This window comes from Carica papaya, chromosome 8, assembly GCF_054855325.1.
Source record: "Carica papaya isolate Zhongbai chromosome 8, ASM5485532v1, whole genome shotgun sequence".
NCBI classification, from domain to species: domain Eukaryota; kingdom Viridiplantae; phylum Streptophyta; class Magnoliopsida; order Brassicales; family Caricaceae; genus Carica; species Carica papaya.
This window is the reverse complement of record NC_142316.1, coordinates 8,317,630-8,389,718: the sequence shown is the minus strand read 5'-3', so window position 1 is coordinate 8,389,718 and position 72,089 is coordinate 8,317,630. Positions and strand designations below refer to the sequence as shown.

The window sequence follows — 72,089 nt, the reverse complement described above, 5'->3', positions numbered from 1 at the left end:
TACATTCATATTGACTTGTAGATATTAAAAATTAGGCAAAGCTTAAAGAAAGATAACATGTAAAATTATTGAGCAATATTTCAATTTTAATTTAGGATCCATAGATTTCAAGTTACCTTACGGCAAATCTTTAACATTGTAATAGTATAATTTATTTATATTTCCGTATAAGGAACTTGGTTTTTGTTTCAACAAAAGATACGAAACATTATTGATTTTTTTTAGTAACGGTTGTAGTATTTATTATGTAGCTAGTCTTGTTATGAATGCTTTTTGTACTTTGACTCTAAAGTCACCAATTTTATCATTAAGCATAAAAAAGAAAAAACATAGTGCAAACTAAAGCTACTTATGTGATATCAGAAAGGCTCAAAATGCTTTCAGAAGGTGACACTTGCGAAGAACAAGGCACCCGTAAGATTGACACCAAGCCGCAAAATGGTGCTCATGTTACGCACGCGGATCAACCCAGCATACCATGTGCAACCCTTCGTGGTAGCCCGCGCAACGTGTACGTGTGGCCCAAAACCTAAAAAATGCAGCAGCATAAGAAGAACATCTATCACCGAGAGGCAAGTCCAAGCCCACATAGGGGAGAAGACCCGATCCGAAGAAGTTTGGATCCAGTGAAGTGGTTTCTTACTTCAATCCAACAAGGTCGATCTAATAGGCCTCCAATAAGGCCAGTCCAATTGGGCATTAAGGGGAGTTGGTCATGGGAGCTAAAGAAGGCCTAAGAAAAAGAAGAAGGTATCAAGCCTTTTGGCCAAGAAGGCCTTAGGCTCGAAGGATATGCGTAGACAGCAAGCCTTGCGTGCATGTATAAGCCTGCACATGCATGGGTGGGCCACCAACCCATGCATAGGACATGCCCGCCAACTTGTGCAAAAATCCCAACTTGTATATGTAGGACAATGCGTAAGAGATCTGTATGCAGGAAGTGTGTGCAAAAGCCACGTTGCTCATAAGACCAGACACACCCACGAGATTTCTCTCCCACACAGAGAGGTGTGCGAGAATTCCCTCCATGCGAGCAGGAAGAGTTGGCAACTTGCAAGGAGTCTTTTCCCTTGGGTTTTTGCATATGATTTTGATGTTGATTTATTCAAGACTCTTGCAGCAAATAGACATCAACTTGATAAAATACAACACATGGAAAATTAAGGAAATTTCTATAGAATTATTTTATTACTATTTAGTAAATAATTTAATGTTAGATTTTATCCGTATGACTAATTACCTATTATTTTAATCTTAGAATTAAAATATGCTGTTATTCTAATAATTATTTTTAATGTATTTTAATCTTATGATTAGGATAAATTATTATCTAGCTAGAAGTTGATCAAATATTAGTATTTGTATTCAATTAGAATTATGTAAGTGAAAGCTTTGATTTGCTTTTTTTGAAATTAGCTCTACTAATTTTTAAGTATTTTTTAGGTGTTTTCAAGTTGGAAAACCTCATACTGCTTTGTTGAGTTAGGCAATCGGGATCAACTAATCGGGTAAGTTGTTGTGTCTTTCCTTATTCTTTTTATTTTCCAGTTACTAGGATAAACCTTCAATACATTAATTGTGATTCCAATAAGAATAGTGGAATTTAGGTAATTAAGTTCTTGAATTGCTTAATATAGTGAGTTCATGATCAAGGTGTTTTCAATTCATGGAGTCATCCATCTCCACCCAACCTCAGCTACCTTTAACACTGTATACTAGGTTATATAAATAAGATAATAATGAAAAGTGACTAAAAACTAAATTGATGCAATCTCATGACTTGAATTCATGTGAAAGTTGTAAATCGTTGCTTGTTGAAAAAAAAAATGACTAGGACTTCTTTCACCTGTAAATGTAAAAGGGCAATTAAAGTATTAGATTTTGTCCATATAGATTTTAAGGACTAAGTTCTATAAAAGATAAAGATGAATACTCTTATTACATAACATTTATATACGCATTCTCTTTGTTTTGATATATATATTTATACTTATCAAGTATAAATCTGAAGCATTTAAGAAATCCAATCACTTTTTAATATAAGTAAAGAAAAAAACAATGAAATAAAAGTGTTAAGATATTTCATTTAGATTATAATGTAGAATATTTAAGAAATGAGTTTTTAGATGTTATAAAAAAAAAAGAGGTTATATTTTAATAAAATTCTCCATGTATATGTCAATTGATTATTATAACTGAGAGAAGGAATCGAACTTTTTGGACATGTTATGATCCATGATTCCCTTAACACTACCATGTATTTATTTCAAAATCTGAAATTAGATTACTCATGAGATGTGGATGGGTAGCCCCATGTTCTATTGCACTTGAAAGATTTATATAATGCATTTATATCCTAAAAGATTAGGAATTGAGTCTAACAAATTTGCATTTAAAGAGTGATTCAAAGAAATAAGAGGGTATGACTTATTTTATAACCAAAAGATATATGTATGTAAAAAATGTCCATCTTTCAGAAGACAAATTCATTCATTACAGAAGGATTAAATAATAATCCTCCCATAGTGTATGAGAAATTTTTGCAAAAATTGTACCAACTTATTAGGGATGTAGGAATAATATTGGAATTACAATATCGACTCTAAAACAAACTAAAATAAAATTTATAAATTTTTTTTTTTTAATAAAGAGTTGCCCTTGAAGATGATGAGAAGACATTTTTCTACTCCATTTGTACATATTCAATATGAAATAATTTATACGATGAATGAGACTTATTTAAAATATTTCAATTATTTCTTTAATTCAAATTTCAAATACCTAGATTGATATGTGATCTAAATTAAGACAAAATAAAGAATCTAAAAATAAAATCAATCGATGATCTAATATATTCAAAAGTAGAAATTATTCCATTGGAATATATAATATCGTATGATAATGACTTGTACAGTTTAAAACACTATAATTTATTTTTTTTAGCAATAAATTTCATTATTGAATAAATAAAAATAAACAATATCACAATAAATACATTGCTCATCGATATAATATATAAATACATAATCAGTTTTTTGATAATTAATTATTGTATATCCACATACGAATAAAAAAATTAATTGAATGCTACGATAATCATTGTTATCTCTAATCGATTTAACTTAAAATGTAATATTATTTGATCATTCAAATAACAAGTGAGACATAACGTAATTTAAATTAAAAATTTCGTGCTCAGAAAATCTTCAATCTAAATTTTTTTTTTTTTCTTATTACAACCATATTTTAAATATTAAAAGAAAAAGTAGTAATAACACGTCTGTAGTAGGGGTCCGGGATCCGAATAGATCTTACGATTAAGACAAAAACTTTTGTGAATAAGAAAACAAACAAGAAGAAAAATAGACTACTCAAAAAAAAAGAGTCGAGTTTGCATGTCCCATTCTCCCTGTTCTTTTTTTTTTTTTTTTTTTTTTTTTGTAGTTTATTTTTACAAGAAAATCTTTACTTAAAAAAGCTAGATAAGGTATGCCTCCTTTTGTGTGTTTCTTTCCAAGTTTCAGATTTTCTCTTATCCTAATTATTCAAACATTTAATCATCATCCCATCAACTCCTAATTTCTCTTCATGTTCAGTGCTGGAATTTGAATATATCCAATAATACAATCTTATTCAATGCTTTTAATTTTATTAAATTCATTATACTAACACAATTTTTATTTAGTTAATTCATTGTCGTATATTTTCTCCATTTAAGATTTTTTTTTTTTTTAAAAAAAAAAAATTTATAATAATCAAATTTCAATAGAAAAATATAAAGACATGATTTTAAGATAATTATGTTTATATTCGTTATTTATTTTCATCATTTATGGGGCTCACATCTTGCTTACAAGATCTTGTGGTTGGTATTTTAGGGTGACAGATGGGTTATTTTGGTAGGGGCCTGGGCCAATTATGATGAGATAAGGGGTTAGGGAAATTTTGAAGGACAGATAGAGGAGGGGGGTCATTGTATTGTATAATTTTGAAAGGAGGAGACTAAAAGGAAGGACCCCTCTTCCTTACACCTTTATTTTGGTACATATACGTATCCATTAATTATTACTTCCCCCCCCCCACCCTCGTACTGTCTATTCTTTAACTATATACTATGACCAGGGGGGGGGGCATTTGGAGGTTCTAGAGCTGTGTTTTTTTATAAAAAAATAAATTCTAAAATATAATATTTATTCTAATTTCATTACAATAATCCCGGATGAATTTTATGGTTAAAATATTAACTTTGTACCAGGTGAATTATATTAGTTTTTATTTTATTATTATTATTTGATAATGTTGTGTTATGCATACTTACACAATAAATGCTTTTATCTATATCATCAGAAATGGCAGTAACTCAATGTAAAGGGAACAGGGTATACATACCATCCCCCAACACTCCTACAAGTTTAAGAAAGGATCAAATTGTAATGTAAGGTATAATTGAGTGACCAAAATCATAATTTATCATTTTACTAATCTTTCATTTTCCCAAAATAAAAAAAGAAGGAAACTTTTTGAAACCAAAAAAATGCTTATACTTTCGGTGATTAGTAGTGCCACTTTAGGATTTGTACAGCCAAAATTCAGTTGAAGCAAAAAGTAAATGGTTAGTTAATGGGAATTAAAAGAACATATAAGTGATACCCAAAATCTGTATTCTCTAAACTTTTATTAGTTTTTTGAACATAATAATAATAATAAATCTAACATCCCAAGGGAATCATCAGCAGTAGGTTTCAAAAATGCATATCAATATTCTTCTTCCTTAATATACTCATTACTCCTGATTGATTCCCCATATCTTGTTTGAGATTTCATTTCAGAGTCTTATCTTCAACATAATACAAAATTAAATATGAAGCAAGTGGGATTGAGCAAAATTAAAAATGCATATAATTGGAGAATAGAGATACCTGCAGAAAGCAAAATACAGAATGTTGTCTTCCTTTATGAAATATGCTTTCTTTTTCTTTGCTTTGAGATTGAAGTCAAACTTCCAACTCTAAAAATGGTTGATTTAATTAATTAATTAATATACAAAAACAGATCACAAATCCTAAAAAGCCTATTGTCAAGCACACTAAATTCTATACACCCACTTCTCCAAAATTCCACTCTATTCTATTCCATTATCTTTTCTTCCATTTTTAACCTCCACTTCACCAATACCCATCGACCAAAAAACAAAGAAAAGACAAAAGTGAGAAGTCATTACAAAACAAGTTGAAGAAAAAGGAAAAGTGTAATTTTCCTCTTCTTTTTTTCTTACACTTTGATGGTTGGGTCTTCACTTTCTGCTGATTCCTTGAGAATTTCTCCATTCTTTTGACCCTCTTCTTGAGCATCAAAGCTAGCATGAACACTGTACAAAACGTAAACAAGAACAGCCAAAGCAGAAAAGAAGCCAAACCTCACGTAAGATGGTCCATCAAGGGAACCCAAAAGAAATATGTTCAAGAAGATGGAAATGCAAGGCACCCAAGGCATCATCGGCACACCCCAAAACTCGGGTTTTCGGGCTTGAGGAACCACGCAATGGAAAATCTGCAGATTTGCGATGGCCACAAGAGCACAGGCACCCAGCATCCAGCCTTTCGGCTCTGTGGGCGGCACAAATTGCCATATGAGGGTGAATATTATGGAAGTGATGGTGAATAAGCAAAGGAAGGATAAGGTAGGCCATGGCTTTGATGTCCCCACCACCACATACCGCCTATAGATTACAGCATTTGCCACCATGTAAAAGACAAATAATGTGCCAATAGATACCAGGTTGATGAGGACTTTTAGATCAGTGAAGAGGGCAATTGCGGCTGTGAAGATTCCTGGAAAAGGATAGGACATATATATGAGAAAATCTCATCCTATAACACATCCAAATGTCTATATGCTGTAATGAGTATGAGTGGATCTCACTTTTGCAACCTTTTCTTTTCTTTTTTTTTTTGTTGTTTTTTTTTTTTTTCTTTTCTTTTTTCCCATCTTCTAAAGCATAAATAGATCACGAAAAGATTAAGACGATGAGATGTCAAAGCAATTGCATAGGTGTCCTTACAATATGCACACATATGAGATTGAAGAAATATCTAAGAAGATTTTGATTGATCCAGAGATTCCAATAACTTGTACAGGTTGAGAATAACACTACAGAGAGTTGGATCGATGAGATTCCTCACCCGAACCGTCCATCAACCCAAAGATTCATCCAATTCAAAGGCTGACTTCATGGTCAGATGATATTTTCAATGAATGGTTTCTAGTCAAGGCAGTTACCTTTGCATAAGTAAAGGCTGGGTTGGACAAATATACACCACCCAAAACCAGAAATATATATTCTAACCATATTTCAACATAAGCATTAATGAAGGAGAAGAAAAAACACCAAGATGCTGAAATTAGCAATCCATATTGATAGTCAGTTTTGCCTTATTCTACTTCCTTCATGGACACCCCATGATGCTTCTTTTTTACTCACATGCCTTACTTATTTGCTAAAAGCCAAACTCAAGTTTCTTAAAAAAATTCAAATACTCCATCTTTAATAATTCTCAAAACTCAATCTTTGAACTTCAAATTAAAGTAATAATTTTTTAAATTGGGAATTGCAAATAGAATCAAGAAGTGAGATTAGATTTTACAACCATGTATATAATATAAACTGGTGGGATATATTCAAAATCCAAAATACTACTATCCTAACAAAATATTCTCAAGCCCTCTTTAAAAATTCTCACTTTTTTAAATCTCTGGCATTCATTGCACGCCAATTGCGTAATCTAAACATGAGAAATTATTTTTAATTTATAAACTACAAAAAAAAAAAACATGAACAATTAAAAAATAATAATAAAAGAAAAAGAAAGGACCGAAACCTAAAAAGGCAAAAACCGAAACGGTTCAAGTGGGTCCATCCGAAACGTCCCAAGTAGAAAGAACAGACACGAAATCAAAAGACCCACAGAGACAGACACAATTAAATTAATTAATTAATTAATACCTCATCGATATCAGTTAAAAATAAATTTAAATTAACACAAAATAAATACGAGTAAATTATAAGTTATTTATTAAATGACAAACAACATAAAAACAAATGAGTGTGCAAAAACCGTACCAAGAAAAGCGGAGGCGTTGACGGGCGTAGATGTGGTCGGGTGGACCCTAGCGAACCATGCGGGGACCATTTTCGACCGTCCGATCACGCACATGTAACGAGCCTGCCCCAGCATCGACACTAACAGCGACGTCAGGATTCCGAAACTTGCCCCCACTCCTATCACGTTCGATACCCACTTCCACCCGTCTGATTCTCCCCTGAACGCCGCCGAGAACGGCGCCTCCGCATCGATCTGCGTGCACCTCACCAACACCACATCAGTCCACCACCCAAACCCTCTCCAATTCTTATCGCAACCCAAAATTTTATTTATTTATTTTTTATAAACAACAAATAATAAATGGGGGAGGAAAGGGTATTTTGGTCTTTTCAACGCCGCGTTACATTAAAGAAAGCGATCGCACGTGAAAACGAAACGAAACAAAAAGAGACGGCTCGAAGAAAATCCCAGAAATTAACAATTTAAAGCAATAAATTAAAAATTAAAATAATTAATTAATAATAATAATAATAATAATAATTTACCATATCATATGGAAGGAGCTTTGACATGGAAGCGGCCATGAGGGAGTAGAGGATGGTGACGACGATAACGGAGCCCGAGACTCCGATAGGGATGTCCTTAACCGGGTTACGAACTTCTTCAGCCATGGTGGAAACGGCGTCGTATCCGATGTAGCTCAAGTACACCATGGCTGCTCCATTAAAAACACCTGAAGCTCCGTAGGGGAAAAAACCAGAAGGGTGTTGTGGGTTTGAAGGCCGCGTGAAATTTCTCCAATCACCCCTCCAAAAACCCACCACTATCACAAAAACTATGAACAGAATGTGCAATGCCGTCAGTATCATGTTCACCACCGAGCTCTCTCTCGTACTGCAAAAATAGCGAAACCCATTAAAATTAGAACCAGAAAAAGTAAATTTCAGAAGGCGAAAATAAAAATGCAGCCACGATTACAAGATTAAAATCACCTGTAACAGATTACGAGAGTGACAACCAAAACGACGAGCAAGGCGATAACATCAATTTCGTTGAACCCATTGGGTAGACCAGAGACGGTGATCCTCCATTTAGCAGTTGAAACGCCTATAGCGGTACCTAAGTAAGCGGTGAAGCCTCTAGCCACCGCTGCGTTCGACATGACATAATCCATTATCAGATTAGCTCCCGTCAGAAACGCCGCGAACTCGCCTAAAACGATAAACCCAGAAAGTCAGCACAAAAAAACAAGTCAGAAGAAACAATGAAATTACGGGGATGGGACGAACCGAAGGTGACGCGTAGATAACTAAAGGCGCCGCCAGCGACGGGCATGTGAACGGCGAACTCAGTGTAGCAGAAGGCAGAGAGAAGGGCGCAGAGACCGGCAATGGCGTATGAAACGACGACGGATGGACCAGCGTATAACCGAGCGGCTTGACCAGTAGTGACGAAAACACCGGCGCCGACCATACCGCCGATGCCGAGTCCGACCAAGTCGAACCAGCGAAGAGTGCGTTGCATGTCGGAGCCGGAGCGGGCACGGACCCGGCTCATTTCTTCGTAAGAGGTTGAAACAGAGGCAGCACGGCGAGCAAAACGGGAAGGTGTATGTGAGAGAGCTCGTAAGTAAGAAGGGAGATTGGAGAAAGAGGAAGCATGGGTGTCCATTATTTCTTCCTCTCTCTCTCGCAAAGTGTATACGTACAGAGAGAAGGATAGATATGTAGAGATGGGTTGGATTTTGTGTTTATATAGAGTTACAGAAAAGGTGAATAAAGAGGAAGAAGGAGAAATAGGGGAAGAAGTGGAAATGGATAAAAGAGGTGTGGGCTGTAAAATCAGTACCCACTGACTTACCATGCTACTGGTAGTACTCTATTTGTTCCTTTATTATATATATGTATATATATGTATATCAGAGCTTCTGTTCCGTCTCTCACGTAATCCACTTCATCAGTTCATCTCCATATCCGCCTCAACTTTAATATTATTTTATTTTATTGAAAATAACATAAATCTAAAATGACAGATAAATTTACAGACAATGATTAGATTGGATGATCAATTTTTGTGATTTGACTTCAGTATCTTAACTACTGGATTATTTTTCTTAACTTTTAAGTTCTAATTGATGGTCAAAACTTTAACTTGTTTTTCAAAAAATTCTCTGATTTTAATGAAAACTTTACACATATTTTTTCAAAATTATTGTTACAAAAATTTATTAGCTAAAATTGTGTTCTTATTTAAATATTAAAATATAATTTCTTTATCTTTATGAAACTTCAAAAATAATGCGTTTAAATCGTCAAATAGCACATAGAATATTGACACGAAAAATTCATCTTCTTAGCTTGACGCTCCTAACCCATTCAATCATGCAAGTCCTTGTTCGGCAATGCAAATTCTCTTTTGACCACTTGCCTCTGTGACACTTTAAATGCCTTCAATCTGATCAATTACGTTAAACATTCAAGTTATTTTTCTCACTTACTAGCTAAGAAAGAATTGTAGTCAATCTTCTGATAACAATAATTCATAATTTTCAATGATTCCATGAAAACTTCTTTTAATAGATTGGTTAAATTGAGTCATTTCTTAATAATACTAGTTAAGGATAATGCAGGCCTCTTGTTGGTGGCCCGTTATGCCAATGGCAAGAACTCCTGTCTGTAAGAATTTGAGGAATCTCTATTGGATGATACAAAAGTACTAATTTAAATATAACATACAAATATCCTTATTGCAAAAAACAATATGAATAAACATCATTCTGTCCTAACTGATTAATATACATTATCTCATTCAACTATATTTTTTATCTTTATAAATATTAATGTAGTGAAACAAATGAAAATTAGACTAATTTCTCATTATAAAAATAAGTCCATAATATTATCTCAATCTTATATTCTTGCAAGGTATTTTTACTACATGTTTAGAAAAAATCTCTGTCATAATAGTATAAATTTATATATTAGAGTTTGTTCCACCATTATTAGTTTATGCACGATATAAGATTTATTTATGCTAAGAGGTTATAGTTTTTATGTACCTTAACCGAAGTAGTTGTTAAATGTAACCTATATTTTATAGAGCGTGCAAGTGATAGTTAAAGATTTATTAATCTTAGTATAAATGAAATGGTATCATATGAATAAGAAAATAATCTGAATGTATATAATCAACGTGTCATGTGATTTGTAGGAGTTCTTCCCAATCACTTAGGATTTATCTATAAATGATAGTGATTGACCAAAAAGATTTGATATATTTTAAATCATAGATTTCAGGATATATCATAAAAAAATATATATTTGTATAGAAATTATGTAACGGCCCCGGAAATATTAAAATGAAATGAGTATTTAAATATATCAAATGCGGAAGCGAGATCAAAATTTCAGTTAACATCCCTTACACGAAAAACCAAAAACGTACTTAAAATATAAAAGATTAAACTAACTAAGAGAGAAACTCGAAAATAAAACTATGAGTATGACTACAGAGTCTCTAGGCATCCCCTTCGTCGTCCTCCTGCGGAACGGGCTCGGGAACCATGTCTTCCTGATCTGAAATGGTTAAATAAGGAGTGAGCTACACTAGCCCAGTAAGAACATCACGATATCTCACCGTCACGGAGGTAAAGGTGGGTAGAAAAACACAAAAAGACCAATGGAGCATAATTTACAATAAACTCGTTTATTAACATGAAAACCTTTACCATCCACTTACTTCGGTGGAATTTATGAAAACAATATAAGAAAAATAATAACATTATCATAATCATGGAATAATATAAGCTGTAAAACATAACACTTATCACGCCTCTTGTAATTCAATCATTGTACAACATATCTTTTTCTCATTTACCAGCCTACTAGTATCCGTGGGGGTCCATAGGGGTTCCGCTACCCGTTAACCTTTAACATTCATAATCAGTTTCCAGGGCCGTCCCCATACCCCGTCCAGTATGGGCGCCAAAACCATGAACCTCAATACCCCGTCCGGTATGAGGGTGAAACGGGCCGTCCCCATACCCCGTCCGGTATGGGCGCCAAAACCATAAACCTCAATACCCCGTCCGGTATGAGGGTGAAACGGGCCGTCCCCATACCCCGTCCGATATGGGTGCCAAAACCATAAGATCTCCATACCCCGTCCGGCATGTGAGACCACAATCCCGGTAGGGTTCCCTACGGACCCGGTCCGTCCACCATCTCCCAGGATATCTAGTCAGGCTGACCCCATCATACAATTATCAGTCTACAAAATGTTTCATTTCCCTTTTCCTCAATAAGCATCATCAATTCACATTTAAACAAGCAAATCGTAATTCATGCCGAACAGACAACATACATTATCAGTTCTTCAGTCATTCAACCCATAATTAATAAAACAGTAATATATGCACTCGAAACTATAAAATGAACACATCAAACCCCATAATGCATTCAAAGCTGTAAAACAGGCCAAATAACAGTAAATCATCAATCACACTAGACTCGGGCTCCATTAGCAACCTTAAGCAATTTCACACATGCGTTAATTCAAGAAATACCGTTTTATCATTTTGAACTTTAATACCGTGATAGGAAATAGGGTGAGGGGTCCTTACTTGTTTTCGGGATCCGAATACGATTCACAGTGCGCCTGCAGGCCGTCCCTAATTTTTCCTGAATTTTTCCCGGGGAACTGAAACACACTAACAGTACCTGCACGTGTTCCAAAAAAAATCCAAATTAGGCCCAGGGCCCCTTTCGGACCAAATCGCAACTCCGGCACGGCGGCTCCGCCGTGCTCCGGCGACGGCGCCGCCGCTGGCGGCGGCGAGTCGCCTCGGGTTGGCTGTTTTCGGTCGAATTCGGCCACACTCGCATTGGTCCTTGTCAGAAAACAACCCTAGGGCCCTCGGGGGGCCAAAAATCACGGAAAAGCGGAGCTTACCGGCGGCGGCGCTCTCGGGTACGGCGGCTCTCCGGCGAGGTTCGTGTTTTGGTGATTCGGCTTCGGTCAACCTGTAGAGAAAAGAATGGTGATCACGGTGATATAAAAATTGCATCGAACGGAGGCCGGGAAGGACCTCGTCGGAGGCAAAAACCGAGAGGGGCGCGGCGGCGTCGCTGGGTTTCGGCCGCGTATTCCGGCCGTTTGGCCGGTATTTCGGCCTCAATTTGGCCATAGGAGGAATCAGCGGAGAAAAACGAGTCGGGGGTATAAAATTTACCTCGATCGGCGGTCGGAAATTTCCCCGGTGCGGCGGCGGGTGGCGGCGGTCGGCCTCTGGTTCGTCTTCTCCGGCGAGCGGCGGGCGGCTAGGGTTTGTGGTCTGGTGTGGGGGTTCTATTTATAACCCCTTGCCTTTTGATCACAGCCGTTCATTTCGTTTTAATCTGGGCCGTTCATTTTTGATTGAATCTGGGCCGTCCGTGCGATTGAATCTGGGCCGTCCGATCGCGCGATTGATCTGGACCGTCGGATCGCACCCACGCGGATCGCCAACGTGGCTGCTGACGTGGCCCCCCCTTTTTTTTTTTTTTTTTTTTTTTTTTCCTCCTTTCCGGGTGCTACAAATTATTAATAGATAAGTTCTCTTTTTGAGAAACAAATTTATCATTTTCTAGGAGTCAAGATCTGTTTCTAGATGTCACTCAATTAATATATTCAACGTAAGTATTAAATAAACTATATTTAATTATTCTATAAATCAATAAGATTGGCAAACTTACTAAATTAAACCTAATGTATTGGATACTAACCAAATTAAATTTCCTCTATACCTTGAGATATTAAAAAAAAAAGTTAGAAATAAATTTGAGATGAATTTTAGATATTAACTAATAAGACGGTTAATGTGAATAAAGATTTTAATCAAGTGTACACCATGTAAAAATCTAAATTAATTAATCAAAGAGTAGTTAAATAAGTTAAAGTCATGATAAACTAATTAAGAAATTAATTTTATCATAGGAATATTAGTTATCAAGTAATTCAATCAAAAACATCTATTAAAAAATGTTTTAATAAAGTATCAAAATAGTTTAGGTTAAACTTCATCATAGGGTATGATGTAGGGTTTTGGTATTAAAAGGCATAATCAACCATCCTAGAGGGAGGTTTCCTCCTTTTATCTGTGAATAATAGGAATAAACATTTAGAAAAAGATTAGATTCTAATGCCTTAACTTATCCTCAATGCAAGATGTTACATAATTAATTAAATTACTCGCTTTGATTAGATTGACTTCAATAATATAATTTTGTCTCGATTCTAGTGCTTATAAAATGTTAAATAATGAACATAAACATAATTATAAATATATTAAAGTTTGATAACAAGTTAGGAAAAGAGAAACAAGGGAAAAGAAACAGAATAACTAAAAAAAAAAAAGACCTTAAGGTGAGATATGAAAAAAATTATCTCTATGTATGACATCCCAAAACACCTTGCATCTAATTTTTTTTACTATGGGTGAAACAAATTATAGTATGGCAAAGAGCTAAAGAGATGTAGAAAAAAGTTTTTTAAATGGATAAAAAATACCCCATGGAATCTATTTAGTTTAAGAATTTTGAGGTGTCAAAACCTATTTTACCTTAAAGATTTTCTTTAATCAAGGATGTGAGAAGAAAAATGTAAAAAGAAAAAACTTTTGCATTATTGAGAGATTTTTCAAAAGGCAAGTACTTTTTTTTATAAGAAATTGTTTTAAGTTTGGGTGTTTTAATGTTAAAAATTACCTTTTTGCTTCAATTTTTCTTCACGAAAAGGGATTTTCCATTGGCATTTTCTTCTCCATAAACAAAGCTTTACAATTAGGTTTTCTCGAAATAGATTTTCTCTCATTTTTCTAAAATTTTTCTCCATGTCATATAGAGCTTCAAGCTCTTATTGTTGAGTGCATAGCTTCAAGCTTTCATTAGTTAGCATTTTTTAGTTATAGAAATGAATTTCTCCTTTTAGTTTTTCTCTATGTCATATAAAGCTTCAAGCTCTTATTGTTGAGTGCACAGCTTCAAGCTTTCATTAGTTAGCATTTTTTAGTTATAGAAATGAATTTCTCCTTTTAGTTTTTCTCTATGAAAAAGGGTGTTTCATTGTGGTTTTCTTCCTTCATAAAAAGAGTTTTGCTGTTAATTTTTTTTTTCTAAAGTCTTTTTCTCATTGTTGAATGCGGAGCTTCAATCTTTCATTAGCTAGTATTTTTAGTTTTAAGTTTCATTTACTTACAATTTAAGAACGATTCATGAAATTATGGAAGATAATTAGCTTGAATACATTAGAAAGATTCTTAGTTTAAGTCATCTTTCTTAAAAGAATAAACAAAATTTAAGTTATATAAATGAGATTGAGCTCACCCATAAGAAATGGAAATTTAGGAAAAATATGCTATTAAGTTTTCTGATACTTGATTGAACACATACATAAAAACATAGTTTAGAGAAGACAAATAATACTTCTCTTCTTGTATGCTTCCACATAAAGTTTAAGTCAAGATATGATTTATCTTTCAAATTTTTTATTTAGGAAAATTAGTAGCTTACCTATTATATTTGGAATTTAAAGAACCTGAAAGAGTGTATTAAGGCATATAACTTAATGGTGTGTGCAAATGGGGGATAAGACATACTAAGTTACTTGAGATCCCATGATGGACAGATAACTCAAAATCACATGAAAGGCCACATGGGAGATTATTTAGTTTGAAGAGCCCACGATCACAAATGAGACCATGACTACATAAGCTTAAAGGGTTATGACCACATTAAAAGAAAGTAAGGCATAACTCAAGATAGTTCACGACCACATGAGAGCTTACAAGGAAGTTCATGGCTTCATAGGGGAATACAAAGAAGTTCACAACTTCATTAGAGGAAACAATGAAGCTCACAGGTTAATGGGAAGATCAAAGAAAGCTCATGGCATTATGAGCTTAAAAGGCCATCGATTAAGCCTCATGATTAAAGAAAGCCACGACAATATTAGTTTAATAAAGATCCTCCCAGTTTGATCCATAAGGGATAAAGAAAATATCCAATCCAAAAAAAGAAAAGTCTATATGGAGAAAGGCTTATAATGAATCTAATTTAAGATGCATTTAGACTCTTTCTATGGAGTATCACACGAACATAAGCTACTAAATTTAATGAAGATTTTTAATTTTATGTTAGAGGATAGATCCATGAAGAATAGAGACTAGGGCTAAAGGGGAAGCCTATAAAAGAGGAGAACCAAGACCGTTTGGCTAAAGAGAAGAAAATTCATTTCCCACTTGTGAGGGATTCTTTCCCCCCACAAGAGAGATTTTTATCCTTCTTATATCCTTCTCAAACATAAACAAATATGAAAACAAATCAAGGAATTAATCCAAATGAATATGATTATATCTTTCCAAAAGAAATATATTAAATATATGAAGAGATTATGGATATATTCACAAAATCATAGAAGGATCCACAAGATCATGGACGAATTCACTTTTTAAAAAAATTAAGATATTTTATTTAAGTTAAGATATCCTCAGAAGATCTTCTTAAATTAATAGATTTTTAATTGATCTTCTTCAATTTAAGGATCTCCATATGGTCACATCTCAATAAAATTAGTAAGAAATCTTCTTTAATTTAGATAGACAACTATATCTCTATTAATTAGTTCTTGTTTTGTTTATATATAATTTATTATTTTTCATTTACTTTCCTACACAAGCACTTGTAATTATTAGGAAATTTAGTCTCCATTATATTTCTCTTGGCCTACAACTATAGATTACCCTCAAGAATTAATTGTAAATCATTCAAGTTTGAAGTCAATAAAAATATAAAACTTTTTATCTTGTTAACTTGTGAGGTGCCTTCAACCTTTTGTTGATAAGAAATTGTTAACTACTTATTAAGGTAACTTATAACGTTTTTATCAATCTCTTTTTTTGAACTGATTTTAACTTATCAAAATTTTACTTATGTCATTCTAATCAATTTATTTATTCTTATTACTTTAGTTCCAATCCTAGGTCTATTGTGGGTTAAGTAGAGAGAGTATATCTAGGAAAATTTGATACTAATTTTATATATATGGATTCAGATTACATTGTTGATCTTCAATTCTGCGTCACTTAAACTATAGAATAATTAGATTTTATGTATTACATAATTGTTGGATTTCTAGATTTGTATTTTTACATTCATATATGCATGTATAATTTTTAATGAGATTAGTATATAAAATTCAAACGCATAATATACTTAATTATTAATTGAGAAAAATTGTATTTCATTATGTCTACCTTATGCACGGACATAGTTATGCAGTAACTTTAGAATCATAAAAGAGATTCTTTTTGCTATTTTTGTTTTCAAATCACTTTTCTTCACTCTTTACTCTGCCCTTCCTTTCGATTTTCCTTTTCATGACTTGATTATTGAAGATTTTTACATAAAAGAAAATGTTAGACATTTTCAGTTGTAAAAAATTATGTTAAGTTTTTACCATCTATGTTCATATATATATATTTGTATATAAAAGGCACGTATAGTTGTTGAAGATGAGATTTGAAAAAATAGTGAAAATATGACATGAGTTTGAAATAAGAAACATTACTTTATTATCTTCCAAATCTTATTTTTATTTTCAACAACAACAAAAATAAATGCTACAATTTAGAAAATATATATGAATTTAGAATGTTAAAACTAAAAATAATCTTCAATAATTAGATAGGCCCTAACTACTTTTATTACAAAATAAAAATTTCATCAAATACAAAACCATTGAAGTATTCATACAATATATATTATGAGTTATATAATCCTCATTTGTTAGACACATTTTTTACCCATTTTTTCAAAATGCATAATAGTTTATAATTTTTAATGAATTTTAAAATATGTATATAATTTATGTAAAATATAGAAACTTTTAAAAAAATATGTGATTAGGTAGCACAGAAAATAAAATGATATTGTATATATACTTTATCAAGGTAGTGCATATTAAATGCAACTATTGGAAAAATATAATATAGCATTTATGATACATAAAATTATATGATTAGACATGACAAAATAGTCTAGTCTTTATCTTTGTGGTAGAAAAAGTTTAGAATAAAAGAAAAATTAATTATTTAAGGAACAAAATTGATTCATTCATTATTTTTTTTGTTGGAACAACATTGTTCTGTAATTTCAGATTTTTATTTTTTAAATAATAATAAATTAAAGAATTAAAAAATTTCGAATCTTTTATTATATATCTGTTTCAACTAATATTAGAATGTTTTTATTTAAGCTGTACAAGATAAAATTCTCGTATTCGGGAGCGATTCATCCTTTCCAAATGCAACACATAATTTTTTTTATTTCAATCTCAACCTAAAAAAAAATTAAAATTTTCAAATTTACATATCCATATATTTACCTTAGTATCTTCATAAAAACTATTACTATATATAGTATAATCTCTCAACTCATTTTATTTTTGCCCTCACCTATTTTCTTCCAACTCTTTGTATACATAATAATTAACTATACTATTATTTTATATATTAAATAGTTCATTATTTTATCAAACATTTAATTAAAAATAAAACTTATTTTGAAATATTGCTATTTTTATTATAAAAAATACAATTATAGTTTAAAATGTCATTATATATAATATTTTCAACAAAGAATACTCTATTATTATGTTATTAAGAGCAAAGTATTCCATATATAATATGAATGCTATTCTAATAAGAAAAAAAATGTAGCGCCCGGGGAAATTGAAGAAGGAAAAAAAAAAAAAAAACGCTCGTACCACGTCAGCAGACCCAGTCAGCAGGCCTGGCCAACCAGGACCTGCCACGTGGCAAAACCACGTCGACCGGGGACGGGCCACGTTGGCGATCCGCGTGCGCGCGATCGGACGGTCCAGATCAATCGCGCGCACGGACGGCCCAGATTAAATCAAAAACGGACGGCCCAGATTAAATCAAAATGGATGGCTGAGATCAAAAGACAAAAGGGTATAAATAAGACCCCCACACCAGACCCCAAACCCTAGCCGCCTGCCCTCGCCGGAGAAGACGAACCAGAAGCCGACCGCCGGCACCCGCCGCCGCACCGGAGGAATTTCCGACCGCCGATCGAGGTAAATTTCATACCCCCGACTCGTTTTTCCACGCTGATTTCCCCAGTGGCCAAATCGGAGCCAAAATCCCGGTCAAACGGCCGAAAAACACGGCCGAAAGCCAGCGGCGCCGCCGCACCCCTTCTCGGTTTTTGCCTCCGATGAGGCCCTTCCCGGTCTCCGTTTAATGCATTTTTTATATCACCGTGATCACCATTCTTTTCTCTACAGGTTGATCGGAGCTGAATCACCAAAACACGAACTTCACTGGAGAGCCGCTGCACCCGAGAGCACCGCCGCCGGTAAGCTTCGGTTTTCCGTAAATTTTCGGCCCCCCGAGGGCCGTAGGGTTGTTTTATCGCAGGAACCAATGCGAGTGTGGCCGAAAACGGCCAACCCAAGGCAAACCGCCGCCGCAAGCGGCGGCGCCGTCGCCGGAGTTGCGATATTGGCCGAAAGGGGCCCTGGGCCTAATTTGGGATTTTTTGGAACACGTCCAGGTACCAGTAGTGCGTTTCAGTTCCCCGAGAAAAATTTAGGAAAAATTAGGGACAGCCTGTAGGCGCACTATGAAGCCGTGTTCGGACCCCGAAACGTGTAAGGACACCTCACCCTATTTTCTATCACGGTTTTAAAGTTCAATAAATGATAAAACGGTATTTCATGAATCAACGAATGTGTGAAATTGCTTAAGGTCGCTAATGGAGCCCGAGTCTAGTGTGTTTGTCGGTTAACTATTATTTGGCCTGTTTTACAGTTTTAAATGCAGCATGAGGTTCGATGTTTTTATTTCATAGTTTCGTGTGCATATTTTACTGTTTTATTGATTATGGATTGAATGACCGGGATATTGATGTTGTATGTTGTCTGTTTGGCATAAATTATCGTTTTGCTTGTTTGTATGTGATTGATAATGCTAACTGAGGGAAAAGGAGAATGAAAGATTATGTAAATGGAAATTGTATACTGTGGTCAGCCTGACTAGATATCCTGGGAGATGGTGGACGGACCGGGTCCGTAGGGAACCCTACCGGGATTGTGGTCTCCCATACCGGACGGGGTATGGAGATCTTATGTGTTTTGGCGCCCATACCGGACGGGGTATGGGGACGGCCCTAGAATGGATTTCAAGTGTTAAGGGTTAACGGGTAGCGGGACCCCTATGGATCCCCATGGATACTAGTGGGCTGGTAAATGAGAAAAATATGTTGTGTAACGATTGAATTACGAAAAGCTTGATAGGTATTATGTTATACAGTTTATATATATGGTTTCATGATGATGATGATGTTATTGCTTTCGTATATTATTTTATGAATTTCACCGAGGTAAGTGAATGGTAAAGGTTTTATTATTAATAAAAGGATTTGTTGTAAATTATGCTCCATTGGTCTTTTTGTGTTTGCTACCCACCTTTACCTCCGTGACGGTGAGATATCGTGATGTCTTTACTGGGCTAGTGTAGCTCATTCCTTATTTAATCATTTCAGATCAAGAGGACATCGTTCCCGAGCCGGTTCCGCAGGAGGACGACGAAGGGGACGCCTAAAGACTCCATAGTCATATTCGTAGCTTTTACTTTCAAGTTTCTCCTTTAGGTAGTTTGATCTTTTATATTTTGTGAGCACGTTTTTGGTTTTAATGTAAGGGATGTTAATCAAATTTTGATTTCGCTTCCGCATTTGATATTTTTAATATAAATTCCATTTTAAATTACCTGGGCTGCTACAAAAAATGAAAATATTACTAATATTACTAAATTGAAGTATAAGACAGCATGTACGTCGAACTAAATTATGCTGCAAAATTTGATTTTCTACAAGTGAAATTAAAAAAAAACGAAGAGTTTATTGGTAATTACTCTAATATCTTTCGCAAAATATTTAAACTCTAAAAGGTGGTCATTTTCTTTTATAAAGGTTGTAAATAGAGAAAATATTTTATACTCGATTTCACTCAATTCGACTAATCCGAATTAAATCCAATACAATTTATTTCGTTAAATGTAAATTTTGATTTGCGAAAAAAGAGAAAAGAATCGAAATAAATTCGGGTTTAATATTTCAAAATTTGTTTGAACTTGACTCATTATATATATATATATTTAATTTTATATTATTATAAATATATTTTTATGTATATTAATAAATATTATATATTATTAAATGTAATTAACTATACATTTATAAATATATTTTAACCTTTTAAATACAAATACAATTATATTCATTTAATACAATAAAGTGATCGGGCTGGATGGACTCTTGTCAGATTACAATTCTTAATTGTAAATCAATAATTAAATGTATGTTCTTTTTTATTTTTCTTAAACTTTTAGGCAAATCAATTGTAATTTAGTTCCTTCAAATACAAGGTTTCTAAAATAAAATAATGTAAGCTCTAAAAAGTTACCTTCTATAGTAAAAGGAGGTGCTGTTACAATTTATTAAATCCACAATTTATTTTTGCCTATTCAATTATTATATTTTAATTATTTAATATCTAAAATTTGTTTGTAATTTTTATATTTGAATATATAATACATGATTAAACTCTCTTTTTTTTTTTTTAAATTTTTAATCACATGATTGATCGTACTCTTGCTTGTTAAAAGAATAATTTGATAAAATATTTAACTTGAATTGAAAAAGAAATTAATTAAAATTAAATATTATTATTGATATTTTATTGTTATTGTACTTTGATTTACATTTCGTAAAATTAAAATCTAAATTAATTCAACATGTTTCATAATAACTTTTACATAAATCAAAATTACAACATACTTTTTTTAATAAAATTGCTTAAACCAATATACCATCCTTGTCAACTTGCATGCATATAGCAAATTCTATCTACCATTATCTTCCTTTAAGTGTTAATAAAGTAGGTTTCATGTGTACTCCAATTCACTCTCCTTGTCATGCTGAGAATTGGGTAATGGGATGATGGATGTAAGGCTTTCTTTTTATAGTTACACACCATTTCTTCCCCAAAACACCATTTCCATTCTCTCTCTCTCTCTCTCTCTCTCTCTCTCTCTCTCTCTCTCTTCGATAACTTTCATAAGAAAGCAAAAAGGATAAGGATATATACATATATATAAACACATATATAACCCAATCTTAAAGTACCCAAGTAGAGCCTAACAACATAAACATTGCCAATTTTGGATGAGCTACTTGTTCATGTATCCTTAATTTATATATAAATTCATCAAGTTCAACTCTCCACATCATACTATTTTATTAGATGGGAAAGAAAAACATCCTAGGATCATTTTAAAGAGGGAGATGATGGGCATCTAATTGTGCATTTAGTGATTCAATAAAGTTTTATAGAAATTTTTAAGAAAGTCTAAGAAAATAAAATAAATAAATAAATAAATAAAAGATAATGACTTACACCGTCGAAGATTAACATATCCTATAGATAACATACAATCAATGCACAATATTATTTTTATAATGCATGTTTATTGTTCACAATAATTTTCGCCTCACGATTTGTATATTCAAAATTCAAGAAGGAAAAATTATAAATTTTAAAAAATAATAATGAAAATTTTCTCAATTTTATCTTACAACTATATATTAAGAAAAAGGGATTTTGATGCAGCCTCACAAATTATCATATTGCCTATTTACTAAGTATGTTTTAGTTTTTTTTACTAATATACATGTACAAAATTAAATTTTTAATAAAGTTATATTATAAATTATAGTTTATAATTAGATCTTGTTTAAGGTTACTCAAGTCGACTAATTAAAATATATTTTAATTAGTATTTGAGTTTAAATTAGGATCTATTTTTATATATTTGTAATCATCCAACTCAAAGATAAATAATTAACTCTTTATTTAACTTAATTAACTCTTTATTTAACTCCTTAATTAAATTAGTCATGTTAAAATTAACACATCAGATTAATTAAACTTTTAAAATTTCCATATATGCATTATGTGTAACATTCATTCATTTACCAAACTCTATGAAAAAATTCTATTAGATAAATATGTGTAATCTATTAAATTCAATTATCTAAATACTAATAGATTTACTAAATAATAACCCTAAATAGATAGTGAGATTGCTCATTGAATGAGAGAAGAAATAAATCATCATCTTGGATAAGGATATCCTTTTAGAAGGATATGATTACAATAATGTTATTTGTTAAACGACCTATGTACTCTAATAAGGAGGTTACAAGTTGATGCACAACCCAAAATCAACATACAATTCGAACCCACACATATACAATTAGTATTAAAACTTAATCCCTAAATAAATTCTTCATACTTAGCTCACAATTAACTTATAATTAGAACTAAGATAGTTGGGATGAAATAAAATGAGTTGGTTAAAATGCCATAAAATACTTTGATAAGTTGAAATCAATTTTTGATATAACAAGAAGGATGAAAAACCTTATAAGTAGCAAACTAGCAATTGGCTACATTTAAAATAACTTTATTGATTTTATTGAATGATTAAACAATTACAAGAGAGATAATAACAATGCTTATCCTTACATAGTATAAGGACTCTTAATCATAATTTTCACGTTACATATAATACATGATAGAACTCTTTATTCTTCATGATATTAAGGTGAAAAGTCGGCCATGACTTTTTAGATGAGTTATTCGAGAGCTGCTAGATTTGGAGGAAAGTGATTAATTGCCTATTCAAGTGGGTTAATGCATTCGACCCCCATCTTTTAAGGCTCTCCAAATTTGGCCAAGCCTTCCTTTTTTATTGATCCATTCTTGAACATAATCTTAAAAGACTTACTTGAGTTTCTTGCCCCGTGATTTTGTGATTGATCCGCTTGACATAATGATACCCCTCCCATGTGGCCCATATGTATATTAAGTTGTATCCATCTTATTCTCATCTTCATGTGGACTATGTGCTCTATTAGGATGTATGCCTTGATCTCCATTATTTCCCCCTTCCTCAAAAAGATTCATCAGCGAATAAATTTAAATATACTGAATTAAAAAAAAGAGTAAACTAATTAAACAAAAACTATTATATACTGAATTTATAATCAATTTGGATAATACAATCTGGTGGCTAATGTCGTGGACATCAAAAAAGTGATAAAAGTAACAGCCACCATAATTCTTATGAAAGCAGACTTGCTAGATAAGGTGAGGAAAACTCTCTAACATGACAAAGCTTACTGTGAATTGGCACAATAAATAAAAATGACGTAGTGAATTAGTTAGAGGATGGCTTGCTCTATGCCATGAGACAATGGCTGTTGAAGGAGACATATGATTTGTAATGGCCAAGACATCCAACTAAATAAAATGATAGCTCTATTGTGCATGAACTATTACCGGCCACAGATGGATAATGATATAGAACTATTTATCAAGACTTACTTCATATACCAGTAAGACAAAGTGAAAAGGAAAAAAAAAAGAAGTTGAAGTGCTTCAGTCTCTACCTATATCGAAAAGCCATAGGTGTTATTCTCCACAAATTTCATCAACTAATTGCCAAAAATTGAGGGCTTAAGATTGATCATAGTGGTGGTAGATTGATTTTTTAAATGTATTATCTTCATTCCAACCACTCATGCTTGTGCAGTAAAGGTTATTACTTGCGCAGTAAAGGTTATTGGTGGCATGTCATCAAGCACTTTGGCATGCGGGTGAATCTCATTAGCAATAAGAATGTATGATTCACAAGTACAATCAGCACCTCTACTTAACATGTTTGGTTTAAAACTAGAATTATTCCTAACAAATCATCTCCAAACTGATGGCCAAATGGACAAAGTAAATGCACTATTAGAAGAGTTTTTGAGACGCTATGTTACAACAAGGTAGGGAGTTATTCTTTGCAGTTTAGTTTTGTTATACCATATATAAATCTTCTTTAAATTGGATGAGTCCTTCTGAAGCCTACATAAGGGTATAACCATTGACTAGTCCATCATGAGGTAGCAAAATAGAGTAATAGATATAGGTAGCCTACAACTTACAAGTTTACTAGAGACGATCAAGAAATGCTTGATGATGCCAAGGACAATCTTACGGAAGCTTGCTGAAGGATGAAGAAGTATGCAAATAGAGGGAAAAAGCTCTAAAAGTAAATATGGGTGACCACACTATATTAAAACTCACATTAAAAATGTGGAAGAATGTTATAATAGTGTGAGACACCATAGATTGATATAATGGTGTAGCGATCCCTTTAAAATGCTCAAAAGGGTGGTAATAATTATTGAGTTAAGCTTCCTAACAAGCTAAAGATACGTCTAACTTTTCATGTAAGTTTCTTTGAAATCTTACTATAAAGATACTAATGGTTTTGATAAGGTCAAAGTCAAGAGATTCTCACTCTTTGTCCATTATAAATATAGACATAAAGTTTAAACAGTCTTATACCACAAGATAAAATATAAAAATAAGAAGGTTGGTATAACTTAACATCTGGTCAAGTTGAGAGGCTATTTGCAGCCAACAATAATTAAGGGTTGAAACTTGTAGAAATTTGAAATCATGGAAATCCTAGGACTAGGATTTGATATTTGTAAGGTCAGACCTGTGATAGCCTATATGGTCTAAAGGATAATATTAGTGAATTTCGATTATTGAAAAATATTATGTTATCAAGCATTCAACAATATAATACAACAAAACAAAGTTAAATTATGCGGGCAACCTAACCTTTATTATGATAAATAAATGATTACAATGCCTCAAGTTTTGGAGGCAGCTCTCAAAAATTACATATAAAAGGTTCTCATTCTTTTTACACAAAGCAAATATAAGAAAACGTACATACAAAATTCATGCCCTTGTCATAAGATGACACAGATGCCCAAAATTCTTCAAATTTGTGATGTGGTGCCAGATAGCACGCTAGTATGGGTGTGTTGGCAGGATGACATAGTTATGACTTGAATTGGATTAGATCAAGTAGTTTTTGGCAATTATCGGTCGATGTAAACTTATGGTGGTGGTAGGTCAATGTTGGTCAACTTCCTTCTTCAAAGGTGGATCAAAAGTCAAAGTGAGTATGAAAAATTAGGAGTTAGAGTTTGTTTTTTAATTTTTTATTTTCAAATTAAATATATAATTATATTATATATAAATATAATGTTATAATTTATTTTAAAACAAAAAAAAAAAAGAGAACCAATTAATTATTCAATGGGTTCTGATTCTTAGATTTGGAAACTAGAACCAAGCTGGTGAAGAAAAATTAGTTATTGAGTTTCCTAACCGGTTAGACCAAAAAAATCTGACTCAACTAAACCAATCTCTCTAATTAATTCGTTTAACCCATTCTTTTGGCTACTATTGGTTTTGCAAACCCCTATACAGGTATATAATTTCATTATTTATTAAACTAAACTTTTATTCTAAAATATATATATATATATATATATATATATACATACACATACATTTACACATTAAAATGGAGTGTTGAATGAGAAATAAAATTATATATTGGCAAAATAATTTTGGGCTAAATTCACATACTTTTTGGACCATTTAGCAATTTATACAAAATTCATAATTTTTTTATCAGTTGTCCCACAAGATTTGAACCTACACTATTGGAGAAAGGGAAAGAATTAATAACAAATAAAAAAAAAATGTAGATGGATATTTCTGTGTAATGGGAGATATATAGGTATATATAGGAGGGTGTGTAAGTTGGAAGAGCAATAAGAAGTAGGGAAAGGGAATGGGCACAAACAACCTTATCAAATCCAATATGGCTTCTGCTGTAAGATTTGGGATCCAAAAAATCATAAATACTGAACTACTCCCTTCTTTTAGGCCCCCAATGCAATTCCGTCCTTCATAAATTCTTCTTCTTCCTTATTCAATTCACTCTCCAATACTTCCAAATTTGTATAGAAATTATATTTTATTTCATATATTAATTAGTAGTATATATTACCAAGTGATTAAAAAATTAATAAAAGAATTTTGCAAAATGGGTGATGAGACAGAAAATATCTAACGATTTTTTGAAATTTATACTATTTTAAAAAAAAAAGATTAAAAGAATTGTATAATACAAAATTTTATAGAAGAAAATGTAATTTAATATGATAATATTATTAATTACCAATCCAAAAGTAATAATTAACATTATATGATATAATTAATTAAATTGAAGTAGTTTAGTGCAATAATTAAAATAATAATATCTCACTTTTGTCATTGCCTTGGTGTCTATCACTTTTTTCTCTCTTCCAAATTCCAAAATCCAACCTAACTATTTTAGGATTTGTCTTTTCACCATTTTTATTTATTTGTTCTTGTAATTATAATATCTTCTTAATATAATTGAAAATGTATTATTCAAATATTTTTTATTAATACCCGACTCCGAAATTTAGTTCGGAATTAATTTTTAAATTAAAAAATATATATATAAATATTTTTTTTAAATTTATAAATTTTTATTTAATGTAAAATTAAGAAAAAATATGTAGATAATGAAATTGAAAATAATTTTTTTTTTAAAAAAAAAAAATAAACATTTGGGTTCGGAGATATTTTTGAAAAAAAAAATCAGAAACTCGGGATCAAAATACAATTAAAAAAAATTGTGTCATGTAGGATCGCCCAGTCAGCAGTCACGATGAACTGGAGTGTGCTGCGTGGCAAGGTACGCTAACTCGATGCCATGCGGGAGGCCATGCTGGCAATCTGCGTGCCCGCAATCGGAAGGTTCGGATATGTTCCCGCACGCGTGGACGGTTCGGATCTGTTCCCTCCTCAGGTGCGATAAGACGGTCGTGATTAAACGTAATGAACGATTCAGATTCATTTTCTCTTTAAATGCGATCATACGGTCGAGATCAAATCGCGATGAACAGTCAAGATTTATTTTTTCTTTAAACACGATCGGATGGTCGAGATCAAACGCGATAAACGGTACAGATTTAAGGAAGACGGATATAAATATCTCGCATCACACTGAACCCAAACTCTAATCGCCAGCCCTCCACCGGAGAAGAAGAACTAGTCACCCGATAAGGGAGCCGACCGTTGCCCGCTGTCGTACCAGTGCCATCTCTGACCGTAGGTAAAAATTCTTTTATCCGCTCAAAATTTTATTTCAAACACCTCCATGGCTAAATTAGTGAAAAAAGAATGGCGAATGAGCCGAAAACCGTGAGTAAAGCTCGGTGCCGCCGCGAAAAAAACTAAAAATCGCCTCCGATGAGCCCCTTTCTGTTTTTCGTTTCGTACAATTTTTTCACCATTGTGTTCATTATTCTATTTGTTACAGAATGACCGAAAAAAAACTCAGCCATGAAGGTGAGTCGGCGGAGCCGCCGTACCGAAAAATTTCGCTGCCTGGTAAGTTTTTATTTTTAGACTTTTTTCGACTAATTGAGACCCCCTAACGTATTTTCTCACAGGGATGAGTATAAAACAAGTAAAAAATGGTTAGTACGAAGCAAACCGCCGCCGTGCTGGAATTTTAAAATTAGTCAGAAAAGGTTTTCAACATTGATTTTGGATTTTTTTTTTTTTTGTGTTTTTAGGTACGTGAAATGTATTTTAATCTCTACATAAAAAATTTGGAAACCCGGGGACCGCCAGTAGGCATAGTAGAAAATTCATTATTTTGGACACCGATTCAAGTAAGAATTCATCACCTTATTCCTTATTATAGAATTGAAATTTAATTATCAATAATACAATTTTTACATAATTTAGAAAAATTCGAGAATTAATTACAGATTACTAATAGAAACAGAACCGGTTATTTATTATTGTTGTCCTATTTAACCGATTGTTTGATTTTATAGCTTTAAATGCATGATAATATACTGAAATTAGTAAAATGATTCAGTTGTGTTTCCTTGATGTATGTATTATTTGTCTTGCGTTGATTTACGGTTAAATTATAAAAGTAAAAATTAAATGTAAACAGAAAATTGATTGGTTAAGTGAATGAATGAATGGTAGCCTTACTGGATATCATGGGAGATAGTGGACGAATTTGGTACATAAGAAACCCTACTATGAACGTCGCCTCATACCGGACGAGATATCAAATATTGGTATTTTTGGCGCTCATACCGGACGGGGTATGGGGACGACTTGTTTTACCTTCATACCTGATGGGGGTATTGAGAAATGGTATTTTTGGCGCTCATACCGGATGAGGTATGAGGACAGCCCGTTTCATCCTCATACTAGACGGAGTATTGAGAGATGATATTTTTGGCGCTCATACCGGACGGGGTATGAGGACGGCCGATTATTTTACAAGGCTGGATGTTGGTTCACATGTAGTGGGACATCCATATAGACCCCCATTGATACCAGTAGGCAAATAAATAAAAAAAATAGTTGGTATTGCTCACTTGAAAATGAGATTGGAATGCTATTTGAATTATTGTCTCTATAGGTCAGTTTTGAAAATCTCGCAACGATAAGTATGCAATAAATTATTTTACTTATAATAAATAAATTTACTTAAATTAAGAGTTTCATTGGTTGTTTTTATAATTTTGACCAACCTTCATTTTCTGTATTAGTGAGTAGTGTGATATTCTTACTGAGTTAGTGTAGCTTACCCATTCATTGACTATTTCAGATCAAGAGGACTAAGACCCAGATTTCGATTACCAAAAGAGTTGTGAATAATTTACCACTCGGACTCCTTCAAAAGCTAGTAAAGGTCGTTCTAAAATGTTCAGTTGTTTACTTTTCGTTTATTTTCGTTTGTTTTTTAAGAATAGATATTGTTATAATTTTATTAGGTATTTTAAACTATTGTGTAAGAAATGTAAACTTTAACTCTATTATTCTGTTTACGCATTCAATTTATGATTTTATTTCTTTTTAAGTTTGGGACTGTTATATTTTATTATTTTTATTTATTTCTTTAGTAATCATGAAAAAAAAAATATCAATTCAATTAGAAGACATGTTACCCATATGAGATTTAAAAAATTATAAAAAAAAAAATTAAATCTCATTATAAAAGAATTCAATTTAATAATCTAAAAGATGACTATGTTCAAAATCAAGGATTTCTTTGCAACAAATGATTTATTTTTTGGTTAATTTATTTGTGAGTTTTAATTTTGTAAAGCATTTTCATTAATATATCCTAAATGATTTTTGTAAATATAAAAAATGAGATAAACAAATATTTTCCTCTTTTAAGGCCTTTCAATTCGTTTTTAAATTTTTAGTTTTAATAAAAATTTGGAAATGTAATATTATTTTAATATATTTAGAATTGAAATTACATATATTTTCATGTTTCAAATTTTTGGGTTTTATTTTCAAATTTGTATATTTTTTATATTAACAGGGCATTTATTTATGAAAACATATGTAAGGATGGAAAAAATAAATATATAAGAGATTAGTATCTAATTAAAATTTTAATCACATTTTAATTATTTGTCAGACCATCTTGAAATTTGCAAGTGTTTTGGGGAAAGTGGACATCAGGTGGATCACGCATGCACTAATTAATCCACATATGCATATATATATATATATAAAAAGAATATTAATTAAGTTAATAAATTAGATAAACACAAATCTTAATGCAGTAAATTTAAAATTAGATTTATATATGTTAATGCACGTGGTCGCCCGTTTAAACGACAAGAAGAAATGGGTTTTTGCTAATCATGTTTGGTGCATGAATATGAATATGAATATGAATATTAATATAATAATTAATTATGATTATAATTAAACAAAATTACCACCACTCATTTAAAATTAATTAATTTAATTTTAGAAAGCTAACCACCTTTTTCTTCCAACTTCTTCTAACTTTTTTTTTTTTTTTTAATTTTTTGAACACTTTTAAGGACCATCTTCATTTGATACCAACCATCAATGGTGTTTAATTATTCACTAATTTTGAGCCCATGTGGTAAGGCTTATGGTCTAATTTAATTGTGACAAATAATTTATAAGTTGTTACTTTATTTATTTATTTATAATTTTTAATTGTTAAATTTATTTAAACTAACAAAATTAACTTGTGACTTTTATGGAAGCACCACGTGACTACCACATCAATACCATGTGGTTGTCACGTGAATAAAATTTACATGGTTCTATTAGTTTTTTTTTTTTAACATATTAAAAAATTAAAATGTGAAAAACTAAATTATAAAATATTTACAAGGAAAAGGCCATTTAGGGGAAAAAAAATAAAAATAAAAATAAAAAACAAAATTACAGGTTTTCAGCTCTGGTACACGTGGATTGGATCCAAGTTAAGCCTTTAAGAGAGAATTAATAGGCCCATTACTTTCCTAAATGGGCTGCTACAAGGCCCGGTTCCTCTTTTTATAATGTTTGAAAACATATGTTTAGTAATAAGTACAAATTTTTAAATTAATTTCACAAATAAAATGTATTTATTTTATATATAATTTTTCATACATGGTATTTTTTATGAATAATTTTTTAAAAAATTTACTTTAATTTTTCAAATATATTATAAAAATATTGACTACTTTTTAAATTTTTTTATTAAAATATGATAGAATTTAATAATTTAAAATTAAAATTTTGATAAAACGTACAAAAATACTTAAATATTTTAAATTAGCTAATAACGCGGTTCTTTCATTATTTGGACAATAATTATAAACCTTTCATATAAATATTCATAATTTTATCCAATTAAATTTAATTAACTTTTAATTTTGTAAATAAAATTTAAACACGCAAATTAATTTTATTTTTTCTAAACAATGAATTAAACCTAAGTCCATAAAAATTTTAAATCATGAATAAAACTATCATATTCCAATATATTTTGTTCACTTCAACTTAAAACTTTTACCCTACACTTCCCAAGTAGAATTTAGTAAAAAAAAAACATAAAAATTGATACCCGACCCGAATCGAACCCGCTGAAATTTTTAAACCGACCGGGACTTGGTCTTTCTGTTTTTGTACAAGAAGCTTCCAATTGCGACAACACTGTATAATCGGTAAGAAATGGCAATGAGATCTGCACTAACTCGGCTCGTCCTGAATCGCTCCATGGAATCAGCTCGGGGACCTATTCGATACTTCAGTGACGGAAAAGGTCGTGTACTCAGCGAAGAGGAGCGAGCCGCTGAGAACGTTTACATCCAGGTTTTTGTTTATCTCTTGTAGTTGATTTGTATCAGATCGTTTAGCTTTCAGTTTGATTCTGAGAAAACTAGTTATCTGAAAGATAAAGACAAAAGAACTGAAATCAAATTAAATAAAGAAAACGAAGAAATGAAGAAAGAAGATGGAATCGGTCCAATTTGTTCTCTCTTATAGTCGATATACTAGAAGAAGACATTCAGTATACCATCTGGTTAGCGTACTGGTGGAATAATTTTGCGCAGTTTGTGAGATTTGAAGTTGATTTAAATTTGATCTTCGATTTTTATTTTCTTTTTCATGGCGTTGTCAGCTAGAACCAGAGTTTTCTCTTTAGGTCTTATGTAGCTCTTTTTGGCTGCTTTATTGTTATTCGATTGTTGAGGTTATTTTACATCATATTAGCCGATATTTTTGATAAAAAAATGTTTCTGGTGAATTAATGGCGCGGTTCATAGTTATGTGGAGATGTTACTTCTATCTTTAACATACACGAGACAACTAGGTCTCGTCATATTCTTTTCCTCAAGTTATTCAGAAAACTGAACTTGCTGTCTTTTTTTCTTTTTTTGAAGTCGTTTTACCTTGTTCTAGAGCTTTTATAACCAGTTGATTCTGTTTCTTAATCCTACATGCTTCCTGTGCTTCCCTGTTAACTTCCTTAACGGCTCTTGATTGTTTCTTTGAAGAAAATGGAGAGGGAAAAGCTGGAGAAAAAGAAGAAAAAGACAGAGAAAGAAAAGGCAGAAAAAGAGAGTGCTGACAAGGTGTTGCTCTTCGTCCCTAATGTAATACCTTTTTATTATTTTTATTATTGTTATCTCATGCTTATTTGATTGTGGAACAAAAGATGCTTTATGTGCTTAGCTAAAAGTTCACTTATCTGCCCATTCAACTACTATTTGTCCTTAGGATTCAACTTACAATATGGGTTTTAGGCAATTGGTTTCTTGGAACTAAAATCTATATGTATCTCATGGGTGGCAAATTGGAAGTGTATCAGGCATCTCATAGAAAAATTCATCCAACTCGTAATTCAATTCCCGAGCAAGTTCAACCTATTTAAGAGAATCAATGTCCTTTTAAATTTTGGTTTAAAGAAATCACGTTACAAGCCATGATGATGTGAGCAATGTCCATCAGCAAAATATTTTAACAAATTTTTCATCCTTGCAATCACCACATGAACAAGAACCTTAAACCCATGAGTGATTTTCAAGTTGTTTTATCCACTTCAAAAATGCTAAAAAGGGTGGGGACGATGTTATATATTGAGATCCAACTTGTTGGTAAGCTACTTTAGTAAATGTTTGAATTTCGATGAAAGCTAGTGAACTTCTAGTCATCATTTTCTACCATGCTAGCATCGAGGCATCTCACATCATTACAATAAGAAGTATTCTCTTAGTCTAGCTTACATTAAAGTCAAGCTTACCCCTTAAGTCAGGGCCATCAACATATTGAATATCATCCTCAAATGGATCACTTGTCTCCTTCTCCATAAGTAAGGCACGATAAGGACGACAAGCAGCTATTCTGTTTACACCTATGTTATCTGGTGGAGTTAATAGAGAGCTTCACTAATAAAGCTGTTAGATTAGTAAATGAAAAGAGGAAGATCGTTGATCTAATTCCTAATTGAGCGTCAACGAGTAAACTACCTCTCTGCTTCTAAGGCTACATGTAATGCTACCTCTAAGTTAGGTTGGGACGTAACTACTTGACTTCTTAATTCCAGTTGTAAATGAATGAACCTCCCAACTTCATGTTGGCAGGGGGGTGGAGATCACCTTGAAGTTGAAGAGGCTGTCAAAAACTTCAGGGGCTGGAAACAGGTCCTGGATGCAACAGCCTACATGCATGATATCCTTGGCAAATTACCTTCATCTTAGTTTGAGAGCTTCCCATTTTGGTCTTTGAGATGCTAACTGATCTTTCGATGTTTCATTTGGATTAGTTTGTGGATTTCTGAAGAGTGACAGTTTGAGAATTTCAGCTCTAACTATTTAAATCTTAGCATATTTATTCAACAGATAGACATCCTAGTGGCAAAATAATCTATGATGATAAATTTATTTGTCATTACCAATGTTCAAATTTCTTTCATCTCATCTTATCGCTGATAATTTGTTGTATCTATTAACCTGATTGCTGTTCCTAGCATTTAAGCATTTTACTATGATGCAGTTTTGGTATATTTATCTGACCTTTGTTTACATTACACCAATCTCTTCCAATTCTTTTTGTTCTTATTCCCGGTTACGATTTTATCTTTTGCAGAAGACTGATGAAGGGAGCAATAAAACATGAGTCGCCATTTGTACCAGATGATGGTGGTCTTTTGTGGAAATAATTAGAGGGAATAAATGTTTGAAGGTGTTTCCTGTTTAGAGTTGTGGACATTCTGGTGTTTGTGGTTTAATCCATCAAAAAGGTTGTTCTGGCCTTTAACTTGGAATGTCTGTGTCTCGTTGGTTCAGTTTCCCTTCTTTTCTTTGCTTGTGAGTGTCATGAGTAGAGATGTTTGGATCTCACATGCTGCCTGCAACTAATTCTGGAAGTGCTGGAATTGTTAAAATCAAGTTATTCATAAAGCTGCAGGGTGCTGCTAGAGAGGGGATAAATAAGTGCAAGCTGGGGATTAAAATCTTGTCATCATCACATGCTGTGCATATAGGTAAGCATTAAATTCGTAAAATTGACAAAGTCTCTCAATGAACTTCTATACGTTGATCTGGTTGACAAGATTTGTTCATTTGCCCTGCTAGCTCTTGCACTTCCCATTGACTAGCTTTCTCTTGCACTTTATAAACACTTAACCTTTTTTTTTATAAATACTAAACATGGAATGCAATATTTGCAGGGTACTGCGTTTTGCAGTCATTGTAAACAGACTGTTAATCATGCTATTACTGATGGTAAACTAAACTTGATGTATAAGTTTTCTTGTGGCAAAAACAATGTAAGTGGAAGGAATAATTTTTTAAAAAGGAAATTATTAAGGCACTTCAGCAGCTTTCTTGAAGGCAATGATATGATAATTTGCAAATATTATTTGAGGAAAACTAATGCTGGAGAGCAAAATAGTTCAATACAAATTCATATGCAACCTAATATGGAAAGTTGGTAATTAAGGACAGTAAAATTTATTCCAATTATTTAACTTCCTCTACCTACAATCTTCTGAAAAGTTCTCTCTTAGTAACTAAAATTCCTTGTATCTATTGTTCACTGCTCGTCTTCAATTCTTGTAGAGAATTTGTTCTCCATCCCCGTCCCTCTCTCCGTGGAAAAATGGAGAAGTTTTACTTTCTTTTCGGTGGAAATTTTCTTTTTAGCTTTTGAAAGTGTAAATTAATTTCAGTTGTAATTGTGCTCATTCTTTCAATATTAATACAATAAATCTATTGCAATATATGTGTATATATATATATAACAGATTCAGAAATAAAAAACTAAATATCTGAAATGCTTCGTATAATATAAATAATATACGTATACGTAAGTAAAAAGAAGATTATATATATGTATATATACTACTAGGGTAATCAGGATCGTTAGATTTGGAGTCAAACAGGGTATTGGTTCTGTCGTCATTATGAATTCCTCTTAGGTCTAAAACAGATTTGGGTAAGATTGCCACCCGTACACAAAATTCCAAACAGTGCTCCTCCAAAACTCAACATCCATCTATCTCAGCTGGTAAAGTAGTTAGGGGTGAAATCAGTTCAACTAAGTTCAAAATTAAATCAAAGTTAAAACCTGAAAATTTTCAGTCTCTAAAGTCTAGAAATCAGACCAACCAAATTGTCTAAATTAGTTTGATTTGATTTTTTCCTAAATTCCTTTTCAGGCTTGTCTCTTTTGAGGTGAAAAGAAAAGAAAGTTGTACATGGGAGCTTAACAATGTAAAGCGTAAAGGGGGCAGGGAAGAAAATCCTTTTAACAAAAACACAGGATCCCAAACACCATTTTCCATGGTAAAGGTAGATTATAAAAATGATTCATTTATAATCAGCATAACAGAAATGCACTGCTAATACATAAATCACTAAAATTAGCAAACTAAAGTAAATAAGATAACCTCCTTGAGATGGACAAAAATTAGTTTAGAGAATAATCTGTTAGTCCTCTTATCATTTAGGAGGATTAAAGCCAGCTTCGATCTTCTTAATTGTATTGACATCAGTCTTGAACGATTTGGTGAACTTCATCATCAATCCCAGTGGCAAAAAGAGTGGCCGGAACTGAAACTGTTCCGGCATTTGCACTTCCAAAAGCTGACAAAGCAATAGCGGGTGAATTATTGTGAGGATTATACTGGAAGTGAACAAGTCCTTTTGGAAACACAAACATGTCTCCCATGGTGAGATTCTGAGTGTAGAGCACATTCTTTGAGTCAACAAACCCAACTTGCAAGCAACCATAGACAAGAAACAAAAGCTCAGCAGAACGAGGGTGAGTATGAGTTGGGTTAATTCCAGCTGGAGGATATTGAAGCACCGCAAACGATACACTTTGTCCTTCAAGAGCTGGAAACTCCTTGACACCGGCTTTTGTTACTTGAAAGCTTTCAGGATTGCCTTCAAAAACTTTGCGCATTCTGGTGAAAGTAAAAGACTTTCCATCAATGGAGGTTAGGTTTTCCGGGACAATGAAATCTGAGAGAATATCTGGATCAGTTGCTTCAATGGTGGTGAATGAGATCATGGCAAGACCAATAAGTAGAATTAGAAGTGTATGCATGGTTAGGGTTTAGTTTAAATAATTTGAGAAGTTTTCTTCTTGATCTTCTTTGTTACTTATAGAGAGACAGCTTGCTGACTAGGGTTTAAATAAGGTAGTACTGGATGAAGATTACTGTATTCAAAAATGGGAAAAGAGGATTGGATTTCTCTATGTTCATTGCATGTTTTCTTCTTTTTGGATCCGAAAGAAGAATCCAAAAAACAACATAGGAGCTGTAAATAGGAAAAGTGTAAATGTATGTGTTCATAGAAGTGTATTTTATATATCACATATACGCATAGCATATGCATATACGCATACGCATAGCACATGGCGTCATATAAGGAATTTCATGTTGATATTGAAACAAAATCCTTGAATAGATGCCATTTTGTTCTGATAAAATTTGTCTAAAATGGTAGAGGAAACTAAAATCAACTAGAACGATATGAGAATGCACATTGTTGTTGATCTGATTTTTTTACAATGCAATTAACACTGTGATTGAAGTTGTTGGCTTTGGTTTCCTAAAAACACAGTTGTTGAACTGAACCTGATCTTAAACTAAATGACCTTACCATCTTAGATATTAATCTTGCCTAATCAACTTACTTAATTTCTAAATTACTTTTTACATCATCAATTTGGAGTAATATACGTTAAATAACTGCTAAATGACGAAACAATTCTTTTTTTCTTTAAGGGGCATAGAAAAACTCCTCAATAAAAGAAAACACAGTGGACAAAGAGTTTGCTAAATTTTGATATTTCCCAATTTGGGAACCACCCAAATAATCAAGAGTTTGCAAATCATCCGAATAATCAAAAGCTTGTAAACTCAAATCAAGAACTTTACCCTTTTCAAATTAGAAATGCAACTATCGATTTAAAAAACCCAAGAGAGGAACGTGTGAGTTTACAAACTATTATTAAGCATGTAAGGCCAGCAGCATTGAACTGATCAAGCCGAATGCAGAAACTGATCGTAAAGATTTTTAGGTTGGCGGATTTTCAATGCAAAGCTTCGAGATTATCATTTTAACTCTCAAAAAGTCTTAATATAATATAATAATTATGTACATATATATATATGGGATATATTTGGAATGTTGTCTCTGTTACCAGCGGCAATCCAAAGTAATGCCGGAATCAAAGGAATAAAGTAATGCCGGAATCAAAGGAATATACCATGTACAAGAGCCTGCAGATTATCTACATATATATATATATATATATATATATGTAGCCCATAAATATCATCTCAAACATGCATGGTTTAATAATTTCCTGCATGAAACTAAAACATGGAATTTCAACCATATTTCTTGTTCACACTAATACTCGTACTTTTCTCCGTGTTACAAGCCTCCATGGCAGATGATCCACATATCACATCCGACTTTCTTGTTCCAGAAAACTCAAAGGCAATCAACAGCAGTTTCTTCACTCTCACGGCCATGCGAACGCTTTTCAAGCCCAACCCACCTGCAACTTTCTCAGTAACAAAAGCAACCATGGCCGAGTTCCCAGCCCTAAAGGGTCAAAGTGTCTCTTATGCAGCTCTGGAATTCCCAGCCGGCGGGTCGGTGGATCCTCTACACGCTCACCCTCGCTCAGCGGAGCTCCTGTTTGTCGTCCATGGCTGTGTTGAAGTAGGGTTTGTTGACACAAGAGGAAAGCTGTTAACACAGAAAGTTGAAGAGGGAGATATGTTTCTGTTTCCAAAGGGAGTGGTTCATTTTGAGTATAATATTGAGGAGGAGATTCCTGCGTTTGCTGTGTCGGCATTTGGCAGTGCGAGTCCGGGGACTGAGTGGGTTGATGGCGGATTGTTTGGTGCGGAGGTTGAGGATGAGATATTGGCCAAGTCTTTTCAAACTGATGTTGCAACCATTCAGAAAATCAAGCGAGGACTTGAAGCAAAGAAGTGATGAGATATTTCTGATTAAATCTTTTTGATCAAAAGTTGTTTATTCTGATAGTCACAATTAGTTGTTAATCTGATCCAAGACTTAACTTGATATGTAGCAACCCGTTAATCTTCTTAACACAAAGAGAAACTCTATTAAAGTTCTGTATCCAGAAGGTTTATGAGGGAAGCGAGGCATTTATACCTCGGACAAATTGGGTGCAGATAAATAGTAAATCCATTATATCATCGCCTCTGCAGGTGGGTTTGGGCGCTCAAACCACATCTTTACGACTTAAGTTCCATTAACATGACATGTTACTCTTAAACTTAATGTTATTGTAACTCTTAAAGATCTAACTATCTGACTCATTAAATTCAATTGTTTAGTTACTCTTAAATGTTAAATTGTCTAATTCATTGAGTTTAATTGTTTAGTTAAGAAAATATTTATTCAGATTTAATAATCTTCATGTATTCACATTAATTAATCATATTCTAAAAATTTCGTAAATTATATTCATATAAAGTGAGTCTAACGAATATTATATTATTATAACCATATTTTCTTTTAGAAAAAAGGATAATGAAATGTCATTCAAGTAGGCGGGCAAAACTACATCTTGCAATAACAAAGGAGTTAAGAAGGTAACAGGTTCCTACACAATGAAATTACAATATGAGTTATAATAAAAGCTTGGCAAACACCCGACATCAAGCATAGCCATTCACATGGTTCTCCGAAACGATGTCATTTTCGGGAACCATATAAACTCCTTCCCAACTCAATAGAAAAGGGAAGAGTTTTGGTTTCTTTTCAAGTACAACTTGCAATAAAAACAGAGAAGAGGGCTTAGGGTTCTTGTTCAGCATATAAGAAGAAAAAAATGTTATAGTATCAAATAACATAACACAAATGGGGAGAATTTTTCTACTGATTTATTCGATAAGAACTAATAAACAAGAAAATAAGAACTGATTTATACTGCAAATTCTAAAGATTTAGTTCCTAAAAACTTGTTAAAAGATAACAAAATTCCTATAAACTATAACAGATTTATTGGTAACTTTTTCGAGCTCACTTTTTCAACAAACTCTCACTTAAACTAATGATTAAACATGAGTTGATATACCAAAGAAAAACTTAACTTTAAATTGAATTCTTTGAACAAACTCCAAGCAGCTCCCTAAGCTTCTGAAATGCTGTTAGTTTGGGGGCTTTTGTGATCATATCAGCAACTTGATCGTCACTTCTATATTACACAAAATCAATTGTCTCATTTCTTATAAGATCTCTTAAGAAATGATACTGTATGTCAATGTATTTGCTCCTCCCATGAAGAACTAGATTTTTGGATAGCTTTATTGCTAAATTGTTGTCATAAAAAATGGTTGTGGCTCCTTTTTGTTTTAAGTGAAGTTCTTCAAGAATTGGCTACAGCTAAACAGCTTAACAAGCACATGAACTAGGAGCTACAAATTCAACCTTAGTTATTGATAAATTAACAATTAGTTGCTTTTTTGATGACCATGATATTGCTCCAGGCCCCATCATAAAAACATAACCAGATGTGCTTTTTCTATCATTTGGATCACCAGTATAATCACTATCTGTAAAGCTAAACAACTCTGATTTTTCTCTCTTATACATAATCTCGTAATTAGTAATACCCTGCAAATATTTGAATATGCATTTTGCAGGTAAGAGATGCATCTCTTTTGGATAATCCATAAATCTGCTGATGAGACTTACCCCATGCATTATGTCCGGTCTTATAACAGTCAAATACATTAAACTTCCTATTATTTATTTGTAAAGTGTATCATAAACCCTTTTTGCCTTGGGAATCTTTGATAACCTTCAAACCCATTTCTGCTGGTGTACAACTGGGATTGCAATCTTTCATTTTAAACCTGTTTAACATATCTTGCACATTTTTTTTTTTTGAGAAATAAAAATGCTTGCAAATTGAACAACCTATATGCCAAGAAAGTAATGCATCATTCCCAAATCAAACATATCAAATGCAACCATCATGGACTTCTTAAATTTCTCAAACATGGCGTTATCACTTCCAGTGTAGATTAGATCATCAATATATAAACAAACCAAGAGCATTTTCCCACAATTTTTCTAATTTTATGAAAAGTGAATGTTCATAAGGACATTTGTGAAAACCTTCCTTCAAAAAATATGCTTCAATATGACTATATCAAGCACGTGGAGCTTGTTTTAATCCATATAAAGCTTTTTTTAAGTTGTAGACTTTTAGACTCTTCTCCAATTTTAACATAACCTGGGTGTTGATTGAGAAATATACGCTATTTTAATTCTTCATGCAAAAAGGCTTACTTGACATCTAAGTGAAAGATAGGCCATGAATTTTGTGTTGCCAATGAAATCACCAATCTAATCATGTCATGATGTGCAGTAGGAGCAAACACTTGTTTGTAATCGATGTCGAATTCTTGCTTATAGCCTTTTGTGACTAAACGCGCCTTGTATTATCAACTTCATTATTCTCCTTCAATTTCGTCTTATAAACCCATTTAACATCAATGGATTTCACTCCTTTTGGAAGTTCTGTTAATTCTAAGGTATTATTCTTTTCTACAGCTACAATTTTAGCATCCATAGCTTTCCTCCACGTAGCATTTTTACGTAGGAAATTGCTACATGCAAAAGCTATTTACGTAACTTTTGTAGAGAGAGAAAGTAAGAGAGAGAGAGGGCACCGAAACAGAGTACAACCCTGTAAACACCTCTGTTTCGTGCTTAGATGATTTTTAAAGAAGGCAATGGAGGAAATGGTCTTCTATTTTCATTCATATTTGCATGGCTTAAATAAGCCAGTTTATAACCATAAATCCCATTTTCTTGTGCAAGTGATAGACTTGCAATAGAATTCAAAATTCTACCCTATTCGATTATAATTAAATTCAAAAACCGAAATTTAAAATTCAAATACAAGCTGATAAGAATAAATTTTAACTAATTCTTAATAATCTAACAATCCTCCTTAAGAATCAGTCCATACAATTCCTTACTTCTCTCTCATATTTTCGAATTTTCCTTTTCCAAGCAGCTTTGTCAGAATATCTGCAAGTTACTCATCGGATGAGCAATGAGTAAGCTTGATTTCACCACCCTTTTCAGCATCTCTAATTCCATGGAACTTTACATTAATGTGCTTGGTTCGACCATACATCACTGGGTTCTTAGCGATTGCTATGGCCGACTTATTATCCACCTGAATTTCAGTTGGCAAATATGCTTCAAGCTTCAGATCCTGCATTACTTTCCTCAACCATACCGTCTGATTTGCAGCATTTGCAGCAGCAATATACTCAGCTTTAGCTATAGATTGTGTAACCACTTCTTGCTTTTTAGATACCCAGGAGAAAGCACCAGAGCCAAACGAAAATAGATAGCCAGAAGTGTTGCGTGCATCATCGAGACTCCCTGCCCAGTACTATCAGTATATCCGAGCAGCCTTCCTTCTCCCTTTGCCTCATATAAATTTCATAATTTTGGGTACCCTTTAAATACCTCAATACATGCTTTGCCGCTGCCATGTGAGATTGTTTTGGAGATGACATAAATCGTGACAGCAAACTCATAACAAATAACATATCCGGCCTTGAAACTGTGAGATACAGCAAGCTCCTAATTAAGCTCCTGTACATTCTCTCATCCATATTATCACCTGTTTTATCTTTAATTAACTTCAGGTTTGGAATTAACAGAGTAGAGATAGCTTTACACTCTACCAAATTAAACCTTTTAAGGATTTCACGTGCATACTTTGCTTGTGACAGAAAAATTCCGTTATGAGCTTGTTTTATTTCCATCCCCAGGAAGTATGTTACTTCACCTAGGTTGGACATCTCAAACATCTCCTCAAACTGTCCTTTGAATTCTTTCATTTTATATCGATCGTTTCCTGTCACCAGTATATCATCCACATAAATGGCAGTGATCAGCCTCCTGCTATTTTCATCGTGTTTTGCATATAGTGTTGCTTCTGCCTTACTCTTTTCAAATCCACAACACAGTAGGTATTCGTCCAACTTCTGGTACCAAGCTCGTGGAGCTTGCTTAAGGCCATACAAAGCCTTATGTAGCAGATAAATGTGATCATCTTTTCCCTCAACTATGAATCCTTCCAGTTGATCAACATAAATCTCTTCTAGGAGATCACTGTTTAAGAAGGCAAACTTGACGTCCAGGTGCATAACCTGCCACTGGGAATGCGCTGCTACTGCCAGGATCATTATGATGGTTTCGTGTCTTACAACTGGAGTGAAGGTGTCCCCAAAGTCAATTCCCGCAGTCTAGGCATATCCCTTCACCACCAGCCTAGCTTTGTGCCGATTTATAGAGCCATCGGGGTTCAACTTGAGTCTGTAAATCCACTTGACACCAATTATCTTCTTGCCTTCAAGCTTAGGGACCAAAGTCCAGGTTTTGTTCTTTGTGATCATAGCAATTTTCTCCATCATAACATCCTTCCAAGAGGAATATGTGGCTACCTCTTGATAAGTTGCAGGTCCTTTGAAGGCAGAATTGCATGATTTGTACATCTTAGAGAGACTTCTCATCCTAACTCCATCAGTACTTCCATCATTGTTTTCGAACTCATAGGGGAATGGAGCTGGTACAGGTTCATCTCCTCCTGTCACCAGTTTCCCTACCTCATCACGTTCTATTTTTTCTTCTGTCCAATTCCAGTGTGAGCTTTCATCTATCACAACATCTCTCCTAATCATAAGTTTTCTGGAGCTCAGCATATACACTTGGTACCCCTTTATCTCTGTACTATAGCCGAGAAAAATTCTAGGCTCTCCCTTGTCATCTAACTTTCTTCTTCTTTCATCAGGAACTAGGCTGTAGCAAATAGAGCCAAAGATCCTGAGGAGAGTAGTCTTAGGTTTCTTGCCATGCCAAGCTTCAAACGGCGTGATCTTCTGCAAGGTTTGAGTGAGCAGCTAATTAAGCAAGTAAACATATGTGTTTAGTACTTCAGCCAAGAACTACTTGGGCAAGTGTTTGTCATTCATAAGACATCTCCCCATTTCCACCACAGTTCTGTTCTTCCTTTCTGCAACACCGTTTTGCTGCAGTGAGTAGGGGGCAACAAGTTGTCTTTTGATCCCCTGAGAGCTACAAAAATTCCTGAATTCCTGTGACTTATACTTAAGGGCATTATTAATTCTTAGCATTTTAAGTAAACACCCACTTTCCCTTTCTGCATTCGATTTGAACTTCTTAAACTTACCAAACACTTCAGTTTTGTTTTTGAGAAAGTAAACCCAGGCCATCCGAGTCTGATCATCAATAAAAAAGGAGAAATACCTACTCCCATTCAAGGAATCTTGGCTCATTGGCCCACAGATATCAGAGTGAATAAGTTGAAGCTTTTTTGTTGCCCGTGTGCTAGCTTGCGCAGGGAATGATGTTCTGTGCATCTTGCTCATTTGGCATACACTACAGATAGTATTAGTTTCACCAAATGTAGGGGGGTTGAGACTCAGGGTCTCAATTTACAACTTTTTCAAGCTGGACATATGATAATGTCCAAACCTTCTGTGCCAAATTTCTCCCTCATTTGCACTAGCATAACAGGTCATGTGTGCTGGCTTCTTCATGCACAACAGGTAATTCTGATTAATCGTTGGTGCTGTCTCGATCTGCTTCCCGTCAGGATCATAAATCCTGCAACATTTGCTCTCAAAAAGAACCTTATACCCATTATATGTCATCTGATTTGCACTTAATAAATTTTGCTTTAATGTAGGTACAAAAAGCACATTTGTAATATACCGTGTACCTAGATGGGTATTTACAGAGACAGTGTCCTTACCTTTTGCATTCTCAAACTTGCCATTTTCCAACCTCACTTTGTCTTTCAGAGCTTTATTTAGGTAGGTAAACATGTACTCATTCTTGCACATGTGGGATGTACTCCCACTGTCAACGATCCATTTTGTGTCATCCTCATCTATGACTTTATTGAAGGCCACATACAAATTTACTGAAGCTTCACTAGTTGCTTCGGTGATGTTTGCTTGCTGAGGTTCTCCTTTAGGTTGGCCTTCATTCTGCTTCTACTTCAACCTACAATTTCTTTCCTTGTAGCTAAGTTTTTTACAAAAAATGGCACTGAATTGCCTTCTTGTCCTTATACCAACAATCCTTTTCTAGATGGTTGGTTAAGGTGCAAATTTTACAAGGAGAAAATTTTCATTGCTTACCACGATTTTGGTTTCCATGTTGCTTCTTAGTTGAGCTCTTCTCTCCAGTCTGCTTTCCCTTGTTCTCAATTCCTGCTTTGGCTTCTATGAACAAGGCTCCTTCTGTGTAATTAGTTTCCCTTATATTGGCTCGTTGCTCCTGCGACTCCAGCTCATTGATAAGCTCAGCTGCAATGATGGTATTGGAATCATTTCGCTCCTCCAACACAAAGATTTTGGACTCAAAGCGAGCTGTTAAACTGATTAGAATCTGTTCTACCACCCGTGAGTCAGGAAATTTTTCTCCCAACAGCCTTATTTTGTTCACAACATCCATCAACTTAGACACGTACTGTCTCACCGTCTCATCTTCTCTCATCTGTAACATCACAAACTCTGTTTTTAGTTTTAGCAGCTTCGTTCTCCTGCTTCTAGTACCACCTTCAAATTCTTCTCTGATTTTGTCCCAAGCTAGCTTGGGAGTTTTGTAGTGCATGATCCTACTGAAAATCGTGTCTGAGATAGCTGAGTGGATGCAAGCAAGTGCACGAAGTTTCTTCATAAGTTCCTCTTCATGCCTTTTGATCTGAGTTAGGGATGTAGTGTCCCGCAATGGAGGTGGCTCAGTGTCGCCGAGAACCACATCCTAGAGATTCAGAGATTGCAAATGAATCTCCATTTTCAGTGCCCAAACATGGTAATTTTCACCATTGAAATGTGGAGGTGCAGATGAACCAGAACAGGTTGCCATTTTTTTAACGGGTTTTAGGATTTTTGGATTGATGGGTAAACTGTATTCTTTTCACAGATCCCCCAAAACAAGAGGCTCTGATACCATGTAGTATTTTTACGTAGGAAATTGCTACATGCAAAAGCTATTTACGTAGCTTTTGTAGAGAGAGAAAGTAAGAGAGAGAGAGAGCACTGAAACAGAGTGCAACCCTACAAACGCCTCTGTTTCGTGCTTAGATTATTTTTGAAGAAAGCAATGGAGGAAAGGGTCTGTTATTGTCATTCATATTTTCATGGCTTAAATAAGCCAGTTTACAACCATAAATCCCATTTTCTTGTGCTAAGTGATATCCTTGCAATTGAATTCAAATTCTACCCTATCCGATTACAATTAAATTTAAAAACTGAAATTTAAAATTCAAATACAAGCTTATAAGAATAAATTTTAATTGATTCCTAATAATCTAACACTCCATTTTGATTGTTTAACAGCTTCTTTATAAGTTACAGAATCACAATCTACAAAGAGAGCAAAATGTATTGATGGATCCTCAGATTGGTCAATTCTTGTTACCTCATAGTCACTCATCCATGGTGGTCTCCTTTTAAGTCGTGGTGACCTTGGTTCTCTTGCAGCCATAGATAAGTCATCTGCCGGTATAACAGCAGATTGTTACTGATTCTCCACAAGATGTTGGTCTTCTTTATCTTTTTCTCCATCAAAATGTAAAAATATGTGGTGAACTTTCATGATGGATTGTCCCATTTATATTCCATTGCCAAAAGTTTTGTTTGTCAAAGATTACATCATGACTAAAAATAATCTTCTTAGTGTGAGTATTACATAATTTGTATGCCTTTGAACAGTCATTAATACCAAGAAAGACACCTTTTTTTCCCTTATCATTTAAGTTTTTCCTTTTCTCATTTAGTATATGAGCATAGGCAGTGCACCTAAATATTATGAAGTAATGAATGTCCGGTCTCCTCCCACTCTAAACCTCTTCGGGTGTCATATTTTGGATCGCTAGTGTTGGACTTCTATTCAAAATGTGAAGAGTCTAATTTATAGCTTTTAGCCAAAAGTTCTTTTGAATATCCTCTTTGTCAATAAGCTTCTCACCATGTTCATGATTGGTGACTTTTCACACTCCATTTTGTTGTGGAGTGTAGGCAATGGTGAGTTATCTTTCAATGCTATATCCTTCATAGAAGTTTGTAAATTCAAGTGAATTATATTCACCTTCGCGATTAGTCTGCAACATTTGAATTAAGTACCCTAATCCTCTCTCAACCATAGCTTTGTAATTTATGAAAGCTATTAAGGTTTCAGATTTATCACATAAGAAATAAACCCAAGTTTTTCTACTTTAATCATCAATAAAAGTGATAACATATCATTTACCTCTATTAGATACATAATTGGTCAGTCCATAAATGTTAGAATGAACAATCTCCAATGCTCTTCAAGTTTTTCCTTTTGAAAATGGCTTTCGGTGTTGTTTTCTAAGAATACATTCTTCACATGCATTTGAAGTGTTTGATAACTTTGGAGGACCAACTACCATGTTTTTCTATTGAAATGTTCTTAAACTAGTAAAACTGAGATGACCATAGCGAAAATGCCATAGCCAAGCCATGTCTTTTAATTTTGCATAAATACATGTTTGATTAATATTGTTGAGGTAGAGTGGAAACATCCTATTAACAGTCATGGGGACTTGAGCAAGTAAGCCTACTTTGGCATCTTCAATTTGGCACACTCTATCCTTGATGGAAATCTCACAACCCTTTTCTTGCAACTGACCAATACTTTATAAGTTTGTCTTTAAATGGTTTGAATGGCATTCCTTTTAGTTTGGATAATTACTTTTCCTCTGCCCATGACAAACACTTTGGAGCTGTCTTCAAATTTCACATTGTCTTGAAAAGATTCTTCTAAAGTGGAGAAGAGTGACTTATCACCACTCATGTGATTGTTGCAGCCTATGTCTAAATACCACATATTCTTACTTGTTTCTTCTTTTACATGACAAACCATTAAAAGAGATATTTCCTCTTTATTTTTCACAAAATGTGATTTTTCTCCTTGGTTTTTAGACAAGTTAGTACGACATTCAGATTTGTAATGTCCATAATTATGACATTGATAGTATTCTATGTCAGACTTGTCCCTTGTGCTTGATTTGTGAGAAGCTGAATGGGATCTACCTCTACCCTGTCCTCTTCCCCTTCCTCTCATACTTGAATCATAAAATTAATGGCCTGATTGTTGCTGCTGTTGATGTTTACAATCAGTTGATTCTTTATGCTATTTTTTATCAATTTTATTTGAGACCAAAGACTGACCATTGGTGGAAGCTTGTAATGCTTGTTCATCCTTATCTTGCTGATTGAGTTTCTACTCATGGACCATCAAAGAATTGCAGTTCATCAAGTGAGAGTTCATCAATATCCTTAGATTCTTTTATAGAACAAACCACAAAATTAAACTTTGGGGTCATGGATTGTAATAGTTTCTCCACAGTAGTAACATCATCTAACTTTGTCCCCATGGACTCGCATCTTATGTTATTATAATGACTCGGGAAAAGTAATCTGAAACTGATTCACCGAACTTCATTCGAGGTGTTTCGAACTCCATCCAAAGTGATTGGAATTGCTGGCTCTTTATTGAACATTGATACTTTTTCTTCATAGAGTCCCAAATGTGCTTGGATGAATCCTTACATAAAACTGTCTCTAAAATTGAGCAATCAATAGCTTAGAATAAATAATTCTTGGCTTTTAGATCTTTCAGTTTTGCAGCTTCTATTTCTATTTTTTGTGCACCTGACACTATTGTGCCCACTGTTGGTTTTGGTCTGTCATCGAAAACTACTTGTCAATACTCCTTTGACCTGACAAAGTTCTCCATCAATATGCTTCAATGATCATAATGGCCATCAAAGTGAGGAATAGCAGGTTGTACAAAATTTTCTGAAGCCATAATGCTGCTACTGCAAGAAATGATTAATACTACTGCAAACTAAAGACTCTTCCCTCACTATTTTTATGCTTTCGTGATTCACTCACATTCTAAGTATCTCACTCAAATTTGGGAGAGATGACTGTGATACTACTGTTATAGTATCAAATAACAGAATACAAATGGGGAGAATGTTTCCAATGATTTATTCAATAAACAATAGCCTTTAAATAGGCTTTACATGAACTAACAAAACAAAGAAATAGGAGTTAATTTATACTGCAGATTTTAAAGATTTGATTCCTAAAGACTTGGTAAAAGATAACAAAATTCCTATAAACTAAAAAAGACTTACTATTTACTTTTTCAAGCTGACTTTTTCAATAAGAAAGGCTACAATGACATGTGTTGAGCATTCCCGAATCTCTTTTTAAATATATAAGATCTCAAAATTGAAAAGAAAGATAGCATTCATCGACCCAAGACTGACATCGAAAAGGAAACCCTGAGGGTTCAAAAGCCTCATGCGAAGTGCGAAGAAGAAAATGGAAGATATGGGCTTCGAGGTAGATGTGAAGCAACGTTAACTGAAGCTTGCAAAAAAAAAAGGGAAGTTAAAAGATATCGAGACAGAAAGAGGAAGGAGGCAAACAGTAGAATTGTCTTCCTTTCGTCATTCGACTCAGTCTGCGGAAAAAGAAACACACTAGAGCTTGGATGAGGTAACCGAGGTCAAAAGAAGAAAAAGATTCGAGCTTGTGAGGGGAGTATGAGGCGGGGGCCTGCCTTCACCAAATTGTGCAAGGGAGGGATTTCCAATATGGGTCCTTCTATTAAGATTTCGATAACCTTAGATTAAATGTAAGAATATATTTAATTCCAAGAGAAGTATGAAATTTAAATTGAATTTAGGGGTTTAAATATCTTGTTGCTTGATTACTCTTTTCTGTATAGTGAATGTATGGATAGTTGTAGTCTAATTTTAGGGGTTCAAATGTCTAATTTATTGTTTGGAAACAAATGGAGAGCCATAGATGTTTTGAGCATGTAATTAAGGGGTTTTAAACTTAAACGTGCAATGTTTTTCTCAGTGTCTTATGCATTCACTATTCCATTTTATAGTGTTGATGTAAAACCGGGGTCTGAAAATTGATCTGAGATAATTTTTACAGATTATGAATATATATAATAATTAAAATATTTTATTTTATTTTAATTTGATTGAATTTTTGAGAAAAGACGAATTAGGAACGAAATTAAAAATAATTTTGGGAAGAACGGGTGAAAATTTGAGTTCAGGAGATGTTTTTGAAAGAAAAATTTAAAACAGAGAGTGAAAGTACAAATAGAGGAAGTTCGGCCACGTAGGACCACCTAATCAGCAGCCTCAACAAACCAGAGTACGTCACGTGGCCAGGCACACTGACGTCAGCGCCACGCGGTAAGCCACGCTGGCAATCTGCATGCCCCACGATCGGACGATCCAGGATCGATCCCACGCGCGTGGACAGTCCGAATCCATTTTTCTCTTAGGCGCGAACGAACGGTCAAGATTAAATGCTATGAACGGTCCGAATTTATTTCCTCCTTAGGCACGATCAGACGAACAAGATCGATCGCGATGGCCGACCCAGATTAACGTGGGATGGGTATAAATATTTTACATCACACATAACTTAAACCCTAGCCTCTAGCCCCCCCGCTGGAGAAGAAAGACCAGATGCCAGAGAAAAAAATCAACCGCCGACTGCTGCCGCACTGGAGCCATCTCCGATCGCCAAAAAAAAGTAAAAATTCTCCTACCCGCTCGAAATTCGATTCTAAGGACTCCTGTGACTATATCGAAGCAAAACAAACGACAGGTGAGCCGAAAACTATGGGCAAAGCCCGGCGGGGCCGCTGTGGCCCAAAACTTGCAACCTCCTCCAATGAGCCCCTTTCTGGTTCCCGTTTCGTGCGATTTTCCCACCGTTGTGTTCACCGTTCTATTTTTTGCAAGTTGACTGAAGGGGGAATCCCAGCCGTGAAGGAGAGCTGGCAGAGCCGTCGCACCTTGAAACCCCACCACCAGTAGGTTTCGATTTCCTGATTTTGTTTGACCAACTAAGGCTCCCTAACGTGTTTTTTCGTAGGGATATATGTAAAGTTAGTCAAAAATGGCCAAGCTGAGGCTAGTGTCGACGCTGGAGCACAGTAGCACCGCTGTGCCGGAATCTTAAAATTTACTTAAAGGGATTTTTAACACCGATTATGGATTTTTGGAGTATTTTTTAGGTAGGTGGAATGTGTTTAATCTGCATAGAAAAATTCAAGAAATATGGGGACCACTAGGAGGCGTAGTAGAAAGTACGGTACTTCAGACACCGATTCGGGTAAGAATCCATCTCTCTATTCCCCGTCATGGAATTGAAGTTTAAAAAATCAATAATATGATATTCTGTAAAATTTAGAAAATTTTGGGAATAATTACAAGTCACTAATGGAACTAGAACTAGTTAGTTATTTATTTTTCCTGTTTAACTTATTATTGTTTTGAACAAATTTAAATATATGATAATATATTAAAACAGTTAAATGATTCAGTTGTATTTCTTTGATTCATATATCACTTGTTTTGTATGATTTACGGTTAATTTTGAAACGTAAAATTAATATACAAATAGGAAATGGCTTGATGGTGTAAATTAATAAATAGTTGTATTACTGGATATCCTGAAAGATAGTGGACGAACCGGGTATATAGGGAACCCTACCGTGAAAGTTACTTCATACCAAATAGAGTATTGAGGGATAGTATTTTTGGCGCTTATACTGGACAGGGTATGGGAACGGCCCGGTTCACTCTCATATCAGATGGAGTATCGAGGGATGATATTTTTTACGCTCATACCGAACTGTCTATGGGGACGAATGGATAATTGACAAGTTTAGATATTTAATTCACGCATAGGAGAACATTCCTATGGACCCCTAGAGGTACTAGTAAGTAGATAAAAAAGGAAAATTATTGTTCTTGCTAACTTATATAAGAAATCATAATGTTATTTGAGTTATTGTCTTTATAGGTTGATTTTGAAAATCTCATAATGGTGTAAGTATGCAATAAATATTTTTTCTTACGATAAATGAACTTACTTAAATTAAGAGCTCCATTAGTCGTTTTATATTTTTTTTTTACCAACCTTCAGTTTCCATATCTGTGAGTAGTGTGATATTTTTATTGGACTAGTGTAGTTGTAACGGCCCCGGAAATATTAAAATGAAATGAGTATTTAAATATATCGAATGCGGAAGCGAGATCAAAATTTCAGTTAACATCCCTTACACGAAAAACCAAACAAACGTACTTAAAATATAAAAGGTTAAACTAACTAAGAAAGAAAACTCGAAAATAAACTATGCGTATGACTACAGAGTCTCTAGGCATCCCCTTCGTCGTCCTCCTGCGGAACGGGCTCGGGAACCATGTCTTCCTGATCTGAAATGGTTAATTAAGGAGTGAGCTACACTAGCCCAGTAAGAACATCACGATATCTCACCGTCACGGAGATAAAGGTGGGTAGAAAATCACAAAAAGACCAATGGAGCATAATTTACAACAAAACCTTTTATCAATAATAAAACTTTTACCATCCACTTACCTTGGTGGAATTTATGAAAACAATATGAGAAAAACAATAACATTATCATAATCATTGAATAATCTAAGCTGTAAAACATAACACTTATCACGCCTCTTGTAATTCAATCATTGTACAACATATCTTTTTTTTTTTTCATTTACCAGCCTACTAGTATCCGTGGGGGTCCATAGGGGTTCCGCTACCCGTTAACCTTTAACATTCATAATCAGTTTCCAGGGCCGTCCCCATACCCCGTCCGGTATGGGCGCCAAAACCATGAACCTCAATACCCCGTCCGGTATGAGGGTGAAACGGGCCGTCCCCATACCCCGTCCGGTATGGGCGCCAAAACCATAAACCTCAATACCCCGTCCGGTATGAGGGTGAAACGGGCCGTCCCCATACCCCGTCCGGTATGGGCGCCAAAACCATAAGATCTCCATACCCCGTCCGGCATGTGAGACCACAATCCCGGTAGGGTTCCCTACGGACCCGGTCCGTCCACCATCTCCCAGGATATCTAGTCAGGCTGACCCCCATAATACAATTATCAGTCTACACAATCTTTCATTTTCCTTTTCCTCAATCAGCATCATCAATTCACATTTAAACAAGCAAATCGTAATTCATACCAAACAGACAACATACAGTATCAGTTTTTCAGTCATTCAACCCATAATTAATAAAAACGTAGTACATGCACACAAATCTGTAAAATGAACACATCAAACCTCATTTTGCATTTAAAGCTGTAAACAGGCCAAATAACAGTAAATCATCAATCACACTAGACTCGGGCTCCATTAGCAACCTTAAGCAATTTCACACATGCGTTAATTCAAGAAATACCGTTTTATCATTTTGAACTTTAATACCGTGATAGGAAATAGGGTGAGGGGTCCTTACTTGTTTTCGGGATCCGAATACGATTCACAGTGCGCCTGCAGGCTGTCCCTAATTTTCCCTGAATTTTTTCCGGGGAACTGAAACACACTAACAGTACCTGCACGTGTTCCAAAAAAATCCAAATTAGGCCCAGGGCCTCTTTCGGCCCAAATCGCAACTCCGGCACGGCGGCTCCGCCGTGCTCCGGCGACGGCGCCGCCGCTGGCGGCGGCGAGTCACCTCGGGTTGACTGTTTTCGGCCGAATTCGGCCACTCTCGCATTGGTCCTTGTCAGAAAACAACCCTAGGGCCCTCGGGGGGCCAAAAAATCACGGAAAAATGGAGCTTACCGGCGGCGGCGCTCTCGGGTGCAGCGGCTCTCCGGCGAGGTTCGTGTTTTGGTGATTCGGCTCCGGTCAACCTGTAGAGAAAAGAATGGTGATCACGGTGATATAAAAATTGCATCGAACGGAGGCCGGGAAGGGCCTCGTCGGAGGCAAAAACCGAGAGGGGGCGCGGCGGCGCCGCTGGGCTTCGGCCGCGTATTCCGGCCGTTTGGCCGGGATTTCGGCCTCGATTTGGCCATAGGAGGAATCAACGGGGAAAAACGAGTCGGGGGTATGAAATTTACCTCGATCGGCGGTCGGAAATTTCCCCGGTGCGGCGGCGAGTGGCGGCGGGTGGCGGCGGTCGACCTCTGGTTCGTCTTCTCCGGCGAGCGGCTGGCGGCTAGGGTTTTTGGTCTGGTGTGGAGGTTCTATTTATAACCCCTTGCCTTTTGATCACAGCCGTTCATTTCGTTTTAATCTGGGCCGTTCGTTTTTGATTGAATCTGGGCCGTCCGTGCGTTTGAATCTGGGCCGTCCGATCGCGTGATTGATCTGGGCCGTCGGATCGCACCCACGCGGATCGCCAACGTGGCTCCTTTCGAAGTGACGCGATCTTGCCACGTGGCAGGCCCTGGTTGGCCGGGACTGCTGACCGGGCCTGCTGACGTGGCTGCTGACGTGGCACCCTTTTTTTTTTTTTTTTTCCTCCTTTCCGGGTGCTACAGTAGTTAACCCCTATTAACTATTTCAAATCAAGAAGATCAAGACCCAAATCCTAATAAGTAAGAGAGCTGTGAGTAGGTGTTCTCCGAATCATATCAATAGCTAGTGGAGGTTAACCTCCCTACAACATTTATTTACTATTTTCATATATCTATTTCATTTTTTCTATGAACCATTATGAAAGGGACATTTTCGTAACCCTATTGAACATTCAAAATTATGTATAAGGAATGTAAACTCTAACGTTATTATATACTTCCGCATTAAATTAATGAATTTTATTTTCCTTCTAGTTCCGGCTTCTTTAAGTTAGTATTGGGGTTGCATTCCTCAGAACCATTCCTTACATAAAGATTTAAAAATACCAAATACAAAATTATCACTCAATATTTCCTCGTGAAATGCATATACAAAAAATGAGGAGATGAAGACCTCCACTAAATCGAGCAGCCCGGAATGGCTCAATTTGGGAGGATGTCAATCAACTCTTTTAGATGCTGGAGAGACTCATCTCTGCCCAGCAGGCCCAGAAAAAGAGGAGGGAGCTGTCTGACCCTCTTCCACTGCCATAATTTGAGCCACCCTTGCAGTGGGAAGATCCGGAGCCATCCAGTACAACCCTACTCCTCCACTGTACTATCCAGCACCACCACAGCATAATTTGGTGCCTCCACCGCACCATCCGGTACCGCCATAGTACAACTCGGTGCCTCTACCATATTATCCAGCACCACCACAGAACCACCCGATCCCTCCCTAGCATAATCCAATTCCTCTTCCACGGGACCCAGTTTCACCTATGATGGACCCAGGCTACATTGAGAGGTACAAGAGACTAAATCCATCTACCTTTGCAGGGGCATCCTCTTTTGAAGAGGTTGAGTTCTGGTTAGCTGAGACAAAAAAGATCTTCATAACTCTTAGGGTGGTTCTCAAACAGAAGGTTATACTTGCCACCTATATGCTTGTGGGAGAGGCAGGCCGCTGGTGGCAGCTCAAGTATGCCACCCTATCCGTTTCAGTCACTTGGGGACAATTCCTGATGGCCTTCAATGCAGAGTACCTCCAAGAGAACCTCTGACATTTAAAGGAGATGGAGTTTGCACGCGTTGTTCAGGGTGAGATGATTGTGTCGAAGTATGCTCGAAAGTTCCTAGAGTTGGGCCAGTATTCCCCTGAGAGGATGAGAATGAAGGCAGAAAGGTAAAGAAGTTTGAGTGGGGCTTTCGCCCTGAGATCAAATAGCAGTTGTACGTATTTGAGCTCAGTACTTACTCAGCCGTTCTGGCCAAGGTACAGCTAGTGGAGAGAAACTTTGACATCTTTCCTCCAATAATGGGGAATCCCAGACCTCTCAATTTCACATTGTAGACCAGCACTCACTGCATTGGCTTAATAGAACAAGAAGTTTAGGCTAGTGACTCTGGCTTCTCTTTAGACTCCAGTAATAGGACGCGGTAGGACTTGTCAATACTGTGGTAAGGATCATAGAGACCGACCATATTATTGTCTCAATAATACATATCGCATATTTGAAAGTACCCAATACTATAAGAGATAGTGCCCACGGAACCATAATCAAGCTATACCTCCTATCTAGGGCAGACTTTACAACCTCACTCAACAGGATGCTGAGGCCAACTCGGATGTGATATAGGGTATGTACACTATCTGTAATTACATTGTATATATTTTGATTGATATTAGTACTTCATATTCATTTGTCTCACACACTTTTACACAAAACTTAAATATATCACTGGAAAGACTTGTTTCTGTGTTGCTTGTGTTCACTCTTAGAAGTATGACACTACTAAGGGAGTATATATATAGAGCTTGTATAATAGACATAGCAGATAAAAAATTAAGTATGGATGTAATAGAGATTGATATGAAGGACTTTGATGTAATCATGGGGATGAACTATTTAGCGGCATACCACCCCACTGTAGATTGCTTCCACAAGAAACTTGTATTCAACTCTCCTAACGAAGAGCCGTTTACAAGTTAATGAAAATTTTAAATGTAATTTCCTCATTTCATAGTGTTTAACTCTATGGTATTCTCTACATTAGGCAAACCTAAGAAAGAAGTCTGCATTCAAGAGATTCCAATAGTCTGAGACTTCTCTGATGTGTTTCTTAAAGAACTACCCGGAATACCGGTGGACAGGGAAGTTAAGTTCATCATAGATCTCTACCCTGACACCCAACCTATCTCGGTGGCCCCTTACCGCATGAGCCATATCGAGATGGAAGAATTGAGGAAATAGATCAATGAACTGCATGACAATAGGTTCATCCGGCACAATGTATCTCATTGGGGCGCCGGAGTCACACTAAGGGGATGGAATGTTACGATTATGCATTGACTATAGGGGATTAAACAGGGTCACGATCAAGAATGAGTACCCCCTCCCCAGAGTTGATGATCTCTTTAATCAGTTGTAGGGTGCCTAGATCTTCTCCAAAATAGATTTGTGTTCGGGTTACCACCAGGTAAAAATCAGGGCAAAGGGCATTCCCTAGATAGCTTTCAGAACCAAGTATAAACATTATGAATTCTTGGTCATGCCCTTTGGACTAAACAATGCGCCAGCCATTTTTATGGACTTAATAAACAGGAGTTTCAGACAATTCCTGAATCAGTTCGTCATTGTATTTATCAATGATATCTTAGTATATTGAAATAGCATAAATGAACACGTTCACCACCTGACTTAGGTTTTGCAGGTTCTCAGGAAGAAAAAATTATATGTCAAATTGAATAAGTGTGGTTTTTGACTTGAGCATACTACCTTTCTAGGGCACATCGTATCAAGGGATTGAGTATCAGTGAATCCTGAAAAAGTTGAGGCAGTGCTTGGATGGGAGAAACTGATATCAATTAAGGAGATTCGTAGTTTTCTAGGAATAGTAGGCTATTACCGTAGGTTTTTAGAAGAATTTTCAAGTCTAGTCGCTCTATTAACCCAGCTCACAAAGAAGAATGTTAAGTTTGAATGGAACGTAGACTGCGAAAAGAGCTTTATAGAACTCAAGAAGTGATTGACTATTGCACCCATATTTACTTACCTAGTGGGACAGGGGGTTATATAGTGTACAATAATGCCTCCCACCTGGGGCTGGATTGTGTTCTGATGCAGCATGACAAGGTCATAACTTACAAGTCAAGGCAATTGAAGAGTCATGAGAAAAATTATCCCACCCATGACTTAGAAATTGTTGCCATTATTCACGCCTTGAAGACCTAGTGTCATTTCTTGTATAGGGAGACTTTTAAGATTTTTACTGACCATAAGAGCTTAAAACATATATTCACTCAGAAGGATCTGAACATGCATCAAAGGCATTGGATAGAGCTTCTCAATGATTATGATTATAATAGCTTGTATCACTCGGGTAAGGACAACATAATAGCTAATGCACTAAGCAAAAAAAGTGCAGGTATCTTAGCTCACTTAATTGTTTCTGAATGCAGGGTAATATGGGCCACATAATAGATACAACTTCAGAACTTAAAGAGAGTTGCATGCTTAGCCCACCTAACTATCCAACCCGAATTGATCCACAGAATAAGATAAGCACAATTAACTGATTCCACCATAACCGCCCTCAAGAAAGATGCAAAACAGAGAGTACGTCTAGAATTTCGAGTCTCTGCTGATGGATTGCTCAGGTTTCAGGACAGAGTTTGTGTTTTAAATGACAATGAATTAAAAAGAGGCATCATGACAGAGGCTCACAGCTCCAAATTCGTCATATATTCTGGAAGTACTAAAATGTATCAAAGTAGGCGACCCCTGTTTTGATGGAGCGGGATGCAAAGGGAGGTAGCCGACTTTGTTATTAAGTGTCTTATGCCAATAGGTTAAAGTGAAGCATCAACGTCCAAGCGGGCTGCTTCAACCATTACCGATCTCGAAATGAAAGTGGGAAGATATCACAACAAATTTCGTAACAGGGCTGCCTAAAGCACGCATAGGACGTGATGTCATTTAGATAATTATCGACTAATTCACCAAGTCTTCTCACTTCTTAGTTATCAAGATGACCGACCCCTTGGACAAGCTAGCAAAAATACATATCCGAGAGATAGTCAGGTTGCATGAAGTTCTAGTGTCAGTGGTATCCGATAGAGACCGTATGTTCGCTTTTCAATTTTGGTCTACTTTTAGCAAGTCATGAGAACGAAACTGTCCCTTAGCACTGCATTTCACTCTCACACTGATGGGCAATCAGAGAGAACGATTCGCACACTGGAGGATATGCTCTGAACTTATGTTTTAGACTTCATGGGCCATTGGGATGATAACTTACCTCTTATAAAGTTCGCCTACAATAACAACTACTAAGTAAGCATTGACATGGCTCTATACAAGACATTGTATGACCGACCATGCAAATCGTCGATATGTTGGGAAGAGGTGGGTGATAGAAAATTATTTGGCCTAGATCTTGTAGAGGAGACTACAGACAAGATAGTTAAAATCTAGATAGCTCAGAGCAGACAGAAAAGTTATGCAGACTCCCGGAGAAGGGATTTAGAATTTGAAAAGGTGATCGAGTGTTTATTAAGGTCACTCCCTTCAAAAGGATCAGTAGGTTTAGCAAGAGAAAAAAAATTAAATCTCTTGTTTATTAGACCATTTGAAATCTTAAACCAGATCGGTACGATTGCCTACAGACTGATACTACCTCCAGAGCTATCTAGGGTTCATAATTATTCTATGTATCTATGTTACGCAAGTACAACTCAGACCCCTCACACATCCTGTCCCACAAGCCCCTTTTACTCTAGGAAGATCTATCCTATGAGGAGATACCGGTAGGCATTGTAGACTGAAAGAGTAGAGTACTCAACAACCGAGAAATTCCATTCATCAAGGTCCTATGGTATAACCATACGCAGGAAGAGACCACTTTAGAACTGGAATCAAGCTTCAGGGCCTAGTATCCCCAGCTGTTTATCTAGTAAAAAGGTAATAAATTTGATGGATCAAATTTCTTTTAAGGGGGGAGAGTTGTAACACCCGGGCCCAAAATTAGCCCGGGATAATTTTTACATATTATAAATATATATATAATAATTAAAAAAATTATTTTATTTTAATTTGATTGAATTTTTTAGAAAAAATAAATTAGGACAAAATTAAAAATAATTTTGGAAAGAATTGGTGAAAATTTGAGTTCGGGGGTGTTTTAAAAAAAAAAGTAAAAACAGGGGGTCAAAGTATAAATAGAAGAATTTGGCCATGTAGGACCGCCTAGTCAACAGCCTTGACAAACCAGAGCACGCCGCGTGACCAGGTGCGCTAACATCGGCACCTGGGAGAGGCCACACCGGCGATCCATGTGTCCCGCGATCGGACGACCCAAGCTCATTCCCGCACACGTGGACGGTCCAGATCCATTTTTTCTTTAGGTGCGATCGAACGGTCAAGATCAAATGTGATTAATGGTCTAGATTTTTTTTTCCCTTAGGCGAGATTAAACGGTCGAGATCAAACGCGATGAATGGTTCAAATTTATTTTTTCTTAGGCACGATCGGATGGACGAGATCGATCGCCATGGATAGCCCAGATTAATGTAGGATAGGTATAAATATTTCGCATCACACAGAACCCAAACCCTAGCCGTCAGCCCTCCTGCCAGAGAAGAAGGACCAGATGTTGGAGAAGGAAGTCGACTGTCGACCGTCGCCGCACCGGAGCCACCTCTAACTGCCAAAAAAGGAAAAAAAAATTTCTACCTGCTCGAAATTCAATTTTGAGCACTCTTGTGGCCATATCAAAGTAAAACAAACACCGGGTGAGCCAAAAACCGCAGGTAAAGCCTAGTGGGGCCACCGTGGCCCAAAACCCGCAACCTCCCTCCGATGAGCCCCCTCCCGATTTTCGTTTCGTTCGATTTTTCTATCATTATCTTCACCGTTATATTTTCTACAGATTAACTGAAGCAGGAATACTAGCTGTGAAGGAGAGCTAGAGGAGTCACTAAACCCGTAAACCCCACCATCAGTAGGTTTCAGTTTTCTAATTTTTTCAGCCAACTGAGACTCCCTAACGTATTTTTTCGTAGGATTATGTGTAAAGTCAGCCGAAAACGGCCAGATCGAGGCAAATCACCACTGCAGGTGACGCTGCCGTCGCCAGATTATGGCAGCGCCGCCGTGCCAGAATCCCGAACTTGGCCATAAGGAATATTTAACAATGATTTTCAATTTTTGGGGTATTTTTTAGGTACTTAGAGTGTGTTTAGTATCCGTAAAAAATTCAGAAAATTTGAAAACCGTCAGGAGGTACGGTAGAAAGTACAGTATTTTGAATACCGATTCGGGTAAAAATCTTTCACCTTATTTCATGTTATAGAATTAAAACTTAAAAAAATCAATAATATGGTATTTTGTGAAATTTAGAAAACTTTAGGAATAATTACAGGTCACTAATAGAGACAGAACCGGTTAGTGATTTATTTTTCTTGTTTAACTGATTATTTGCTTGTACAGCTTTAAATATATGATAATTTATTAAAATAGTGAAATGATTCAGTTGTGTTTGCTTGATACATATATCGCTTATTTTGTATGATTTACGGTTGATTGTGAAACGTGAGATTAATATACAAATGAAAAATTACTTGATGGTGTGAATTAATAAATGGTTGTCTTACTGGATATCCTGAGAGATGGTAGAATGATCGGGTACATAGAGAACCCTACCATGAACGTTACATCATATCAGACGGGGTATCGATGGATGGTATTTTTTGTGCTCATATTGGACAGGGTATGGAGACGACCCGGTTCACCCTCATACTAGAGGGGTATCGAGGGATGACATTTTTGGCGCTTATACTGGAACGGGTATGAGGACAGCTGGATAATTGACAAGTTTAGATATTTAATTCACGCGTAGGGAGACATCTCCATGGACTCCCAGAGGTACTATTAACATAAAGAAAAAAAGTTGTAGTTTTTGCTCACTTGTATAAGAAATCATAATGTTATTTAAGTTATTGTCTTTATAAGTTGATTTTAGAAATCTCATATTGGTAAGTATACAATAAATGATTTTTCTTATGATAAATGAACTTACTTAAATTAAAAGCTCTATTAGTCGTTTTATGTTTTTATTTTTAACCAACCTTCAATTTCCGTATCGGTGAGTAGTGTGATATTCTTATTAGATTAGTGTATCTCACTCCTATTAATCATTTCAAATCAAGAAGATCAAGACTTAGATCCTAATCAACAGGAGGGTTGTGAGTAGGTTTTTTCCGAATTCTCTCAAGAGCTAGTGGAGGTTAACCTCTATACAATATTTATTTACTATTTTCATATGTTTGTTTTTTTTTTAATGAACCGTTATGAAAGAAACATTTTCGTAATCCTATTAGGCATTCAAATTTATGTGTAAGGAATGTAAACCTTAATGTTATTATATGCTTCCGTATTAAATTAATGAATTTTATTTCCGTTCTACTTCCGAATTATTTAAGTTGAAACAAAAAATGACGATGTTTGGAAATATATTAAAATGGAAAAGAGTATTTGTTAGTAGATACTTTTCTTGTTTTTCTCTATTCGTCCTTGGTTTTGGTTTTTAGACTCGTTAACTAACTCAAATCCTATGCCATAAAATGTGTGCCTCATCCATTCCCATATAGTTTTATTTTTCATACTTAGCTTGTATTTATTATACTAATACATAAATTAGATATTTAATTCTGCATTAAATAAATTAGTATACGACTCTACTTTGCATTATCAAAATTTTACTTTTACAAAAATTTTTGCCTCGTATCACCATTTTGACACTCATAAATTGTTAAAACTTCTATAAAAGTTAGACATAACAATTAAGTACCTTGTATTTTTCATTATGCCTCAAGTTGCCTTACAATGCCTTCTATAGTTTGGCTTGGAGCATTACCATGACCAACTCTAGGTCTAATATGAGCAAGACTTAGAAACTGTAAAAGTACATGAATTCATGATAAGTTCCTCGCAACAAAATATGTGAATAATATAATCATCGTTCATTAAGTGATATTGTGTTTAGTATTTTCAAATTTTCATGATATCTTACCTAATTAATCTATAAATCATGGATATTCTTTTAATATTGTTTATGAAACTTATACTCTCAACTTGTTAACTATAAAAATTAGAAACTTTAGAGAATTTATCATGTTATATTGTAGTATCTAAAATAATTCAAGCAAACATAAGAAAGAAAAAAACCATGCTATTGATATACATTTTGTATTATGCTAATAATAATCATAATTCATTATTTTATAGGTGTATTATAAGTTAATGATATTTTATTCATAATATGTAATTTAGTATATAATTTAGAACATAACTAATTGATGTATAAACGAGAATATAGTGATTAAATTGAAATCTATTGCAACGAAGCATGGTATTTTCATGTAAAGGAAACGATAATAACACAAATAAATTTATTTCAAAAATAAGTAAACAGTTTGATAGTTTCAAATTAGATTAGGAGAGTTTTAAATATATAAATTAAAATAATATAGTTAAAGATATAAAAGTGTTTATAATCCTGTTTAGTAACAAAATGAGCAAAATAATAATATTTTTCTTATTATTAATATATTTATCATTTTAAAATAGTAAAAATTATCAGTATTATGTTGTAGCGCCCGGGGAAATTGAAGAAATTGAAGAAAAAAAAAAACGCGCGTGCCACGTCAGCAGCCACGTCAGCAGACCCAGTCAGCAGGCCTGGCCAACCAGGACCTGCCACGTGGTAAAACTACGTCGACCGGGAATGGGCCACGTTGGCGATCCGCGTGCGCGCGATCGGACGATCCAGATCAATCGCGCGCACGGACGGCCCAGATTTAATCGCACGGACGGCCCAGATTTAATAAAAAACGGACGGCCCAGATTAAATCAAAATGGATGGTTGAGATCAAAAGGCAAAAGGGTATAAATAAGACCCCCACACCAGACCCCAAACCCTAGCCGCCTGCCCTCGCCGGAGAAGACGAACTAGAAGCCGGCCGCCGCCGGCCGCCGCCGCCCGCCGCCGCACCGGAGGGATTTTCGACCGCCGATCGAGGTAAATTTCATACCCCCAACTCGTTTTTCCACGCTGATTTTCCCAGTGGCCAAATCAGAGCCAAAATCCCGGCCAAACGGCCGAAAAACATGGCCGAAAGCCAGCGGCGCCGCCGCGCCCCTTCTCAGTTTTTGCCTCCGATGAGGCCCTTCCCGGCCTCCGTTTAATGCAATTTTTATATCACCGTGATCACCATTCTTTTCTCTACAGGTTGATCAGAGCCGAATCACCAAAACACGAACTTCACCGGAGAGCCGCCGCACCTGAGAGCACCGCCGCCGGTAAGCTTCAGTTTTTCGTAAATTTTCGGCCCCCCGAGGGCCGTAGGGTTGTTTTATAGCAGGAACCAATGCGAGTGTGGCCGAATTCGGCCGAAAACGGCCAAAAACGGCCAACCCGAGGCAAACCGCCGCCGCAAGCGGCGGCGCCGTCGCCGGAGTTGCGATATTGGCCGAAAAGGGCCCTGGGCCTAATTTGGGATTTTTTGGAACACGTGCAGGTACCAGTAGTGCGTTTCAGTTCCCCGAGAAAAATTCAGGAAAAATTAGAGACAGCCTGTAGGTGTACTGTGAAGCCGTGTTCGAACCCCGAAACGTGTAAGGACCCCTCACCCTATTTCCTATCACGGTTTTAAAGTTCAATAAATGATAAAACGGTATTTCATGAATCAACGAATGTGTGAAATTGCTTAAGGTCGCTAATAGAGCCCGAGTCTAGTGTGTTTGTCGGTTAACTGTTATTTGGCCTGTTTTACAGTTTTAAATGCAGCATGAGGTTCGATGTTTTCATTTGATAGTTTCGTGTGCATATTCTACTATTTTATTGATTATGGATTGAATGACCGGGATGTTGATGTTGTATGTTGTCTGTTTGGCATAAATTATCGTTTTGCTTGTTTGTATGTGATTGATAATGCTGACTGAGGGAAAATGAGAATGAAAGATTATGTAAATGGAAATTGTATAATGTGTTCAGCCTGACTAGATATCCTGGGAGATAGTGGACGGACCGGGTCCGTAGGGAACCCTACCGGGATTGTGGTCTCCCATACCGGACGGAGTATGGAGATCTTATGTGTTTTGGCGCCCATACCGGACGGGGTATGGGGACGGCCCGTTTCACCCTCATATCGGACGGGGTAATGAGGTCTATGGTTTGGCGCCCATACCGGACGGGGTATGGGGACGGCCCGGGAATATGGTTTCAAGTGTTAAGGGTTAACGGGTAGCGGGACCCCTATGGATCCCCATGGATACTAGTGGGCTGGTAAATGAGAAAAATATGTTGTGTAACGATTGAATTACGAAAAGTTTGATAGGTATTATGTTATACAGTTTATATATATGGTTTCATGATGATGATGATGTTATTGCTTTCGTATGTTGTTTTATGAATTTCACCGAGATAAGTGAATGGTAAAGGTTTTATTATTAATAAAAGGATTTGTAGTAAATTATGCTCCATTGGTCTTTTTGTGTTTTCTACCCACTTTTACCTCCGTGACGGTGAGATATCGTGATGTCTTTACTGGGCTAGTGTAGTTCATTCCTTATTTAATCATTTCAGATCAAGAGGACATCGATCCCGAGCCGCAGGAGGACGACGAAGGGGACGCCTAAAGACTCCATAGTCATATTCGTAGCTTTTACTTCCAAGTTTTTCCTTTAATTAGTTTGATATTTTATGTTTTGTGAGCACGTTTTTGGTTTTAGTGTAAGGGATGTTATTCAAATTTTGACTTCGCTTTCGCATTTGATATTTATAATATAAATTTCATTTTAAATTTCTGGGGCTGCTACATATGTATCAAGAATGTTTGAATTGAATTTTTCTCATTAATTATAAAGTTGATTAAAATAAGAATTATATGAGCTTAAAGAAAAGGACAAATGAAATGATCTCATTTTCTCATTTCAAGTATTTCAAATAGTATAATAAAACGAAAAAGAAAACAAATCCCCTTGTCATTGTATAAAAGGAATACAAAGAAATGATTTGATAAGACCAAACAATGTGAAAATAGCAGTACCTCTTTATTCAACACGTAATTGATTATCAATAAAATAGTAATATAATCATTAAAATTTTTATTTATTGAAATACAAAATTTATTATAAATTGATTTATAATATTTAATTAAATAAAATTAAAATTTTATTTTTATTAATCTGTCATTAAAATAATTGTATCATATTTTTAAATAAAAAAATATTTAATGATGATTAAATTTTTAATTGGATTAAAAAATCAATTTAACTTTTTATTCTTTAAAAGAAAATCATATTTTATTTAATAAACACGTGATTAAATTGAAGTTTCTGTAGTTTTCAATTAATCATGATGTAAAGGTAACATCAGTTCACGAGTACAACAGTTGAAAGTCTGCAGAAAAACTGCCCGGCAGTCAACAAAGCCATGCGCTAACGTGGAATCCTTCCTGGATGACACGTACACAAGGACATAGAGTGACACGTGTGCGGTCGTGGCGAATATTTGCTCCAAAAGCCGTTCAACAAAGTTTTGGATAAGATGAAATTGCCATGTCATCATGCCAGCTCAAGACTGAGCTATGATTCGATACGCCCACCCCTAGACGAAAATAACGTTTTCTTTTCTTTTTTTTTTTTTTTTAATAAAAAATCAGAAGAAAATTTTTGGTAACTTTTCCTTCTTATTATTATTTATTATTCATTTATTTATTTAATTTTAAAGTCGTCAAAGCTTTTTCTTTTTTTAATATTATTGGCAACCGCCTGCAGGGAGGCTGACGTCACGCTCCACAGCTGTCATTATAAAAAAATTCAATTCACGAACCTTCCTTCTGCGGAAAATCGCACGACAGTCTACTATGTGCTTACGTGGCATCCTACGTGGCCGAAACGCGTGCGTCGGCAAAGCGGCGCACGTGTACGGTCATTTGATAGAAAGCAGTTCAAAAAGAGTTTTGGATAAGATGAGACTGCCACGTCATCATGCCAGTTCAATGCCGAACTATGATTCGGCACGCCCACTATTGACTATTACCTATATTCAATTATTAATATAAATAAAAATTCTCTTAATAAACTTTATTTTTTAATCTTTAATAACACATAATTTACTGAATTTATTTTATAACTATACCAAGGGTAACTACAATCCTTTCTAATTATAAAAAAAATGTTCCAAATATTTTATTTTTTGCTCTTTATATCCTGCCAAAAAAATAATTTTATAGATTTATATGAAGAATGAAATATCAATGGTACTAAATTTGTAAATTCGTATAAATTTGTAAAAATTAAAAACACTAACAGGGTATAATAATATGATTAATACTAATAAAAAGTTAATTTAAAAAAAAGGATTACAAACAACATTAATATTTGAAAAATTGAAACTAAAATTAATACTATGATATCATTGTTTAAAATAATAATATTCATAGTAGAAAAATAAAATATTATAGTTAATTTATAAATAAAAAAGAAAAATATAATAATTCTAACGCAGTTATAACAATAAAATGTTAACTTACAATAACGTCAAAAAGATTATTATAAGAAAAAATTATTTATTAATTTTATCTATATTTTTTGTGTTAATTTGTTAAATGTTTTCTTCTTATAACACCTATTTTTAATTTTTTATATATTAAGGATGATTTTAATACCTTAAAAAACCTCTTAAGGAGGAACCTTGAAGAAAACTTCAATAAAAAAAGAACCTTATGTCCCAAGTTATTCCATCAAATTATACCCTAAAAGTATATATGAAAGTCAACCTCAAACCTTTAAGTTCAATTGCTTTAAATTTTGATATAAAGTTTAAATAATATTAAAAAAGAGATAATAATTTTAAATATCCTTTGTGAATTAATAAATAATTTTTTGCATTAATTCCCTCTTCAATTTTATTTTTTTACTTTTAATTCGTAAGTCGGACAAAATTAAAATATTATAATTTATACAATATTTAATTTTATAAATTATTAGGAGATATTTTAATTTTATAAACTCCCTTAAAATGAATGTTGGAAGTCAACAACTTTTTTAAAAAATTCGATGTACGTTTGACTAACTAGCTTTTAGTTGTTTGTCAAAGTCTTAAAAAGAATTAGAATGTTATTAGAGCTTCTAACCTTCTCTTGAACAACAAATAAGCTATGCTCAGTATCCTTTAAATGAACATTAAAAATAAGAATATTATCTCATAAAAATAGTGAAAATAAATTACAATAATATCGTTAAAAATATTATAAAAATAATAGTAAAATACAAAAATAGTATAAAAAATGATAGCAAGAAATAAAGTAATAAAATCAAAAGTATCACAATTCATGACATAAGTATTATTCTCAATAAACTCTGGATAAGTGTAGGACACAAAATTAGAGAAGAAACTCTTGCATGACCTTCTTACAGGTAAGGAATGCAATACATTTGAGACACTCTCCCAGGTTAATCAACTAACTTGAGAAATAAAGATCAATGATAAATTCACGTTAGAAGCATGGATCATGGTGTGTCATGAAGACTTAGATAATACTTTGAGGAATGAGTTGCTACCCAAGAATTCAAAAGCGAGCTAAACAAAACTTTAGTGAAGGCAAAAGAAGCTCTAATAAGATCTTAAGGTATGGATATAAATTATTGAAAATACTTTTGAATTATTATTTTTCTTAGAAAGTTGGTATAACGGCCTCGGAAATTCAAAAGAAAATATATATAATAATTTGAGTGCGGAAGCGAAATAAAAGATTAAGGTTAACATCCATCATACAATAAATTAAAAGTACTAAACAATATAACGTAATAAGTTCTCCCAAAAAAATACGAGAAATGAGAAAAATAAAGGAAACTATAAAGTATCTAGTATCTACTCGCTGTCTTCTTGTGGATCAGGCTCGGGAACCAGGTTCTCCTGATCTAAAATAGTTAAATAAAGAATGAGCTACACTAACCCAGTAAGGACATCACACTATATCACCGTCACAGAAGCAAATGTTGGTAGAAAATAAAAAATAACCAGTGGAGCACAAATTTTAAACCAATACATTTATTTAAAATAAAATTACTTATCCTTTTTTGTATCATTGGAGAACCTGTGAAAATAATCTATAAAGACAATAACATTATACATATCACAGTTTCATGCATAATCAGTAATATAAAACACATCATAAATCCGTATTCATTAACAATAACTGATTATCATCGTTTCTCGTTTTCACTAGCTCACTAATATCCATGGAGATCCATAGGGGTGTTCCCGCTACACGTGAACTCTTCTTCTTAACTGTTTTAATTCCAAGACCGTCTCCATACCCCGTCCGGTATGACGCTAAGACATTAAACCTCAATACCCCGTCCGGTATAAGGGTGAAGCGAGCCGTTCCCATACCCCGTTCGATATGAGTGCCAAATGACCAAGTCTCCATACCCCGTCCGGTATGAGACGACGTTCACGGTAGGGTTCCCTATGAACTCGGTCCGTCCACCATCTCTCAGGATATCTAGTGAGGCTGTTACCTTATTTGTTTTCTCTTAGTCTCTATTACCAAGTTGAACATAATAACATAAACAATAAATATGCACCCGGTAATACAATCATATCTTAAATCCCAAAATCACACAGTGGTCAAGTAAGACAGTAACACATGTATTTAAAACCATAAAATAGATATACTAGATACTATAATACATTTAAATTTTAAAATAAATCAAGCAGGAATCGACAGAGAATAATGTCCGATTCGGGCTCCATTAGCAATCATAATTAATTATGCATATCAATTTAATTTATACAAAATATAATATTATTATTTATTCAAACTTCACATCTATGATAGGAAATAGGGTGAGGGGTCCTTACTTGATTCGACGTCGAAAACTAGATTGTCACTGCGCCTACGGGCGGTCCTTGGGTTCCCTGAATTTTTCCTTGGGAGCTGAAATGCGTTTAGGTTACCTACACATGTCCCAAATAACCCAAAAAAGACCCAGGGCCTACTCGACCAATTTTAAAATTTTGGCACGGCAGCTCCGCCGTGCTCTGGGGACGGCGTCCTCGGTCGCAGTGGCGATCCACCTCGGGTTAGCTGTTTTTGGTCGTTTTCTGTCAAATTTAGCCAAACTTGCATCGGTTCCTATGAGAAAACACACTTAGGGCCTTCGGTGGGCTAGAAAAATGTAGAAAATCGAAATTCACCAGTGGTAGGGCTCTCCGGTGCGACAGCTCATCCGGCTCTTATTGTGGTTGGGTGTTTTACTACGGTCAACCTGTAGAGGAGGAAACGGTTATCACAACGGTGGAAAAATCACATTGAATGGGAATCGGGAAGGGCCTCATCAGAGGCGAAAACCCAAACACCCTGCGGCGGCACTGCTGAGCTTTGAAGGTATTTTTCAGCCAATTGGCCGGTACCTTCGCTCTGATTTGGACATAGGCGGGTTTAGAATCAAATTCTTAGCAAAGAATAGAATTTTTACCTCGTTTGGCAGCCAAAAATTGCTCCAATACGGCGGCGTGTGGTGGTAGTCGGCTCCCCAGGGGTTGGGTTATCTTCTCCGACGAGGGGCTCTGGCGGCTAGGGTTAGGGTTTAGGTGCATATGGGGTTATTTATACTCATCCGCTTTTGATCTGAGCCGTCCATTGCTTTTAATCTGTATCGTCCGATCGCGATTAAATAGAGAGTGAATCTGGACTATTCATCGCGATTCAATCTATGTTATCTGTGCGTGATACAATCTGGGCCGTTCGTGCACATTTTTGATCTGGGTCGTCCGTGCGCGCAGGAATGGATCTCAGCCATTCGATCGCGCGCATGCGGATCGCCCATGTGGCTCCCTCCCGCGTGGCCTCCCGCGTCAGCATCTCCGCCACCTGGCGCGTCTTGGTTGGTCGGGGCTGTTGACAGGGCAGCTGACGTGACACAACTTTTTTAAATTGTGTTTTGACCCCCAATTTCTGATTTTTCTTTCAAAAATATATTCAGAACCCAAATTTTCACTCATTTTCCCTAAAATTGTTTTCAATTAAATCCCTAAATAATTTTTACCCCTTATTATTATTTCTATTAAAATAGATTAAATTAAATTCAATTCAATTAATATATATTTTATATTTATAAAAAAATTAATAAAAATAAAATAAAATAAAAATAAAAATAGTTGGGTATGTTACAGTCGGAATAAAACTTTCAACAATCAAACTATTTTTAAATCTTTAAAATGAAAAGTAGAGATATCCTACACTTTCATCCCAAGACAATTAAATGTCTTCATCCACCGAGAGTGTATAATAATTTTTCATCTATAGTGGGGAGGGAAAACAACAACATGTATTCCTTGTTTAGCGGGTAACCCTTGTCCCGAATGAACGAGCATAAACTATTTGACCACTAAAGGCATGCATGGTAGGAGATTTTGTATGATGCAAATGATACGTATGGATGACAATAAAATTGAATTTTAAATAAGTCTCATAAAATCTAAGCTCCACTCACAATATTTTTGTAAAAACCCAAACACGCCCTAAATTAAGAGTGAATCATTTTATTTTATTTTATTTTATTTTGAATTGTCATAATTCATTATAATTATTATTATTTTAATTCTAATTATAATTAAATTAAGCTCCCAAATTCAAAGTCATAAAAAAAAAATTCACACATGCTAAAAGCAGCCTAAATTGAACAATTTAGCTAGACACACAAACACACCATATATTTATTAATTAAATCACCTAGTTATAATGATAACTGTATAATCTTAATTGATATATAGTTCAGTTATGGAGAAATTTTTTGAGAATTCATTTGGTTTACAAAAATAACATGAGATAATATATATATATATATATATATATAATATAAATGTACATTCATTATATATAATAATACATATTATTTGGACATATTCTGAATCTTAAACCTAAATTTAACTTGATTTTATTTGAGATTTTTTTTTAATAAAAAAAGCAATTAAAACAAGTGAGAGTGTATCAAACTGAATCCACTATTTCATAATTTTTTGCTTCTCTATTGATAAGTAGTCAATATTCTTATGAGTAGGATTAAGAGTTATGAAAAGATACATAACAATAAAATTTATCAATAATTTTCTTAAGGTACTTATTCATAAAACATGGTTTAAAATATTTGATTATAAAAGCTTGGCAATTGACACCCGATATGATCTACTATTAAATTAGGTCATGTTATTATTGTAAAAGTTATGATTTTATTATCATTGAAACTTAATACTTATTCGTAATTATGATTTTTTAGAATATGTAATACGAAAGTAACTTAATAAATTTTAAGACACATGCTCTATAATTTGTACTATTATTCTCATACTCCTTACATTTGAAAGAAAAAAAAAAAATTAATTTGAGTATTAGAATGTTATCATAAAATGAAATTTGGAGTTCTCCATTTATTTAATTTTATATGTCTAGAGCATATGAGTTGACTTCACTTGTCACCTTAACTTAAATTTGACACTTCATCAAGACTAGATAAAGACTAAACAAAGTTAACCCTACCTAATCACCATATTAGCTTAAAAATTTTTTAATTGATTTCATCAAATAGTTTTGTAGCATTAATAAGATTTTAATAAGAAAAATTATTTACCAACACCCAAATTAATAATTTTTCAAAATCAAATAAATAGAATATAATTTTGTCATATTAAAATTTTAATTTTATGAGTAAAACACAATTCAAACTCTTAGAATTATTACGGTGTTGGGTAGTAAATATAATAATTTAAGAAATTAGGGTAAATTAATCAATTTTCTTTATTTAAAAAGTATTTTTTTTAGTTCATTTAAAATTTAAAAATGACTCTATAAAAATTATTATATGTTAAGGAATTAGAAATAAAGTCATCCACCTTATAAATTTAATTTGATTATTCAAAAAACTACATTAATTTTTTAAAATAGATAAAAATTCGAGTAATATGACGTCATCCAGTAAATATTTAGTTTGGTGAGATGGGATGAGAGTCAAAGTCAAAGATTGGCCATCTCAGGTGCCCTGTATCATGAAGAAACGAACAGAAATTTAGAGAAAAATAAAAACCCAATAAAAGCAAAAACGTGTTGATTTCGAACTCTCTGAGTTGTTTTTCCCAGACACTCTGGGAAATATATAAAAAAATTCAAAACCAAAATATTTTGAAAAGCTATACTTACGCCTATATATACACTTACTCTCTCTCTCTCTCTCTATATATACCTATCACCGTCCCAAAATCAAATCTCCCACCAAACCTTTTGCGAAATCTCCAAAGGCGGATTGGGTATATTTATTTGATTGCTATTTCTTATGTGCCTATACGACTCGCGATGACGACGACTAACTGGACTCGGTTTGAGGACAAGCTTTTTGAGCAGGCGCTTGTGATGTTCCCCGATGATGACTGCTTTGATCGTTGGGAGAAGATCGCCGATCAGGTTCCAGGTAAGTCTGCGCGGGAAGTGAGGGAGCACTACGAGGCGCTTGTTCATGATGTTTTCGAGATC

At 34.7% G+C, this 72,089-nt stretch overlaps 6 protein-coding genes across 10 annotated transcripts in view; 3 read left to right on the top strand and 3 right to left on the bottom strand.

Annotated features, from left to right (window-relative positions):
• Positions 1-5,000: 5,000 nt before the first annotated feature.
• Positions 5,001-8,908, bottom strand: LOC110820037 (cationic amino acid transporter 7, chloroplastic-like). The gene is made up of 5 exons (XM_022049412.2): positions 8,393-8,908; positions 8,096-8,315; positions 7,649-7,997; positions 7,121-7,355; positions 5,001-5,831 (listed from the first exon to the last, which is right to left on the bottom strand). The coding sequence occupies exons 1-5, from the start codon at positions 8,772-8,774 to the stop codon at positions 5,272-5,274; spliced, it is 1,746 nt and encodes a 581-aa protein (XP_021905104.1). The 5' UTR covers positions 8,775-8,908; the 3' UTR covers positions 5,001-5,271.
• A 22,255-nt stretch (positions 8,909-31,163) lies between these two features.
• Positions 31,164-33,801, top strand: LOC110814527 (F1F0-ATPase inhibitor protein). Of its 2 annotated transcripts, none has more exons than XM_022042004.2 (3): positions 31,164-31,346; positions 32,033-32,131; positions 33,624-33,801. In XM_022042004.2, exons 1-3 carry the CDS (start codon positions 31,206-31,208, stop codon positions 33,651-33,653), a joined length of 270 nt encoding a protein of 89 aa, XP_021897696.1. In that variant the 5' UTR covers positions 31,164-31,205; the 3' UTR covers positions 33,654-33,801. The 2 variants fall into 2 exon arrangements, with proteins under 2 accessions (XP_021897696.1, XP_021897697.1); XM_022042005.2 differs by having other exon boundaries at positions 31,170-31,346; positions 32,033-32,110.
• Positions 33,802-33,862: 61 nt separating this feature from the next.
• On the top strand, positions 33,863-38,245 carry LOC110814503 (germin-like protein 9-3). 4 transcript variants are annotated; one of them, XR_015814007.1, is made up of 3 exons: positions 33,885-34,020; positions 35,197-35,329; positions 35,488-35,588. XR_015814007.1 is itself a non-coding variant. In XM_022041978.2 (2 exons), the coding sequence occupies exons 1-2, from the start codon at positions 33,864-33,866 to the stop codon at positions 38,000-38,002; spliced, it is 723 nt and encodes a 240-aa protein (XP_021897670.2). In that variant the 5' UTR covers position 33,863; the 3' UTR covers positions 38,003-38,245. The 4 variants fall into 4 exon arrangements, 1 of the variants encoding a protein (XP_021897670.2); XM_022041978.2 differs by lacking the exons at positions 35,197-35,329; positions 35,488-35,588 and adding an exon at positions 37,437-38,245 and having other exon boundaries at positions 33,863-34,020; XR_015814005.1 differs by lacking the exons at positions 35,197-35,329; positions 35,488-35,588 and adding an exon at positions 34,207-34,373 and having other exon boundaries at positions 33,884-34,020.
• On the bottom strand, positions 35,335-36,089 carry LOC110814526 (germin-like protein 9-3). The gene is given in 2 exon segments (XM_022042002.2): positions 35,335-35,549; positions 35,551-36,089. Coding segments are annotated over 2 exon segments (609 nt in total). The 3' UTR covers positions 35,335-35,479.
• A 4,070-nt stretch (positions 38,246-42,315) lies between the features above and the next one.
• On the bottom strand, positions 42,316-47,501 carry LOC148240466 (uncharacterized). Its single transcript, XM_088210325.1, has 8 exons — positions 47,427-47,501; positions 47,296-47,347; positions 45,455-45,597; positions 44,236-44,860; positions 43,805-44,063; positions 43,565-43,696; positions 43,063-43,468; positions 42,316-42,969 (listed from the first exon to the last, which is right to left on the bottom strand). Exons 1-8 carry the CDS (start codon positions 47,499-47,501, stop codon positions 42,316-42,318), a joined length of 2,346 nt encoding a protein of 781 aa, XP_088066451.1.
• A 24,258-nt stretch (positions 47,502-71,759) lies between these two features.
• LOC148240465 (Duplicated homeodomain-like superfamily protein) overlaps positions 71,760-72,089 on the top strand; it is a 2,273-nt gene continuing 1,943 nt past the window's right edge. Inside the window, exon 1 of the mRNA XM_088209708.1 lies at positions 71,760-72,089. This exon is cut by the window's right edge and continues 152 nt beyond it. Within this exon, the coding sequence (XP_088065834.1) occupies positions 71,913-72,089 (177 nt within the window). The 5' untranslated portion in view covers positions 71,760-71,912.

Excerpts from the sequence above, each read along its gene's own strand:
- LOC110820037 (XM_022049412.2), bottom strand. The coding sequence starts at position 8,774 with ATGGACACCCATGCTTCCTCTTTCTCCAATCTCCCTTCTTACTTACGA. Across the intron at positions 7,356-7,648 it reads AGCTCCTTCCATATGATATG|ATCGATGCGGAGGCGCCGTT; the intron begins GTAAATTATTAT and ends AGGTGCACGCAG. Across the intron at positions 5,832-7,120 it reads CAACGCCTCCGCTTTTCTTG|GAATCTTCACAGCCGCAATT; the intron begins GTACGGTTTTTG and ends ATCCTTTTCCAG.
- LOC110814503 (XM_022041978.2), top strand. The coding sequence starts at position 33,864 with ATGTTTGGATCTCACATGCTGCCTGCAACTAATTCTGGAAGTGCTGGA. Across the intron at positions 34,021-37,436 it reads ATCACATGCTGTGCATATAG|CCTCCATGGCAGATGATCCA; the intron begins GTAAGCATTAAA and ends CCGTGTTACAAG.
- LOC110814527 (XM_022042004.2), top strand. The coding sequence starts at position 31,206 with ATGGCAATGAGATCTGCACTAACTCGGCTCGTCCTGAATCGCTCCATG. Across the intron at positions 31,347-32,032 it reads CTGAGAACGTTTACATCCAG|AAAATGGAGAGGGAAAAGCT; the intron begins GTTTTTGTTTAT and ends GTTTCTTTGAAG. Across the intron at positions 32,132-33,623 it reads TGTTGCTCTTCGTCCCTAAT|AAGACTGATGAAGGGAGCAA; the intron begins GTAATACCTTTT and ends TATCTTTTGCAG.
- LOC148240466 (XM_088210325.1), bottom strand. The coding sequence starts at position 47,501 with ATGGGGACAAAGTTAGATGATGTTACTACTGTGGAGAAACTATTACAA. Across the intron at positions 47,348-47,426 it reads CCCCAAAGTTTAATTTTGTG|AAACTCAATCAGCAAGATAA; the intron begins GTTTGTTCTATA and ends GTCCATGAGTAG. Across the intron at positions 44,064-44,235 it reads ACATGGAAACCAAAATCGTG|GAGAACCTCAGCAAGCAAAC; the intron begins GTAAGCAATGAA and ends GCCAACCTAAAG.